The sequence below is a fragment of the Cloeon dipterum genome, chromosome X, assembly GCF_949628265.1.
Source record: "Cloeon dipterum chromosome X, ieCloDipt1.1, whole genome shotgun sequence".
In the NCBI taxonomy this organism is placed as follows: Eukaryota; Metazoa; Arthropoda; class Insecta; order Ephemeroptera; family Baetidae; genus Cloeon; species Cloeon dipterum.
Genome location: NC_088790.1, coordinates 14,761,061 through 14,813,927, shown reverse-complemented (window position 1 = coordinate 14,813,927; position 52,867 = coordinate 14,761,061). Strand labels below are relative to the sequence as shown.

The 52,867-nt window shown below is 37.8% G+C and overlaps 1 protein-coding gene across 4 annotated transcripts; it reads right to left on the bottom strand.

Annotated features, from left to right (window-relative positions):
- Window positions 1-5,564: 5,564 nt before the first annotated feature.
- Window positions 5,565-49,918, bottom strand: LOC135945437 (GAS2-like protein pickled eggs). 4 transcript variants are annotated; one of them, XM_065493128.1, is made up of 10 exons: window positions 49,750-49,918; window positions 42,779-43,020; window positions 31,555-31,839; window positions 30,759-31,028; window positions 19,151-19,258; window positions 18,571-18,664; window positions 15,963-16,047; window positions 15,848-15,865; window positions 14,382-14,632; window positions 5,565-8,551 (listed from the first exon to the last, which is right to left on the bottom strand). In XM_065493128.1, the coding sequence occupies exons 2-10, from the start codon at window positions 42,989-42,991 to the stop codon at window positions 7,884-7,886; spliced, it is 1,992 nt and encodes a 663-aa protein (XP_065349200.1). In that variant the 5' UTR covers window positions 42,992-43,020; window positions 49,750-49,918; the 3' UTR covers window positions 5,565-7,883. The 4 variants fall into 4 exon arrangements, with proteins under 4 accessions (XP_065349200.1, XP_065349197.1, XP_065349201.1 ...); XM_065493125.1 differs by lacking the exon at window positions 15,848-15,865 and having other exon boundaries at window positions 14,382-14,677; XM_065493129.1 differs by lacking the exon at window positions 15,848-15,865.
- Window positions 49,919-52,867: the final 2,949 nt, after the last annotated feature.

The window sequence follows — 52,867 nt, the reverse complement described above, 5'->3', positions numbered from 1 at the left end:
TGTGGCGCTCGCGACCATTTTCAGAACTCGCTCCAGCGTTGAAATCTCCAGAGCAGATGAGCCGCCTCCGCAAAATTCTCCGAGCGGCAGAAGAATAAAAAATAAAATGATTTTACTCCGGTGTTGTGCGCGGCTCGTTGACCGTGCGCTCGCGATCTGAAAGTATTTGCTTTCCAGCACGTCCTGTTTTACCCGATTAGGACAATGCGCGCTGATCCGCTCGCCTCCCAGCACATAGATTTATTTACTTTTATTTATTTTGAGCCGTGAGTGCGCGCTGGCGAGCTCGCTAATTGGACTTGCGCTCCGTCCAAGGGCAAAAAGCATGCAAACTCTATTAATTGAAGACTGATTTATGCGTGTTTGCTGGTAAATGCTCTCTTTGGTGGTCACTTCCAACTTATTCTCTCGACGTGACTCACAACATGACATGAATATCTTGTCTACATTTTCAGAGCCGACTGCTGGTATGCATGGCGTTTCCTAAGTTTTCATTTCTTTTTAAAATAGAAAGTGGTGTGTCTATAAGTCTATTTATTACTCAAATAAATTAAGTCGAATCATCAACTTCCGTCATGTGTTCCTTTTAAATCCAATTTAGTCTGCGTTTGCTTCCATTCAAATTGAAATCCCTTTCATTTTCAATTCAGAAAAAAATTTCAGCAGAAAAATATACGACTCAAACACGTTGTATAATGTAAAGGTCTCCGAAAATTGCAAAACCGATAATTAATATTTTCAAATAATCAGGTTTCTTGGAGAAGAAATCAAGATCAATTAAAAATTACCTTATTAGAGAGATTCGAGGTTCTGATGGCAAACACACGAGTGTGGACACCAAGATCGCTAATTTCGGCTAAACTCAAGAACCACCCCTGGAGACATCCCGAGGGGCGTATTGTCAATTCCAAACCCCAATTAGCCATTATTAATTATTTAAAATAGGAGAAATCAGGTAAAAAATCTAAAATTTAACAATTATACTCTTCGTTTTGGTGTCAAAAAAGCCAGTTTTTTTTTAACTTTCACCGCGATTACTTTCAAAAGAAAAATATAGATATCCATTAAGATCTTTTTTGGACGAAATATAATATTTACGACATTTGTATGTGCATTATGCGTCGAAAGAATATTGGGCCTTCAATATCTGGCATTGATTTTTAGATTTCGGCCAAATTTTAGTGACCTTGACCCTACCCCTATGACCTTAACTTTAATTACTGATTTGAGACCCAACTTAATAAGCTTTCAAATTGTGGTTATTTTGCACATTTGCACTTCTGGTAGCTGCGAGGTAATCGAATTAGAAGCAAGTAGTAGTGTTTTAGAAAACCCCCAACTTAGTGCCCCTGTAAGTTAAGCAATTTTTGGATTTCAAAAATATGAAATACTTTTTTGGTTGATCATATTTATAGAGGCAATAAACACATCAAGTTTCATTAAAACCGATCGACTCAATTTCCAATTTTGTGTCACCTCTAGACATTAAATAAGTCGCACATTCTTTAGCCAAAAAATAATAAATTCTCTTGAAAAGAGAATTCGGTTCGATTGCTTTAGTGTATTGTGTGTTTTTTTTTATTTGGCCATAAAACGAATGACTTTTTGCTCTCTCAGAAGTGATATCTGATCGCGGGTAACATAAAAGTTCAATTACTGCGAGCTTGCTTATTCTGTGGTTCCTCTTATTTGCACATGTGGCTGCCGCGAATTATAATTGCAATTTATTTGCTATCGCTTTAAAGGACGCGGCTCAGGCACTCGGACTTTTCGTCTGCCGGGAGACCTTGCGGGACGGGAATCGGTGCCAAAAGAGGCGGCGCCCGTTTCGCACCGAAACGCAAAATCCTTTTAACTCTCTCATTGTCAAAAAGGGCCACACGGAGGGCCAGCCTGCTGCAGTGTCGCCTCGCGAAACCAAGATAAATCTATGAGATTATGCTCCCTTATTGGCGAAGCACTATAAAATTACACTGATTTAGTCATCGCGCCGGGTCACGGCTCTACATTTTTATTTTCATGCCACCGCGACGCCGCAAAATAACAAATTATGTGTGCATTATTCTTTGTTGGCGCACGACGCGCGAGGAAAGTTAAGTTCACCTTTTAAAGAAGCGGCAAGGATTTTCTTAATAGCCGAGCGAGTGAGTAATGCCGTGAGACCAACGACCACACTTCTGGTTCGATATAGGAAAAGCCGAGAAGCACACATATGGTGCTCTTTCTAAAATACTAATTATTATGATATAACAATAATTGCTCTGCGAAAGCGTGTGATACATGCCTCTCTTGATGATGCTAGTTATATGTCATAATAAAATCCGTGTAATGCTCTGAGCGCAGCAGTGATGGTGCAATAAGCCTCTGTTTATTGTTATTGCCACAGGGGACAAAATAAATGTGCCAGTTTTATACTGTTCAATTTGCAGCAAAATGAAAATTATTGCGGGAAAAAACTCAAAGTGTCGAATCAATCATCAACACGGATCTAATCGTTTTACAGTCTGCTGCCATCACGCAATAGGCTATGATTTATTGTTGAGCTTACATACATATTCGATTTTGTTGTCATTTAATTAAAACCAAACTCTTGAAAAAATGTTTCAATTATGGCATTGCAAGAGGGAATAAAACAAAATCCAGGTGTGTTGAGCTTAATTTCACTGCCTCATTTTAAAATTAAATCTTGTGTGTAACTAACAATTGAGTAAAATTTGTTGATAGTACAAGAAAAATTTCCAAATTAAAAATTATTATGTTCCTGATTTCCATAAAATCCGTAAATTTAAATCATATATATCAATCTACGATTAATTTAGTTAGTTTGAAAGTTCTTGGCGGAAGATGAAAAAAAAATAAATACAAAACCTGGACTAGGCTGAGCGTCAAGAAAATAATTTCTAAAAATATTTTCATATTTTCCAAATAAGTAAAAGTTAAAGTATTTTAAAATTAATTAATTAAAAATTTATCAGTCGTGTTTCTCAAATCATCAACTGCCAGCTTGTATTTTATTTTCTATTCCTCCCTATTATGGTATTTTCTAGACTTCAATATTATTGTAAACTCCAAATAAAACTACACATTGAGTTTCATCAATTTTATTTCACTATATTGGTTAAATAAATCAATGTTGTGTGTGCCAAATAGAACGAACTATTAGCTCTAGCTAAACTTACGAATAGAACAAAAAAAATCGGATAATAAATCCGATAAATCTTTTCCTCTTTTGCGTTTTTGTCACGTTTTCAAGTTAATTAAATCAGACGTTTTTGAATTTCAAAGCAAGGGCGTCAAGAAGAAAAAGAATGCAGTTCATCTCGATTAATAATCCAGTCAGCACGGCATCATCAGACAGTGTAATGAGAGTCCGCTGGCATTGCGTGAGTAAATTTCGATTTTAACGAGACTCTGGATTATTAAATTGATTCATTGACTAATTTCCTCTCAGACAGATCAGCCTGCATCAAAATGTAATAAGTTTTAAAATCCAGAAGTTGCTCCCGCATCCCACGGCGGTAATTGGCTCGCGCGCATGTGTCTCTTAATTGCGATTTAAGTAGAGGTCTCTAAAATACCGGCTTGGCAATGAAAGTGCTCAATTATTACCTTGCCGCGGCTTTTATTATATTGCGTTTTGCCGGGAATGCACACTATATTATCATCTCAATGAAATCGAAAACGTCGCTCGTGTCGCAACTCGTGCGGCCCCAAAATGTCAATTCGCTCAAACTGGATTAAGTTCATCTGGCTCAAGCACACTATAAATTTCCCAATTTATATCCCTAATGGACTAATCGACGCAATCGAACCTGCCAATACGCTGTGAGCTGATTTAAACTTACTTTGCTGTTTTACGTCCAATGCCGACTATTTTTAAACAAAAAGAGATAAAAATGTTGGTTTTCTTGTAAACTCGGACCCTCAGTGAATAATCAAGTAATTCAGTCATGAAATGTGAGGACAGTCTATTTTCTGAGAATATTCCCAGCACATCCTACTCACTAAAATATATAAAAAGTTTGTTTGAAATCTCAAAACACGAAAGAAATCATAAAATTTGTAGGTTTGAAAACAATCTTTACATATATGTATATATGCTAATATTTAGTTGAAACCAGTATACCTTTCTGGCAGTACATTAATAAGCAAGGCACTGCCAATTTTTGAAATGCACATAGAAAATTTTCCAGGAAAAGCTCTTGGAATTTTCAAGCTCACGAATTGATGAGGCCTGCAAAGCCGAAACAGTGAGAGCGGCACAATTCGGAAACGTGGGATTTGATTTTTATTCTTATAAAAATTCATTCCTAGCCAAATTATTAGTATCTTACATAATTTGTTATCAGTCTTAACTTAATTTTATCATCCTTGCATCCATCTAGAAATTGCAAGCGAAACGAAAACGGTATATTAACCAAATAGAATTTTCATTTTTTTCGGAACAAATCCAATTCTGTGTATTAAACTGGTTTTTATCGTATTGTGCGCTTTATTCTCAACACACATACATGTACATATTTGTTAATTAAAATGTCGAAGCTTGTCAGAATGAAAGATTTAAATAGGAAGTTTTGCAGCAATAAGGACGTAGTCCGTTTTCATCAAAGTATTTTTATTGTAGATTTAAAACATTCAATTTAGGACAGCAAAAAGTTGATTTTAAATTCTAATGTCACTGATTTCACAAGTTAATGGATTTTTGAACATTTATAGTGAATTTTAACACTCTTTGTCTTGTTTTGACGAAAATTGTTAATTTTTTCAAAGATAAAATAAAACATTGGTGCACTTTTGAACATTGCAAAAGTGTTGAACCCTACGTCTGCGACTGATTAGAAAAAGGAAACGATCTGAGTTACCAAATCTGAAGGTAAATAAAACCACACGCGGTTTCGTCAAAGAAAGTACCATTCTTTAAGAACTATAGCGTGATCTCGATCCTCACGATTAACATAAAAAATATAATATCTTTTTATTTGAATTTGCTTCAGTGCATGGAACTTTAACCAACTCAAGTTCTTTTTATATCTTACTCGTCTTCTGTTACCTTATTATCAGAAGAATTGTAAAAAACTGGATCAAAGTGCCAATCAAAGCAACATAATTTTGATCCACGCACTGGAAGAGAGTTCGGTAATTGAGACATGAGGTTGTTAATGCGCGATTAGCATATTTATTAGCAAGAACACCTCGGCGAGTCTGACAGTTCGGCCCCGTGCAGCGGCAGCAGCTTCCTTGGCGCGCGGGCGCTTATGCAAGAGGCGAGAGCACTCGCTCTTCCTCGTGGCCGCCAATCTAGGCCGTGCAGCACCGTGTGTGTGACCTCTCAAGGTCGGCGCCCACCTGTTCCTCTCGACGCCCGCGCCGCCCGACGGGGTGCACCAACCCCCGCCGAGTGGGGTGTCTCCGTGATCATCTCCGCGCGAAAAATCGGCCCGTGGGCCCCAAGTGCGTCTCTGACCCGGCCCAGAGGAAGTGCTTCCGGCCGCTTGGCCTCCGGGACTGCTTTTACTCTCTCGGCAGCAAAGGTAAGGTCGTCGAGAACAATGATAATAACAAAGTTTAGTTGCTTGGTTAAGTCTCTCTCGGGTTTTTCTTTATTGTGTGATTAATATTTACAAGTCACCGTCCTGCAGCTTAGTGATTAATAATTTTACGCGGCGAGTATGCGTGTATGTTACATTTTTCACGTGTACCACTATACTAGTATACATTATATAGTTGACTAGGGTTGGGAATTTCAAACGATTAATTGATTTCCAGGTTTCTGATTTCATTTTGCATGAATCACGAGGCTTTAGAGCTTCACTTAAACCGTTTAAAGAACGTGTAAAAACAGTGTAAAATTGCTGTGAAACTAGTTAATATTAAAATAAATTAAATGTTTGAAACCCGTTGTTGCTAGAGATAGATAAAAGCTACATTATTTTAGGACCATTGCTATTGTTTTTAAAAATGAAATTTGAGAAAATATAATTTCAATTGTCTCGTTGCATGATCGATTGTTTAAATCAGAATTTGTTACCCTGATGAGCATTGAAATCAGTTGATTGTGATGAATTTGAGTAAAAAATAATTCAAATTCACCACTGAAACGATTGTTAAAACGTGATATTTTGGTAAAAATAATAATTCAAAACCATCTAAATGCAGCTCAAAACCGTCTTTTTGAAAGAATAAACTGTTTAAAATTCCAAACCCTATTGATCACACACATTCACTCACAAATATGGCGTTTTATTAATCGTAAAAAATATGATACAATTCTTGGCGCACCCAAGCGCGCCGGGAATGATCCTCTAAAATAAATAAGGGAGCTACAAAAATATTCACTTTTAATCATTGAGCACCATTTTTCAAACCGCGATGTTGTTAATTCTGTTAATACACAACAACAGCAACTTCGATCTCAACTACACAGGTGTGTCTCGAAAAATATTCCGGGTGGGCCTCTGAATATCAAAACGTTTATCACATGTGATCAATTCCTGTCAATTCTCTGGCGCGTGAGAGTTATCAAATTAACAAGGCAAGGCTCCTATAGGAAAAATGACGCCAAGCAAAAATGTCTATTTTACCTCTCTTTGCTGCAATGCAGTCATTAATTCTATAACTACAGTACAACCAGACTTAAAATTTGTGTCTTCGCATAAAAAAACGTTGTGTAAAACTCTCTCCCAAGTAGGCCAATCAACAACTTGCGGTCTAGGACCCAGGAAAGGCTAAAATTCTATGCAAGGCGTGTGTAAAAAATTGTGAGGCACACCTTTCAGCAGAAATCAACGTTAAATAAACCTGCATTAGTTGGACTTTCGTAAAGGTCAGTTAATTAAGGCTGGGCGCGAAGCCCAGGGCTGTCTCAGCAAATTAGCTAATTACGCTCGGCGTGATTATCAACAAAGCGCGTATATTGCGTGCTCATGTCGAGGAAAATACATTTTTTGAAGGCGGGCGCTAATTACATTTTTTTATTTAGAAAATTTCTTAATATCTCAAGGCTCAAACCGATATCTAATTTTAGATAAATATTTATGCCATATGTAATTTCAAATCCGTCCGCCCAGCGTCGATTTATGCACAAATTCGCAAATTCGACAACCAGCTCTCTCGTTTGATTTGCAGGGATGTGCAAGGGAAAATTGATTTTAATTCAAAATAATTGTTTAGGGAGGGTGACTATTTAAAATAATGAAAATGAATATATTTGAGAATTAAAAAAATCTCAAATTATTTAATGGATAACGATTTAACCATCGTTTTTTATTTAGTTTAGAACCCATCTACACAAAAGTGTCCTGAACAGGGAACTCTAGGGATGCTGCGTTTTTATTTTTTATGCAAATTTTGTTACTTGATGATATAAGCGATTTATAGATTTACAAACTTTGAAAAAATGAGGAAAAATCTCAAAATCGATTTAAAAATATTTTTTTTGGCCCAATTTAGAAAAATTTTGGGTTTTCCGTAGGAATTTTCCGGAAAAATAAAAAAGTAACATCATTTTTTTCGAGCTTGCAAAGACCATAAAATCGAAAAATTACCTCTAGTGATATTTCTAAACTCGTTAAATAGAACACGGTGACAATTTGGCCAAAAACTGAAACATATAGCGTCCTGATTTTCCCGGATCTACCTTAACAATTGTCACTGTTTTCATTGATTTGAAAATTAATTTGGTTATTCAACGCATTTCATTTTATCAGCCAAAGAGAAGAGTTGATTGTGATTTTGCACATCCCTGGAATGAAAAAAAATTGGATCAGAGAGAGAGAGAGAGCCTGCAGTGTTTTGGCAGCTGTGCTCTGTTAGAAAAGGCAGAATTAATACAGACTAAGTCACTAACAACGGAGCACATGTCAAAAGTGTCTATTGGGAGGAAATCAGAGGCAGCACGAGTTGTCGTCGACGTCGGGCGGGTTGCCTGACTTTGCATTGGCGGTCTGCTTGTAGAAGGTGGGCACAGGGATCTTGGAGTCGCCGGACATCTTGCGGGGGGTGGCGTGCGCCCCCAGCTTGGAATCGTACTGGTTGACGATCTGGCGCAAACTCTCGATGAAGGAGCCGTCGTCGGCGGCCGACGACGCGATGATCTGCTCGATTAGCAGCCCCTGATTCGCCGGGGAGGCGGGCGTGGGGGCAGCCTGTCGCGCGACGGACCCCAGGCTGCGCCGGGTGGAGTCGCGCACGAACGGCGACTGGAACGTTTCCGTCGACAGCGCCGGCCGCGATTTGGTGCCGCGGGGGCCGTTCCACGTGTTGCCTGCCGCCCCCGGGAGCGGCTGCTTGCGCGAGTTGCGCACGCTGCGGTTGACGGCGGCCGTGCGGGAAAGCGGCGACGCTGGCGCCGAGTTGATTTTGGCGTCGGCTAAGCCTGAGCCAGACACCGATCGGCTCCGCGTAGTCTCCTGCTGCTTGCTCGGCGCCAACGACGACGCCGCCTTGCGCGGGCACGGGCTAGCGCTGCGACGCGTGCGGGACGGCGGCGACAGGTGGTGCTCGGAGCAGTCCGAGCCGTTCGAACGCTGCGAAATCGCCGACTCAGGCCGTTCTGAAACACAGCAAATAGAAATTTTTTAAATATTTCTAACGACCTCTTTTGTCTAAAACTCAAGATAATGAATTAATTTAATAGCTTTGAAGTAAATTTGAAAGATGGAAAAAGAAGCTTTTGGTGTGCATAAAAGCGCAGTGAATTTCAAAGGCAAGAAGAAAAAAAATATTAAATGTAATGCAAGAAAAAGATTTAATTTATATTCTTGTTTTCCTTTGTGATATGTATTTATTTTTGTACCTATATGCCCTCTGTTTTCTTGCGAATTTAAATAGCACTAGTTAATAATTTCATTTTGATCGGTTGATTAATATTTTGACTCAATTTCATCTTTCATTTTCATTGTACGTAAATATATCCGATAAGATGCATAACATTTATTTTTATTTACTCTATTTATCGAGTTAAGGAACAACAAATTCATCTGATGGGTAAATTTTACTGTTAAGCGAAAAACTCTGAAATTTAATCGATCTGAGAATCAACAACATTGTGATCCGTGACCGCTGACATTGTCTCTCGGAACACCGAAAGGTCAAGATCTAACCAAGATAATGCGTTGCCATAAAAAGTAAATGCAAGCGCTGAAAGGGAACATGTGGATCACGAATGCGGCACCGAGCGAAGAAAGAGACACCGGCGACCAGCACACAATATGATTCATCCGTCCGCGTGTGCTGTGTTTTCATGGTCAAATTGTCAATGCATCGACCTCTAGGCGGCCACGGCGCCGGGTGAAGAGCAGTCATCGTCGTTGTTGTTCCCAAAGGCGAAATGACTAAGTTGAGACCCGGCCGAAGAGGTGAATACAAAATTGAGCAGCGTTAGAATTTGGCCGAGAAGCGCGCGCGCGTTTGTCAAGGTGAGGAATGAGGAATTAATGAGAGTGCCAAATGGACGGTCAAGGGCGCGACCCAAACTCAGCTGCCCAAATAAGGAAGGCGAGGCCTCACTCGGAGAACTTTCCTTTTTCGCCGATATTGTTCGTTCGACTCGCGAGCGGAACAAAATGAAATATGTGTATTACCACCACTGGACTTCTGGAGAAAGGTTAAAATCCATTTTTGGCGCAATTCCAAATGACACGACACATTTAAGCTAGTTTCAATACCACCGAGGCGTGTTAATAGCCGCGCACATTCCAAAGGGCAGGAGTTAACTCGGTGTTTTTTAACCTTCTCCTGCTCGAGTTAGCTAATGTAAGATCAGAAGGTTCCGCGCTGGACATTTTCTATCTTTGTCTCAATTGTAACTGTCCGAAATCACGAAATTGTATCAGGATTTCAGTTAGAAGTAACATAAATATAGAGTACAAAATTGCACAAATTGATTTCAGAGCTACATTATTTGCAATCTTATATGTGTCATGTCAGGATGTGAGAAGAATTTTGTAATTTTCTTGAGCTCATTCATTCAACCAACCACAATTTCCAAAATGCTCTCCTTTTTAGTTCTTGCTTTCGGTGCAATGCTTTTTGGAAAATCATTTTTGCCGAAGACAAATATTTGAAACACAACCAATAAATCGTCTAGACTCGTACATTTCTTTTCTTATAAAAAATCATTTGGCATCATGTTTTTTGCACCAATTTCGAATCGGGCTACTGGTTAACACGCCGATCGAGTGACACGATGAAAGTTGACACTCACGCTGGTTTTGTTCCGACCGCTCCACTTAATATGCGTGTTTTCAAACTCTACAAGATTTTATATATTTATTAACACACTCGTTACTCAAATACACTGGCTCCAATGCCACCGCGCGGACGGTGGGAGGCGCACTCGATTTTTAAATAAAACAAACACTCAATAAAACGCGCGCACAGGCTGTCGACTGTTTGGATTAAAAGGGCTGTGGGTAAATATTTATCGCCAGCGAAAAGTCAAGTGTGCCACGAATGAACAAAGGCGGAGGAGTAGCTTTTGGTCGTCTGACGTTTCGAAACAGCGTGGTTGCAGGTTAATTTGCTAAAGTAATGTTTGCATATTAGCTTAAAGAATCGAAAGTGTCAACAAATTACATTAGTGTACTAGGCGTTATCTAGGTCAACAGTGTGACATTAAAGCAATCTTTGCGGATTTATTCACTGTCCAATTTTTTATTTTACTTACTTAGATTGCATTGCAAATTTTTGAGATATTATAAAAAAATGAAATTGTAATGGACCTTACGAGTCCTGTTAATTACGACTAAATATCGGCTGGTGCTCGTTCATAATAAAAACGCTTTTTGTCTTTTCCAAAAATCAGTGTTACGATAAATGAAAATAGATTAATCCAAGGAGAGAAGCCATTTGTTAACTTTCTGTTTCTTTCCTTTTAGTCTATGATGAGATATTTATGTCATGGGTCGGAGACCAAACTTAGCATGAGGTCAAGCAAACTCAACGAAATTTACACCATAAATAATTATTTTCTTGTACAAATGAGCTAAGGATTTTAGAATTTTGAAAATATGCTTTTTGTTTTCGAGAAATTTCACCTCAAAACTAGAAAAATGCGATTTTTTCGTATTTTGCAAATATTGTCAACTCCAAATCTCGGATTCTAACCAACAAAATTTAAGACTGCACATCTTTAGACTCGTTTCGACGTCCCTAAACCAGCTAAATGGTTTTGGGATCCCTCACTTCTAATTTAAATTTAATTATATTATGATTTAATTAATGCAATTCTAATTTAAATTTGAATCATCATTTAAAATACCATTGATACAAATTAAATTTTCCCCTTGATGATTCTTTCAAAACAATCTATGCAATTTACTTAATACCCGTCTTATGATATGAATTAAGTCTGGTGTGTTTACATTGGCTTCTGTATATTTGAACAAAAAACGTGAGAAATTAATGTTGACCTAACACAAATTTGTATCTGTTATGTTTTGCCACATGCGGCAGTGACAAATGGCCCGTGAAATTTTGACTTTATTATAGCGAACAACCATTTTCGGCAAGTGTTGCGACAGTCGCCTTTCCATTGCCACTCTAAATCTTCTACATTGTAAAGTGTCAGCGCCGAGTTTTCAAGCGAATAAATTTTCGCATCACGAATGCATGGAAAAACTCCACTACTTTTGTTCAAGAGTTCAAGACACCCGGGCGAGAGAGAGTTACTTCATGAATATCGCTCACATGAAAAATGTATAATGGCAAACCTATGATTACGCGCTTTTTCCACGCAGCGCGCACCGGTGATACTCTTTTCGGCGCAACCTTTCTGTGCCCCCTATGTGTCAGTGTGTACATTTTGGTCGGTGTGTAGGCATTAAATATTCGTTTTGTGAGTCATTTGGATAAATCGCAAAAACGTGTATGTGTGTGTGAGTGAGTGAGAGAAAAAACATTCCATCATTAAACACGTGATTCAGCAGTATTGAAGTTTGCAGCCGCGCGCGAGAGAGAAAAGCACCGCTCACATTCACGTCCTGCACATCACAGAGGAGGTGCCGAATTCCCCATTATTTATTTGCCTTCATTAGCTCCGTTATTGTTGCGGATTAACGCAAAAAAGACGCGGGTTTCAAGGCTTGTTGCTGGTCTTTTATACACGGGCTCCTTAATCCAATGGGTAAGAAGAAGAAGAGCGCTATTTTTTAACTGGTCGACGCTTTATATGCATTGGCTACTGCAGACATATCTAAGCAAAAAGTACAGAAAAGATAAAACTTGGCTGTTTGAACAGCTGCAACAAATTTTTGTAATTCAAAATAAAAAAGAAAACCATATGCGGTGTGATGAAATTTAAAATATAGATTTTAAGAAGGGAGCATAATGACCATTTTAACATAACATTTTTCAATTAGAAAACAAATAATGTTTATTGAGCATGTCAAGAAAATCCAGACGAATCATCGGCTATCACATACAAAATGCATAAAAATTTAGTTTCAACAAATAAAAATGCGTTGCAAAGTAAACAGTAAAAAATTGTATACAAGAAGCCATTTCTTAACTTTCTGTTTCATTCAACTTTTTTCTGATTTTTTTAATCACGAGGGAAATACTTTTACAAGTTTGAGAAAAATATTTTCTATTTTCATCAATTGGTTGTTGCATTCGTTCAGTTCAAAAATTGCCATCGAAATATTTTCAATCAAATAAACTCGACTAATTCATTTCATTCACTAACATAACATTCCATGAATCACCTCGAATTTGACCAAATTAAAATTATTATCAGTTTTTATTTTAAAATATGAGCTAAATAAAAAACCTCAATCACGCGGTAAACGATTTAAGAAATAAACCGGCTAGTCAGTCAATTATCGAATCTATTACGAAATCATGAGCAAGCTTTGGTGAAAATGTAAATACGAACCTGCTATATTATGAGACGTGTGGCAATTAATCTAAATCAACTGTCTTCTTATGTATCAATGGAGCCAATAACCAAAGTGACTCACTTTTCTCCAACAATAAAAATAATTGGCATCTGACAATACAACTCCTTGGTGAGCCAATTAACTCGACGCGAGTAATAATGAGGCATAAAATTCGCTATACACGCAGCCTTGATCCGAAAAAAAGCCGCGCTCGCAAAAGAAAATGAAGAATGTGCTCCAGGGATTGCAAATATGACCGTCCGGATTTTAAAAAAAAAAACTGCTAAAAGCCAATGATTTTGAAAAGGACATCAATATAATATGGCTCTAATTCATGCTTGCTACTAAATACTGCAATATTAATTTATTTAAGCAGGTTAAGCACTGCTGACGAGGCCTGAGGCGCCGAAACAGATGGTTGGACAGTACGGAAATGTGTGAGATTTTTTTCTCTTCAATTGTTAACTTCCCATCCGGGTTTCAAATCCACACTGAATAGATCCATTTGTTAAATTTCTTTCTTGCAAGAAAAGTACTGTTGATGGGGTCTTAGGTGCCAAAACAGCTGCTACGCGCAGATCAAAAATGTATTTTTCGCTGTATACATAAACACAAATTAGAGTGCTGCAAAAATCACTCAAAATTGATGAAAAAAAATCAAAATCCAACCCTTTTGTTGAAGAATAGTGGGGAAAGGCGCTACCACAGCTTTTTTATACTTCACTTTTGTCTTCATTCTTCAAAGTGGAGATTTAACGGCAAAAAAAGAACATTTAGCATTTTTAGCTTATCTAATTAGCAATTGGTTCATTGAGTCTATTTTTGTGGAATTTGGCAACAATTAATGTACAGTAATTAAATCAGGACCACGCAACTGCTAAAGCTTAGATTTTTACATATTCTCGTAAAATTTAATATGGTTTGTCAATGATTGATTTCGATTCCTTTCGTTGCGATCTATCCAATGGTGTGCATATAATGAGCCGATTTTAGCTCTTTCCCAATTTATAGAAAACTTCGAGTAAAGGTAGAAATGATTTTTCACAATTTTCCTGAACAGCTCTACGAATTTTTATAGAGAAACAGAAATATGCAAACAAATCTGGCTTTGGTAATATCGTGTGGAAATTTTATTAATTTTAAGATTGTAGTTATGTCTTCAATTGAAATTGGTTTTCTTTTTCGATAGAATAATTATTTTGAAAAATCGTATTTTTCACTCGTTGCTAATATCCGTCATTTATTAATATACATATTTGAGAACGAGACGATTATTGAGCAAAAGTTTTAAATTTTTCGTGTGACATCTTTTTGTGTGGACACAAAACACTATTTTGTATATTATGTACTACTGCACCTGCAGCCAATAATTTGTCTGAAATGGCTGGACTTGTAATATAAGTTTGTAAAAATTACTAATTTGAAAAATTCCTCACAAAATTGCAATAAACGGCATCTTTTTCAGCAAAGCATCAAGCGTGAAAAAAGAATCAGGGTGCTTACCTGTGGGCAGGTCGTCGGTCGGCACGGTGAGCTTGATGCTGCGGTAGCCCTCGTCGCTGCCCTCCGAGTCCGAGTTGATGGCGTTGCTCTGCTGGGGTCGGGGTGAGCGGGGCCTTGGTGAGCGGCTGCGGGGTCGGACGCGGGCGGGGGATGCGGGAACGGAGGCCGACGGCCGCAGCAGGGTGGGGTCTGGCGTGCTGCCCTGGCTGGAGGTGCTCGAGCGGCGCGTGCGAGGCGGAGACGTGTGCACCCTACGGAGGGAGTTCCCCAAAGACTTTTTAGTGTTTGATGGCTTTCTGTGCATGCGCGGAGAATCTGATCTATCAGCGTACCCAGCATTGTCAAAGCAAAATATTTGTCAGGTCCAAGCAGCAAAAGTAACACAGAAAAAAATAAATAAATAAACGTTTGGCTGAAAAATTGCACATTAATGTTTTGACGTCGAAAATGAGGCGAGACGGAAAACGACGCGACACAAGAACAGGATTTTTACGAGCAAGCATGGCAAGTGCGTTGTAAAGAGAGAAAAAATATAAATATTTGGGATTTTAATAAATTAAAGCAAGGCTAAATCAAATACATCAAATAATTAAAGTTTGTGCTTAGATTGGAATTTTTATATATTACACAAGTTAATTAATTATGAAAAAAACATCTCTGCAGTCCAAGGATTTATTAAACCGGTTGTTTTTTCAAGTGAGCTCATTTTTTAAATGCAAATTTGAAGAAAATTGTTAATATCTTGACCATGAAACTGTGTTCAATTGGACCAGTTTTGAGATATTCTCTCTATCAACCAATTGGAAAAATCCTTAGCATTTGGGGTCGCTAAAAAATGGCGCAATCTTTTCGGCCACTGCGATTTCAGTTTCAATTCTGCTTTTCTGCAATCTTGGCATAAAAAGATTTTAACTGAAAATCATTATTTTAACTTGCGTGTAAAGTGCACAATGTGTCAAATTCTCTTTCGCCTGTGCAAGGCACAATACAAAAATTTAATTGGGATTTTTTTTATAAATTAAGATTAACTCAGATTAAAAACTACAGTATTTGTTTCAAGGAAATAAAATTTCAACCAACGACATGGAACATAATCTTTGTTTGAGATAAAAGAAAATATTAGTTTTTTCAAATACCTACAATATATTTTAATTTAAATAATTTATTTAAAAAAAAATCCAAATTAGGAACCACACTTCAAGATCTACTTTTATTATTTATACTAGGACTATTAAAAAAATTAGTAATTAATTTTTCTATTGAGCATGCCAAATTTGCATAAACAGGAAGATCTTCTAAATGAAGCCACTCACTGAAAGTTGATCTGACCGATTGTGTCAGCGAAAAGTTCATGAAAATAGCACCATGTTTTCAAACTGACAGCGTAAACGAGGAACAATGCTCATGCCATGCTTGTAGCAAGAGTTTCTAACGTTACTCCGCACGAGGAATATCGAGTTTCTTACCAGAATCCGTGTAGCGGTCTGGATGAATAATGAGATTCAAATCATGTCGAGAGAGAGAAAGAGTCATAGTGTAATGAGATAGAGTGATGCAAATAATAATAAATGAACAACTCACCGGTCGTAATGCACCTGAGCCGTGTTCAGATCCACATTGTTGCCGGATTTGGTGACCAGACGAGACGCGACCAGGGTGCGGTGGCCTGAGGAAAAGAACAAGCCGAAACGGCCCGGCGATATTATCAGACTCAAAAGATCTCTCTCGCGCGCGAGAGAGACAGAGAAAATAACAAGGGGAGATGTACTTTATATGGGAATCGCGAAATGTAGCCTGATAGACTAATGTGCAGTACCGCCCAGTTCAATGAAATTTACAGCTGTAGCTCTCGGCCAACTGACTCACTCCAAGCAGTAAAATGTTTTATTTTCCAGCTCCAAACTGGACTTATCGTTTCGAATTTTTTTATTTAGAGGAACGGTGAATAGATTAAACTAATTAGAAAACCCCGAATCGATCTCAAATTTAAAAATATTTACAACAGATGTGTATTACTTAGTGATGTTAATATGAACCGACAGTTGAAAATTTTCCAGTTAACATTTTTTTTTCAATGTAAACACAAATACGGAAAAGTCACTAAATATTTGGTAAATTTTAAAAAGCTAATTGATGTATTATTATGGTCGCTTTGTACCTATTAGACATTATATGAAATAAAAAATTACATTACAAATTCTTAATAATTATTCATTTAAGAATCACTAAAATAGCAACATTTTTGCAATTTTTGATACGTATACATGTGACGTAATTAAAAACTAAGAAAGACGTGACGTATGATCATGAAATATAATTATTTCAACCTGTTGATGAACTAGAAACCATTTTCATCCAATTTATGAAATATTTATACAAAATCAAAAAATTTGCCAGAATTTAAAAATAGCATATCGATCGATTTTTCTCTCCAAAATTAGAATACCAAATTTCACTTAGATATTGAACTAAAACTGTTTATTTTTAAGTTATGAACTTGTATGAACTTTAAAATGGCAAAAGGTTGGAATCCGTAACTCGCTTATTAGGCCGCATAAAAATTTTCTATCAATAATTTTTCCCTGTATATTTCATAAACGTCTGATTCCAGAAATTGCTTTAACTTTGGAAGATTTTCTTGCAATCTGTATATTTTGTAAAATGGTAATTTCTCTTTTATATTTTCCTCCGGCTTTAAAATGTTTTTCACGTTGCGTGTCTTTTTTAAGCTGAACCGATCGTTGCCTACGTAATCGAGTTGCTTTTCACTTAAAAGATAATCCAGCGGCGGACAAGTTGTTCGTGCTGTGCAAGAAGAAATTATATGTATTTTCACGCGAACAACACCTGGGAACATCTGCTTCGAGCGTCGATTATTATAAGTAATGTCCTTTTTAATTGGCCCGCATTTGCATAAATCGCGATAACAACAACTTTTTCAACAGGTATCCTCTTCTTGTCTGCCCTTGAAAAACCACTTGCACTTTTTTGCTCCATCGGCAAGCAGCAGAGACCGACCGCCGCGGCTGCTCGATCGTACGTCGGAGGAAAAGAATACACTGAGTGGAGGAGAGAATAAAGGCGCCGGCGGTTTTATGGAAAGATGAGTGCTATGTGCCATGTGTGCGTTTTAATTTGCGGCAACTGGCGGGATCCTTTTCACACTTCGCGCCTGCAGCACGGAAGGGTCTGGGGAAGAGACCGCGAGTGCCTTTCCATTCATACAACACGCGGTGGCTTTTTTATGGGGCGAGTGTGATTCTCGAAGCTGAAAAATCTGGTTCTTCGTTTCGAAGAAGATAGATTCTTCGAAACAACGCGGCTGCAATTAGTTTAAAGGTTCATTGAAGGGGAGTTTCTTTTGAATAGTGAAAGTTGAAAAGTCTTGAGATGAAGAATTATCTCATTTTTGTTAGATTTTTAATTGAAAAAGGTTAAAGTTTAATCAAAAGAGGTCGATAAATTTTGTGCTGTCATTAAAAGGGATTTTTAAAACAATTTTTATTCTTAGAGCCAGAAATTCAACTGCTTGGACTTCAAAAGTGATTGGGAAAAATTTTGGACCATGAAAAATTTCCAAACAAGATTTTTTTAAAAATCTCCAGCTAAATGAATTTAAATTTAACGCTATATGTTATAGCTTTTTTTTAGAAACTTAACCATGTTAACTGATTACGACTACGACCCAATGAAGATAATATTATTGATATGAAATAATGGGTAGAATTGGGTCTAAGACATTCTTAAAATAACACATTTTGTTGAAACTCGTCTAAAATCCCAAATTGGAAATACCAAAAGTGGAAAAATCTCTGTCTTTCGCTGTGATATTGAACACTAGGTTGAAAAGTAAAACGTTGTTATTACAGAATTCAAGAAAAATAAAATAAAGAGCCTCATAAATAAATTATTACTCGAAGCACGAGCCCCGGCTCTTTCTTGTCATTTTGGCAGAGCACGAGAGAGATACATCTCGGCTCGAATAAAAACTCCATTTCGCATTCGATTCCCACACACTTGAGTACACCACGCAGAACATATTCATTCTCCTCTCTCTATCATCAGATATATACGGAGGAGGACGAGAGAAGGAATTTACATTCAAATGCGCTGCTTTTATTACATAAATCGGCGTGTTTGTTTTGCTTGTTGCATAAATTTCGAACGGAGCAGGAGAATAAGGACTCACCTGCCTTGCACCTGCACGGATCGTGTTTGTCGAGGTAATGAGAAAGTGTGTCCCAGCCGCCACCCACGCGCACCATTACGTGCTTGCGTAAAATCTGAAACAGACCAATAAATCCAATTTATAGTTTGCCGTGTAAAGAAAGCACCGTGCTGATTTCCACCTTGTTAAACTGATCGGACAGAAAAGGCGAAATACGAGTGAATGTGTCATAACAAACGAGATTGGCTTAATTTTTCTTTCAGAATTACACAACAGCTCTTATATTTATCACTATAAAGGAACATTTTTTTTTCTTTTGAATGTCGTTGGCATAACTATCCAATTTTGTAATTTTGTAATCTTGTAAAAAAGAATAATAACTAAATTCTACAATTTAATTTCTCCTACAGTATGCGTTGATGCTGATTCTAGTTTTAAAAAAAAGAATTTATTGAATTTACAATAATGTAGGTAGCATAGATAAATAAAAATTGACATTTTTTTTCAAAATGTTTGGAAAATATTAAAGCTCTTAAGACACAGTAAGATGTGTGTTTTCAGCAGTTCAAACCGTAACTTGAATAAAAGAAATCAGACTTACCCTGACGAAGATGAGTACTTTGGTGTCACCGATGCGGTACTTGCCCTCGGAGACCCTGATCATGGGGAACTGTGTGGGACAGGTACATCTCTCCACCAAATCACGTACCTGCAACAAGTCGCCGGGCAAAAGGGTGAGTCAGTGCGTGTGTTTAAAAAAGGACTGGTTCTCCAGCAAGGTCAGACAAGGTATTTATAAGAAACAAGAATCACACGCGAAAATAAAGCGGCTCGAAACTGCCGCCGCGCTCGCGAACAGCCAGCCACCGACCGCACAGATTACAAAGAGCACTTCTGCAATTTATCTCGAAATAAGTCCGTTGTTACTTTGCTGGGATATTTATTGTTTGTTTATTTATAGATGAACAGGTACTCGAGACACCAGACGCGAAAATGAAAAGTGAGAAATCGCGTTATGTCTGGTAGCAATAACTCACGTCACAATAAGCCGCGGGGGAATTCGCCTAAACCAATTAATTGTTGTGCTTTTGGACCAGTTGGAGTTTAAATTTAATTAAAAAATAATTAATTTCGATCTCAAGAAAAGGGTATATTTTTTAAATTGGCCTGAATTAATTAAAAATTGGGATTTTTGCATCAACAAGTTAGTGACCAGATGGATATTGCTGATCCAGGGCAACCAAGATTGTCTCGGAGAAAGGAGCGAAATTTTAGATTAGAAATTGATACACAACGAACAATGATATTTAAATGGGTTTAAATGTTAAAATCATATTTTTTTCACGATTTGAAAGCCAGTATCGAAATATTTCAAAAACTATGTACACAGAGAGAATAAAATAATCTTGAAAAAAATTGCCTTTACCATCAAGAGATCGATTTTTTTAATCAAAATGAAATAATCATTTAACTTTTGACAGGCACGTGGTATTAAAAAGATCTATACGCCTACTCTCCCGTGGTCCGCTGATGAAATCCCGAAACAAAGCAATATACTCTCTTATCGCACTGGCAGCCTCTAAAAATTAAAGCTAATCTACTGTCATCCATTTTCTCATAGTAGACCAGTGCAAATTAGCAAACAATAATAAGATGCTTAAGTGTTATTAGTCCTCCTCCTACGATTCACTGTAATGACGCCGTTTTATTAGGAATTATAAGATAGCGGAAAAGATTAGCTGCTAAAATAATAACAAGGACACCGCTGAGAGGAATGTTTTAGACGTTGATGGCGGTGTAATAAAGCTCTGCAGCAATCCAGCAATTAAAAAATTTCGTAGGAAAATATGTTAGGTGAGCCACGAGATAAAAGCACAAGCTTTACGACCGCCGACGACGAAAATGCTGGGAAAATATCTCCGCGTCGCAAAAATTAATCACTCTCGTTTACGTATACGAGCAATAGAATCTCGGAGCGAAATGTCACGACCCCGCAATCTGATTGTACGAGGAAGAATATATTAATTCAAATGCTTTTCGCAGAAAGAATTCATGAGCTTTTTCCACCACCTCTTTTAAAAATAAAATTTCAGAGCGTCATTAGCAACTTCTTTTCCACTTATGTAAAAGTTTTTGGAATCGGCTGTGCATTTTGAAAAAAATATCACTTAAATATAGATATTTATTTTCCTACTTAATATATTTTTAAAGCTTTGATACCAGTCTATTCTATATTCCATAAATCCCCTTGCAGATAAAATCGGAACTTTAAGCTTAATTTTAGCACGTTGATCATAAAAAATAGTCATTATAATCAACCTGTTCACAAATTTCTTGTAGGCTCAACAGAGATTATATCAAATGATTTGATTTTACCAAAAATATCACATTTATAAGATGTAGAACAATTAATTAGCATAAAATCAGTAGGCGGAAGCGAGTATAGCGATGGGCAACTTTCAACCAGGTGAAAATTAGCATGTATTAATCAAAGTGCGGCGGACAGGTGGCAAAAAGCAGCCGTCTCTCGTAAGTGCCAACTTCATAATCCGGCATAATTTGGAGAAAATGGCCGCAAGCTCGACGCGTTTCAAGCTAAAAAGCACACAGGTGTGTGCGGAATGGATTAGGTCGCGCCAACGGACTAAATTGAATTTGACCAAAAACGAGTCCAGTCGCGCGGCCGGGAAGTGGTTTGCAGATTTGTATGCGTCAACGCACACAATAATAAATAAACGGCGCGTTGAAAAAGCCGAATCAGAGATCGAATCTGAGCAGGAATAGTCAAGGTCGGCTCTCTTTAATATAAATATTGCCATATACGAGCAATTAGCCAAGGACGACCGGAAAAATGCTGTTGCTGCTGGTTGCGAGCGGCGACAGCGCACATTTTATTTGCGTGCGTATGCCTGATCAATTTATCAGCAGTCGTGATTAATGATATAATCGCTGCTCTGACGTTGGCGGAATTTTCATAAACACTCGCGGAATCAGCAGAATGTGCTTCTGAATGGCCTTGACGAAAATTGTATTTACTCTGTGTTTTAAAATGCTTTAATGGGTGCCAGGAGTAGAATATTTTTTTATTATGAAATACCGAGTTGTTGGGTACTATAATGCTGAAATAAAAAAAATCAGTAAATACTATTTCCAGTGTATGTGACATACCTGGAAAGTATCAGGGTGGTAAAACTTTTAGGTTTCGAGATACAGAGTGTCAAAGGTTGGAAAACGTATTTTTTAGTTCGAGTGAACATCAGGAAAATACAAATTGCACGATCGGTTAATTTTTACACTCAGAACACGAAAGGGTCACCCTTGAGGTCAGATAAGACCATTAGAACAGGCAAAAGTTGAACCCTGGCGTCAGGGTAGCCCTCGAGCGATCAATAGTAATAATTAGTAGGTGTTGCCACTTTAACGACGCGTGATGGGTTTTATATTGTTGTGATCTGCAGGGTGTTCAGGAACGAAATTTTTTGCACATCAGGGCTAACCAAAGCGTGTATTTTCGCAGAAGAAAACGTAACATTCCTACACTTAGCTAATTTTAGAACAAGTTTTCTTGAAAAATTCTTAGGTTTGCCTCTGAGCCAAAATTTAGAAAGACATTTTGATTATTTCTTTCTCAAATGGATCTCAACGAGAGGAATTTAATTCTACTATTATAAAACATGACTCCAGACGATGGAATCGATATTTCATGCGCTACGAACGTTGGTCAAATGCAAAGTATTTTCACAATATTTTCTAAACCGATTCCTGGAGCAAACGATGCACAAATCAATAAATCCTCCTTGTCTATTTGAAGGATTTGCAGTGGAGCAAAATCAAAACTTCAAGTCATGTTTCCTGTGAATTTTAAACGTGAGTGACTGCTGACTTCTGGAAAAAGCTTGATTCGTGCCAAGAACTTCTGAAAGAGTTTAGAAAAAATATGCGGTGAATACAAAACAAGGCGTTATGTTTTTTATCAAGATAAAAGGATTTTGGCGTGCAGCATTATGAGAACCAATTTTTCCGCACAGCCACTTGGGCAGCAGCCAAGCGTTGGGAAAAATCCACCCCCTGCACGTGTTCATAAGTCGGAAACACCCTGAGTCTGAGTGTGGCGATAAAAAACGATTTCCGCGGTGGCAATCGAATTTCTGGCTCAAGAGGGGCATCAAAGTAATAAATATACCACCCAGCCTCGCACGGAAAGGAAGTCAGGTGAATTTTCCGGTCAGCGTGAGCGAGTGAGTCATGCCGGGAAAGTGGCGCATTGCGGCCCGACGAGTACACACAGCGCTGGCTCAGCAGCTGGGCTCACGAAATGCTGAATGCACCGGCCGAGAGGAGAAATCAATGAAAATATTATGTACGTGCTGTAATACATATATTATAATGATCAGTCGGCCAAGGTTAATCGCTCATTACACGCCGGGAGTTCCTGCTCGCGCTCACTCAGCCTCTCAGCAGAAAGGGAATTTGCTTTCGTAAATTGCCAGCACACGCACCTTATTACGCGTCAATTTATTGTTTCATTGCTTTACAATGTGACAGCAGTCGGCTCGATCGATTACGCTGCTGGCAAAGATGGCTTTGAAACGATGGTTCTCGCGTCGATAGCCGACTTGGAACTGTGGTGATTGGTTATTGCGTGCAAACACGGACATTAGAGAATTTACAAAACGATTTTGTGATTAGGATTATTATTTTACAGCAAATTTGTGATTTTAAACATTTTTTTAGTGCATTTGGTTATGGCGTTATATACTCGTACTTGTTTCGCTTTATGTAAAAAATATCTGTATTCTTTTAAATAAGGAGGAGATTATTATTTTCTCAGCCTCTCATTCTTTCTGGAAACAATTAACTGGGACGATATTCAAGATGTTTAAATATTCAATGAATGATAAGAAATGTAAAAAATATTATATAAAATCAATTACGAACCGAAATATTTTCAGGTTTATTTTAGTTTAATCTGAATGAAACAAAGGCAGTAAATAATCTGCTTTTTCTATTTGATAAATGTAGAAAAATAAACGCATTGTCATGACATATAACTTTAGATTAAAGGTTAAAGATATCTCTTCAATAAAATTCAGACCCTTGATTTGTGAAAAAAATATAAAGATTTATCACAGTGACGAAAGATTTCTCCTCTCATCTATTTATCAAACAATGGAATTCTTAAAACCGTTCTCCTCTCTTCCTGTCTTTCCTCTCATTTCCACGGAAATTTTTTGCTCCTCCGCTCTTTCCATTATCGAAGTCAAGAGTTTTTTTTATTACAGCCCCCATGACAGCTCCATTCTGTCGTCTCACGCATCGCGGCTGACTTTTCAAATCTACCTGCCAAGGTTGAGGCAGGTCGATTGGGGGTGGAACTACTTTTGCGCCGGGATCATGACCTCGCTCACGACAAAAAGCAGGTGAGAGAAACTAAAGCAAAAGCAGATCGATACACTACACGCACACACGGATGAGAATATTAAACCTGCACTCTTTCCTGACGGCGGAGACGTGGTTTCCAGAAATGCTGAATTATTTACAATTTTTATCGAGAAACTTGTGTTTACGTTTGATGATATTCAGCTGTGGCAGCAGGTTTTTCTCTTTCCTTGTGTGCGTGTTTTTTTAAATGTGTCACGCTGAGAGCGAAGTCTTAGAAAGGTCTCCATGGATGTGTTGTTGCACTAATTTTTGCATGTAAAAGAAATGTTTTTTTCTAACATTCAGACAAATTATCGACAAAATATAAAACAAAAATTATTGAAAAAAAAATCAGACTCGTTGTAAGACACGCGATTTTGATTAATTTAGCTCTCTCGTGCAATGTTTTTGTTTTTCAATGACCAATCAACACGATCGTTTCGCAACCTAATCAACGGGATTGGACGCGTGTGAAATTGCAGCTCCGATGACCATACTGGGCGTGCGACCTTCCTGAGAATTGCAAAAAGCGCGTGTCATGTGATTACAGGAACAGTGCCAGCAGTCAAAAACACGCGGTGATAGAGCAAAAGTGACATTTTCGCAGCACAAGCCGCCGCGATTGTGCAACTGCCGGCGAACGATTGATTTGCATTTGACAAAGGCCGCACGAGTCAAGTTTGATTCACTTCACTCTTTCATCTCTCGGTCAGCAGCGTGTGTGCTAAAGGCTGAAACCTTACAAGAGAAAATCTCGTGTTATAGTGTTGCGGCGAGGGCTGACGACGCTACACCATGCACCTTTTACTGATTGACGCCGACGATTCCAGTTTCTTGCAAGGTTTGTCTCAGCATGTGCTTATTCAAGGATTTGAATGAGAGTTTTTCTAATTTGGAGCAAACAGTAAATTGTTAGGTGGTTGGAAATTTATTTTTCATCAGTGCACTTCCATTGGCTAATCCTGTAATAAAAAAATAAATATTTTGCTCTGCCAACACTGTCAAAGCTGCTACCTCATGATTTATTGAAGCGAAATACAAAATTAAAAATGGCTTCTCATGCTTGGATTAATCTGTTTGAAATAAAAATAAAATTATTATTTCGGAATGCCCACGTGTTTGTCGATAGTTAGTCTGAATGGACTTGATAAACATTTCATTTCTTTTAATTCTGATCCAGGCGGCAAATCCCTAACTGGATGACACTTTCAGAAAATTTCCATGCAAATGATCTCCTTCGAACGTGAGTCATCGCAGCAAGGTGTCACAAAGATCGTCTCCATAATAGTAAAGTAGATTTAGAGGACAATTAAATATAAATAAACTTGACACCCGTTGGATTCCCTTTTTAAACGCTGATGGTGCTCTGCCGTAAACGGACTCAGTCGGAAATCTCGACCACTGCACACAATTTATTAGCAACTTACTTTCATAAATATGCAAAACTTTATATTGGAAACTCGAACATGCATCAACTTCTCCTATACATATCTAACGCACAGAATAAATTAACAATTACGATCTGGAACTGCGGAGTGGCTTGCTCCGGCAGTTTTCTTTTAATAATTGCTTTCTGCTCTTATATAGAGTTGCACAAATCGAGCGAGCGCGTGTATATAAACGTCCGTGCGTCTCATTGAAAAACGCTCACGCAAAACTTTGTTAGAAGCAAAGCAGAAAAAACACTCGTTTTCCCCCGCTGTGCCAGCGATACATCAACTTTGCGTCACGAGCATTTGCATAAATACCAGCATGAGTAAATAAATAAAATAACTGACAGCAGCAAGTGCATTTTATAGGTGCGTGTGGGCCGTGTTCTTTGTGTTCGGTTGCATCAACAAAGCTCTAAACAAACACATTGAAAGGTTAATGAGGAAATTCCAGAACAAAAAAATAAGCGATTGCAAGAACGAACTGATATTTTTTAATTAATAACCAGATAATTTAGAATTCTTGCCATTGTTCTAGCACACTGAATTCTTTTCTGCTGTGAGGTCACCAAGAGAAACTATCATTTTTCGATAACATGCGCTGCATCAGCTTAAAAATTATCATTCAACATGACCATAGGGCCTCTTACGTGATAAGATAAACAAACATTACGTTTCAAACTTAATTCATTCTTAAGCCTTACTATCCTTTAAAACGTTTAAAACATAATACTTGTGGTTGGGTGTTATAAAATGTTGTTACGACTATTTTGACGGGATTGGATTTCATTTACACAGATTTTTCGTAGCCAATTTCGTAATGATAATCAATTTTTTTGAGGTTAATATTATTTTAAATAGTTTTATTTTCTCGCTTCAAACTGGATTCACTGGCAAATTTAAATTATTTTCAACAAAACTGCCACACAGCCGGGAAATTTTCTTGGTCCCACACATTTCCCAAACATTTCCCAATGCTCGTTCGAAGTCAGCAACTGACAACAGTTAAAAAACGAGTAACGTTTTGTTGATTTTTATATTTCTTGAACCACCAAAGTATACAAAAAATAAATAAACAACTTTTTATTTTTTTTTCGAAAAATTGTGAGAAAAATCTCAAATGCACCTTTTACCGCAATTTATAGGTGTTTATCCAGTTTTCTAACCAATTTCGACGATTTATGGCAGTTTTAAATTAGTTATGGTGTAATTCAGACGTTTTTTTTATTGCATGATTCATTCTTATTTGGCATGCAAATACTAATCCTATGAAATTATTAAACCGTCTTATATTCCATTCCCTTTGTAAGAATAATTTTAAAGCCCATTCTCGTCGACGTCAACGCAACTCTTTTCAATTTGCAGCTAGTGCGGCGTCAAGTAACAGTGTTTTGCGTCAGAATCTGAAACAATCTCTTGTTTAAACGCGCGTCGAGTGAGTGTTGCGGAGGAAATTTATAAATAAATCAGCGAGTGCTTACAATAAATAAATGCACGTGGGCCGTGTCCCGGTGGCTGCCAGCCGTGTTTCGTGTTACGAGAAGTGCGCGGCGAGACCGTTTTATATTGGTTTGAGGGTCTGGTTACGCGACCGCAGGTATTTCTGCCCGGCTGCTGTCAACTCTGTTAATGCGCCACTGCTACTTTATGCCTTTTTCTCCTCTTAATGCGTCCAATTATATGTTTATTGCCACCGTCGCCGCTGCACAACCGCAGCAAGAAGAGAATTTACGCCAATAAGTCGCTCATGAGCATTGGCTCGCGTGTTTACCTGCGCTGTGCAGCGTGTTGGGTATCAAAACACTTTCATGTATTGTGCAGCAGCTCGATTGACTTTGCTCGCAGCGTGAAGAAGCGGAGCAAAGAGCTTTTAAGGGTTGGTGCTATTTTCTGCTGCACCTTGCCAAGGAAATCGAGGCCAAATTACCAGGTTCATGAAGTAAATATTAAGCGTAATGAAAATAGACGCGGTGCGCAAAAGAGACGAGAGAGAGAGAGAGAGAGAGAGAGAGAGAGAGAGAGAAACCTTAGAAAAATATGTGGGTTATTAGGATAAACTGTTGTCTCACCGTCAATGGCATTGTTTCAGTTCTGAAAATAACGCACTTAACATAAGAAAAATATGATGATTCTGCGAATTTTTCAATTCATAGTAGTTTAGTATTAAAATTAAGTGAAAGGGCAATAACTGAGAATTATTTGAATTGTTGGCTGTACTAAGCAATTCATCAAACAATTAGTTTTAACAATTTGTTTTACAATGTGAAAAATATCAAAAGAGGATATTTTTATTGTTTAAATTCAAATTTTGCCCATTTTCTCCACAATTTACTTGGCAGATTTCGATTCATTTCGTCGAGATCTATCCTACAGTTTTTGACACTTTTAGGGGGTAATCTTTGTTGTGAAATAAAATATGTTTTCATGTAGGGAGACAGTCTGAATAGCATGCCATCTTTGCAAAATTACAGTGCTCCTTAGGTCAATTTTGGCTTTGACCGAATTCTTTTGAATTAGCTTCTGCATTGCCAACAAGGATGATCCGGGATTTTGTAGCATCATAATATGTTTTCCTAAATATTTCCTCTACTTAAATGATAGAGGTCATTGAAACATTTTATTTGTTGGATTTTCTTCAGAGAGAGTGGCAAAAATGAAAATTATGAATTTCGTTATGAAAAACAAACAAAATTGAATGCATTTAAAAAGGAATATCAAAAAGATAATTAAAATTGACTGCAAACACACGACTGTAAACAGAATATTTAAAGAGATTTAAAGATGCGGACACCGCGTATAAATATTCCGGCCGACCTCAACGCCAAAATTTTATTCATATTTTGGACCAAACAATTGCTCATGTTTAATCCTGTCCAGTTGTTAAACTTGTCTCTGGGAGGGGTCAAAAGCGTGTTCTTGCCCACCAAGAATTTAAGTAGTCTTTTGCAATTCTTCATTCGTCATGAGCGGATAAATATAGACGTAACACACGTGAAGGTTAAAACAAAGAGGTGTGAATTTCAATATCCTTTCCAATTACCACACTGCATTGTGCGTCTCATAACGAGAGTTACCAGCAATTAATATAACGAACTAACAGATAGAATGAGAAAATTGCGTCTGCAACGTGAGCTTACATAATGTGGGAGAGACGAGCAGTCGATCGGCGCCAAAATCGACGCCTGGACACCATTCAATACCGGAAAGAGAAATCCGATCCTCTCACGCCAGGCATAATCCTTATTTTATATATGATATGCATAACAATAATTATTTCATTCTCAAGTGAACGAAAAGTTCCACAGCCATTTCCCAGCAAAATGAAAATGAAGATAAACTGTCTCCCACGAGGGAGAATAAAAGATTTCTAGACTTAATAACAACGTGTGTAAAAAAGTCATAGAATCGGTTTGCTGTGAAATATTAGAAAGCTGTCATTTTTGTAGCCATCACGACTTTTCTTTACATACTCAGCGGCGCGCGTGGCGAGAAAGGATTCAAATCTGTATCTCTCATTACAATATACGCCCACACTTTCCCTGCCTGCCAGCTCTCGTGGCCGGCACTACTTATATATTTTCACGACTCTAAAATCTCGCGGTCGAAAAGCACTAAATCAGGTGGAAAAGAAAACAAAGCGACCAAATCTCCATTGTATTCAAAATGAGATGGGCGGTGGTCGAAGAATTATGCAGATTTCCGAAGCGCAATTATGCTTCTTCTGCTGCTGCTGCTTAAATTTCGCTGCTAAAGAATTTTTGGTCATAAAATTTCTGCAAATATCTCATTCATTTTCAGGGAATGCTAACGTAAAATTATCGAGTTGGGAAAATCAGCCGTTTTTTAATTCATGAATGATGTTTTCTGTTTCAGACAGCATTATTTGATTAAACGAAATTAAATATACCAAGTATATCTTCAAACATTATTTTTATCCTTGCTTATACTATAATATATACCAAAAGGGATATCGCATACCATTGAATAGATCGTTAAGAGAGGAATCAATAAAAAAACACGTACAATAGCCGTTCAATTTTTTTTTAGAAATTTGGCAAAATCTGATATAATAGTTCAAAATAGAGTTGGTAATAATAAATGCTCGTTTCAATCGTTCCTCGTGCTGTTTAGAGAAAATTTTGAATACTTTTTTATTTATTGTTTTTAGCGATATTTACATTTCAGAGTTAAGCGTAAATTGTCGGAGCAAAATCACGTGAGAGACAAACCTTAAAATGCATTTCTCGTCAAACACTATTTTGCCTTTCAATAAAATTCAACATTTATTGGGACAAAAAGACATTGTGTTCTACTTTCAGCGGAATCCAGCCAATTTATATGCACTTGAGTAACAATGTTTTGCTGCAGCAATTTTTCAAAACACGCAATTACGCGGCTGGAAAGCGTCTTGGAAATGAGCAACGTCGTGTCCTGTCCGCTCCCGACGTGCGTTTGAAATGCGAGTTCGTATACATATTACACGTCACAGGCCCCGTGCAGGGGTCATCAGAGCCGTGTTTGGGGTCTCGCCGGGGTCACAAACCAACTTTCACTGCCGAGACGCCGGTATTGATCGGCTGGCTGGCTGCACGAGCGCGCGCTGCCGCACATTCCGCGTCCCGCTGATACTTACACACCTTTTATAATAATCGTAATCATCGAGAGAGGGATCGGCCGCGGCAATAATGGCCACTTTGCCCCCGAGAAACTGGTAAGTCGGGTTTGCGAAATCGCGAGTGCGCGACACTCGACTTGTCAAAAACATAATTCTGTCTCTTCACACCTCACGAAACACGCGAATCGTGGGCCGCGCGACGGTAATTGAAGCAAAATGATTCAACTATTCAACAGGTCAACTCTGCGCTTAAGTCGAGTCTGTTGATTGTAATTGCGCTGTCCGCTCGTTTGATCCAATCTCTGAATGTGTCGAAGCGAACAGCGTGAAGAAAACGACGCAATCTTCTCAGCAGGAATTAATTTCAAGACATATTTTATGCAAAACTTGCTGTGTTAATTTTTTCGTATTATTAATAATTTCTTGGAAAGAATGTTACAGACTAATAACAGTTTTGAATCGTGTTCTGGTGCAATGTTTTTTTCAGGACAGCAAGAAAAAATTATGGGATTATACCTTTTACCGGATTTCTTGTTTTAAAAACTGGTTCTTGTCTTGAAAAATGCACACTTGAAGTCACGAATCCCTATTTTCTTACAATTAATTCCTGCTTCAGATTATACCTATATTAAAATAATTTTTGAAATAATGTTTTTCGAAGACGTAACTGGACCAAGTATTGGAAAATCCTCGTCTAAATTTTGCTTTTTTCAATTAGTAAAAGTGTAAAAACAGTCACTCACCATTTCGTCGAGACTCTTCAAATCGTTGGTAACAATTTGCGGAACTGGTCCGTACTCAACGGGGTAGTCTTCCTCCTCTTCCTCTTCCTCCTCCTCCAAGTCGATGCCATTGCTGTTGCCGTTTGTCGCCCCATTGAGCAAATTGCCGCCGTCACTGGTGGACCCGGCCCTTTCGCGCTTCTGGTCGCGAGCGATTTCGCGATCTATTTCTCGCTCAAACTGCACCAACATCGGTGTTGGCATGCCAAATTTGGCTCCTCGACGGGCCACCTACATAACAATTGCGAGAAATACATGATAAAATACGTTAAGTGATTACTTACTTATTTATATTTTTTAAGACAAAATACAGGATTAAAATCTATAAACTAATCGATAATTATTTCAGTATAATATGTTTTACACTATGTTTATTTTTAAAGTTTTTGCAGATGAAGGCACATGAGTTGTATATTTGTGTTGTTAAGATGTGTGTGCCACTTAATGTTTATTTATATGAATCACTGTAATGTGTATATGAAATGAGAATTGATATTTCTAGTAAATTTTAAACATTTATACAGTAAATTTTGAAACTAGCAATTCAATTTTAATTGATCTGCACTCATTGAATTAATTAAAATAAAATATTTACGTTGAATATTGATTAAAAAGATTTGTATCAATTTAAATGTTTCTAGACTTCAGTTATAAATAAATGCAAGTAATTTGTTAAAAAATAAGCAATTTCAATTGCAAACGCATTCCAATAGTTTCTAAATTTTTCATTTTTCAAGGTTTAACTGAATTTTTGTACCTCCATGAGGCAGAGGACGACGTGCTTCTCGTTCTTCCTGAGGATTAGATCGTCCGTCTCGAAGAGCAGACACTCGAGCACTTCAAGATCGTGTCTGCACCAGGTGATGAAGTTGCTGACATTGTCCCTGGCGAGGAAGGTGCCCGGCTTCACGTTGTTGCGGCATTGCACGTCCTTAGGCGACAGGATGGGCCAGCGCACCTCGAAAGGGTTGCCCTTGCTGATGGAGCGCTCCATTTTGCGCTGCGCGTGCTCGGCCGCTGCTTTTCGCACGTTGTTGGCGTGCTGGAAAACAAAAAGAGAAAAATTAATTAGCGAGAGAGAATATATCAAATTAGAATGCACGATGGGACGCGCGCAGGAAGACGATGCCGGCGATTGGCAGGAAATGATGGATGGCGAAAATATAAAACGAAAATACTATCGTGCTGCAGACGGAACAGCCCTTCTCCGAGAGGCACTGACCTTTTAAGCGTACCGAAACTCTTTTACTCGCTATAGCGATCGACATGAGTCAATATTGCTGTCATTTTTTGCACTTTTTGGTGGGCTCAACTCAGATTATGAAAGCAATATTTCATTGTTGCTCACAATTTTTGATGAATATTTTATGATTTTGCATGATAATTAAGGGCCAAATAAGGAAAAAGCGGAAATGGCAAGAGATCATCATTTCCCAATTTTAATGAAAATCTAACAACAATCGAATTGATTAGGCGGACAGTCGATTAGTAAAAAGATTGTCATAAATACGTTGACCAAAACAGAAAGATTTTTGAAAATAATTCAAAAGAATAAAAAGATTTGTGCACGAATGCAAATATTTTAATAAAAATCATACAATTTTCAATAATGCAATGCACAAAATTTTAGGTCGAATATTTCAGCTAAAATAATAATCGAGACCAAAATAATTTTTTGGTAAATTAACAGTCATTAGTTTGGCTGCTGATATAACATTGCATTTTACCTCAAATTTGTATATTGAAACCATTTTTTAACGTGTACAGTGTTATTTTGTTAATTTAAAATTGGATTTTATTTTTTTTAAATTTCATTTTGCCAATATACAAGAAGATTAATGCAGATTACCAAACTAATAAACACTTATGTAAAAAATTGCATATTCCGCTAAAAACCTATATAGTTAAACCATGTTCGTCCAGCACTTCCTCAACTCTTATCTCATTTCATCCCTCCGTGTGTTACTTAATCATCCTGTTATGTTCACTAGGGTGAAATGAAATTGCAGCTGATAGGAGCCCAAACGCATTTTAGCAGCGAGCAAACAAAGGCATCGCCATCGCACGCGGAGGTTTGGGGGATTTAAATTAATAAAGGGGTTATTCACTCTGGCGTGTGAGCTAAAGGAAGTCGAGAGAGCATAGAGAGAGAGAGAGGGGGGAGATGGCGGTATTAGGTGATCGATTCAGTTTTGCCAAAACAATGGCTTAAGACAATGGAAAGTGCTTTATTGAAAACTTTTATTCCGAGCGCGAGGAGAGCGTGCAGTGGCGATCGTGAGCATAAATCTGACCTTTTATTCCTTCCGAGAAAAGGAGGAAAAGCGAGGCAAAGCAGCGCGAAAATGTCATCCCGTGTGCCCCATCGCACGAAGTTCGCTCGCCCATTTGTTTTCACACAGCTATAATAAGCGAGCGGAGATGGATCTTTATACATATCTCTACATTATGCATTGTTGATGCGAGCAGCGAGCCCGGATTGTCTTGGCAGATGGACGTTTGACTGAGTGAAAAGCAGCAACAGCAAACATTTCTCGGAGGGAAGCTCAGGCAGAAGGAAAACAAAGAATAATTGCAAACTCTGCATAACGAGCTCGAGTGGAAGGAAAAAATAAGAAAGTTTCCTTTGTTTTAGGGCAGACAGAGCAGAGATGAGTCCTTGAGAAATGCCAGTTTTTTCGCAAACAAGAAGTTCTGTTTCTCATTTTTTTAATGTAGCGTACATTCTCAGGAAAGTTGGGACGAGAATTTTGAATAATTATTCTTTCTATATGGAAGAATAAATTTTGCCAATTTTCTCCAAAATTTACATCATTTGACCGTATTTTCTTGGCAGATTTGGATTCCTCTCGTCAAGATATATCCAACGGTGTATGTGAAACGTCTTTGTAATATTTGCTGCGAAATAAATTATTATTTGAAGCAGAGAGACAGTTTTTTCACTATTTGAAAAGCATGCTAACTGTGCAGCCACTTTTCTAAAAAATTTACAGCGCTGCCTAGGTCAATTTGGGTTGGTTTTTGCATTGGCAACTAACATTTCCCAAGGTTTTGCAGAATTTCTATTTAATTCTTTTATCAGTGAAAAATGAAACAAAGAATTTTTTGGCGAGCAATCTATTTTTAGTGAGGAATTCAAACCTTTAAGAAAATATATTTTCTGTGCTACTTTCTGTCAAAGTAATATATGTATGTATTGAATAAAAATCCGAGCATTTTAGTGACTGAGCAGGAAGAGCAGGGCAGGTTTGAATTTGGAATTCGTAGGCACCACTCTGATATTTTTAATCTTTTGAGATGCACATTCGTTTTTAGTCCGGGAGCTGAGCGATTTTGAAATGCATCCAAAAGTAAATCCGACACGTGTGAAAATCCAACGAAGCCACTTCGGGACGTGCTCGAATGCATTCGTGCGGCTATGCTGGGCATTTGATCAACCCGATTTCAAACTGTAACAATGAATCCGAGAGTGAAATCCCATTAGCATTCCCATGCGGTCGCTATTTATAAACACGTGGGTGCTGTCATAAAAATCGCTCTCGAGGAAACTGAAGGAACCACGAGCGCTCTCTCAAAAAGTTAATGAAAACGCGCTGCTCCCCTTATGCTCTCGAGAGCGAAAGGAAGTTGGTTATTGGTGAGTTGAGAGCGAGAAGAGGGCAGCGGCAGATTTATTTTCAGGAGGCTGAAAAACAACAACTGCATGCTTATGATGCATGTTTGTGCAGCCGTCTCGAAAGCCAAGCGCCAAAACACTGAGCTCTTAAAAGTGAGAGAGCTAGGGGGTGAACAACTAGCGCAAAAAAGCGTGCACGTGGTTTAACTCAATTATTGTGAGCAGGGGGCAGTGGTAAAACTTGCTAGAACATAATGCGAGCAAGCTGGGAGATACTTTGATTGTTAGAAATCTAACATTTTTCATAAAGCAACTAAAATACACTCGGTTTTCTGACGACAAATAATTTATTTTATGAAGCCAATCTTTTTTATTTTTGGAAATTTTCCCCCTAAAATTGCCAAGATAGTTTTACACTGCAGTTAAGAAGAACTTTAGCATTTATTAAGGTAGTTGTATTATTTTTGCAATTGAGAAGAAGTACAATACATGTTTGAAATTGATCGATCCGGAAAGCAATTCGATAACGTTAGATTTCATAACTTTTCGTGGCTTAGATTAGCATGCGGATTGTGTGGCACACTTCCCCGACGAAACAATGAGTCGTAAACAAATGGATGCAGATGCGGAGGGTTGCATTCAAGGCTGCAAAAGTGAAATTCCAGCTTGAATGCTGCGGTGGCTGCTGGAGTCCGCAGAGACCAACGATGCCAGCAGGAAATGCGCGGTTTTGATATTCTATTCATACGCTGATCTTTTATGTGTATTGATTTTGATTGAACGGACCCGCATGTACGCACATGCATGATGAAATTGCTCTTAATATTCCGTTGCTCCACATTCGACCTCTTGATCGAATCCATGTGACTTCGGTTGTGAAGAAGGAAATTGCCAATTTACGATTGAATTGAGTGGAATGAAAAGGAACGAACTCGTTGCATTCTATTGATCACGATGACTTTGGAAATATTGCGTGCGTTGATGAGCACATGATCGTCGCTCGATAATGAATATTGGCGTTTTATGCTCACGTTAAGATTCAACCGATGACTCGTAAAAATGAAAATTGTGTGGAATTTCACAATTAGAGAGCTAAAAAATTAAAAATTGTGATAAAGTCAGCAATCGTCTCTAAATTGTCCCCAAAAATGTCTAAATACCGTCTGAAAATTCCGAAACCTGCCTTTTAAATATTAATAAAATGCCTTTCTCTGTGTGGATTTATGATCAGACTTTGTGGCTATAAAAGTGAATAACAGAAGAGGAAAAAATCTTGCACGTCCCTATGCTGTACATTGGCTTTTCTGGCCCTTTAAAAATCCCCACTGTCAGTTCAAATTCCTTGTTTCCGCACGTAACGCTGAGAAAATTAAAAATAAAATTTTCCTGCACCGTCGTCAATTTTAATGAGTGTGCAATACTAAATATGCACTTGGTTCATTTTGCATATGGCACACATTTTCTAACAGTACAATAGTGAAGTCAGCAAACGAGAGCGTGTTGTTTATTCAACAGGTCTCGCTAATAAAATTTAATAATTTTATACAGTCGCACTGCTCAAATAGGACAAAGGAAACCCTATGATAATTCGAGAGGCAACACCTGATTTGCATGATCAACGCAAACACCGGCAGTGCCTGTTGTGAAAAGAATAGAGGACGAGCCGCATTATGCTGATGGCAAATTGCTCGGCGCAGCCAATAACAACAATTCATCTTTCCGAGCGCACGAGCCGCAGACAATTTGCTCGGAGATCATCAAATATTGATTTTCGAAGAGAAAATCCCGCCGTGCGACCATCATTATCATCTGCAGAAAAGAGAGGATGTAGGCAAAGAAACCGCAGAATTAGAAATTCTTGCGAGAGGCAAATATTCTTTTAAACCATAAGGGAAAATCCTTGAATTTGCTCGCACAAAACAAGTGAATATGATAATATTTTTATGTTATTGAGAGAATAGGCTGCGTATTCGCCGTGTTGATGATGGTGCATACGTAATGAGAGGATGCTGTGGGTTATTATTACATCAGCCGCAGCGTTGCCTCTTTTTTTCAGCGCCGAGACTCACTCACAACACGGCCTTTCAGTTAGTCAAGTGTCAGCGAGAAAAGCTCACATGCTTTGCCATGTGCGCACACATGGGCGTCGAATCGTTTCCTTTTCAAACAATAATTCCGACAGCTTCGTAACGCATATTTCCTTTCACGGTGGCTCAGGATTAAGACGTAAAAAAGGACAATTTTATGAGGAGTGCAAGAGGGCGAGATAAACAGAACTGACTACGGCCTTCAAAATTGAATCTACTCCATAACAAACTTTGACAGCTTAACAAAGAGAAGGATAGAAAAAGTAGAAGGTGAGGATAGAAAATTGATTTGGAGGCCTTAAATACGCAATAGTTCCTTAAAAGGAATCCAGAAGAGCCGCGAAAACACACTTGTGTTGACCTTATTAAACCATCCTTTATCTAAAATTGGAACAACAATGATCAAGTACATTTTCAATACCAAAACCTTGTCCAGTCACAAATTTTATCTTCAAAGAAATTATGATAAAAGTGACATGAAAAAAGCACTCTAGGCAATCTTGATCTCAATTGGGGTTTAGATTTTTTTTATCACGCATTCTTTTTGTTGCAAAAGTGTCATTTTGTCAGGCAGAAATGTGGCCTCTGAGGGGCGAAATCCGTGTCTTATCTGCGATGGAAAGTTATCGCCACCCGGCACATCCTGCCCTAACTGTAGTGGTTTTATCATCTCTCCGAGCTCATGCTTTCCAGCACTCGCCTTCATCCAAACTGACTGGCAAATGCATACACACGTCATTGAGTTGAGCAAATAGCCGAGCAAAAAAGGAGGAAACGAGAAGGCTGTGCGCCGATTACGAGGATGAGCGAGTGAGTGAATGCCGGGCCTTGATAATTATGGAATTGCGCCCGAGGAGACAGTCGGCCAGAATTAATTACTCCTCTGGATTGAGAGCAAACTGAGAGCATTTCTTTTCTCCGGGGACAAAGAAGCTTTTGAAGCCGAGTGGACATTCTCGGATCGTCGTTTCAATGAGATATTATGCTTATTAGATTAATTAATTTGCCACAAAAGGTGTTATTAAAATGAGTTCTGTAAGTCATAAACGTACTGTCAGTGATTTAATTTAATTTTGAAGTGCTGTGTCTGTGAATAAAACGTATAAATCAAGTTAAGATATTTTGAATGTAATTTTGGTATTGAACTAACGCGCACGTACCAAATGAACTTAATCTTTAAATGAAACCAGTAATATTTTGTTCCAAATTGTAATTTCATAGTACCAAGACTGTGAAAAAAGCTACCTCGTCATTTGAAATAACTCAGAGACAAAATTAAAGAGAAACAGAAGGTTAAAAATGGCCTCTTCCCTTGGATTTATCTGTTTTCGATTTAGTGAGTAGACATAAGAAAAATTGATACGCCATCCAATAAATTCGTCTGAATTGACCAGTTGCATAAACCCTTAGTGTTCGAAGCCTAGTTTAATGTTAAAAAATAAGCATAGAATTTTTTTATTAAAAAAAGAATAATGTTCTGTTGAGCGGGATTCAAAAGTTCAAAGAACCAAATTTTAATAGAAACAACTATAGCAGCGTTCACTTATCGCTCGAGGGCGGGAGTTCTGGGAAATTCTCTCGGTTCACAGCATAGACGGCCGGTCTGGACTGGAGACTAAAATATCATTTATGGTCACAGCTCTCCATTCGTGCTGCTAAGTATAAACAGAAACTAAATGCATCAGCAGCAGCAGCCCGGGGGACCGACCGATGAGACATTTAAAGCCTTTAACACAACTCATGCACCGAGTCTTTTATCTCGCTGCTTCGACTCTCATGACGGGCCATTTGCGAGCTAAAAAGCTAAAGTAAAGATAAATAGGCTGAGAACAGGGGTGCGAGCGAGATTGATGGCAGCTTGTTTTTTGAAACACAGCCATTCAAATTAGGCCCTTGTGCATTATGGAGAGTTATTACGAGAGCGGAGTAAAGGCGCGATATAGACGCATATGTAAATAAATGGGTCTTGTCAACAGGCGGGCAAGGTCGTTGCTCGGCTGATGGTGTCCGTGTATTTAATTTGTTGGAGCAAAGCCGGCGAGACCTTTATATTTGGCTCTTCCTGCTCGTTTCAAAACTGTCAACTTGGGAAACTCCAACGCTAATCTAATACCCAAGAAGCATCTAGAAAAGGATTAGATGTTTAGCATTGATCTGAATATCATTTGAATGGCCTAGAGATTGAGATTATGCGGGAGACATTTGGTTTTACTTTTAAGGTTGCTGCGTATTAACATATTTTTGTATAGTAAAATGAAATACGAATGACATTTTGGCCCAAAAGGTCGACATTCGACATTTTGAATGAAGATTTTCACCTTAATATTTTTAGAGGGAAATAATACTGGTTAAATATGAAAAGAAGGTCTTGATTGAATGACATGTAATTTTTTAAAGAAAAATAACTAATCCTTTCTTACTAATTTTTAAACTATAGACAAATTGACAGCTCTTCAAGAAGTGATGGATCAATTTAAATAAAAATGGATTATTATTCTTCATAGCAGATTTGTAATGGTTTAGCTCACATTAAATAACTTACAACAATTGTTTTCCATGTAGTTTCTCAAGCCAGATTTTGTTCAATAATCTTTGATTTAAGGATCCACAAAAATCCTATATTTTAAGATATTAATTAATTTCTGTCATACCAAATCTCCTATCAAATTTCGCTTGTTATGAAAAACTCATTGCAATAAACAAGGCTTGAAACCTAATTGCGTTTTATCTGGTAACACGCACCATTTAAAGTTGTGAGTACGTGTGTGAGCGAGGCGAAATCCCTCCTGCAAAGCGGCGGCGGCGGCTACAAGAAAACATAACAATAATTCTCGGCTTGTGCTGCGCGCGAGATGGATCCTTATTTTAAACACGCGACAAGCACGCAAGCTCTATTTTCGGAGAATACATTTCCCAGCTCAATAAATCAGGCGTTATCTCGCTATAGAAAGTATAACTAAACGTTCCAACTTCGCACGTACTTTCTTGAACCCGCCAACGTCGTCACAAAAATAATGTTTGCCCAAGCAATTCTCCGGTGCGACATTTTTCTCACTTTTCTCTCAGCCAAATTGCTAGAACAAACAAAGCCGACGGGCCCCAAGGATCTCTACGTAAAACTGACGCTGCTTAGATTCTTGTGCATCGATTCTCCGGAACGCAGCGCATCTCCAAAAATGGGAATTGCTTCAATTTCACTCGGCAGCGGCAGCTGCGAGCACTCCAAAAGCTTTTACAGAACTGTGAGACGATGCAGCGGCACAACCAGGCTCTGATTTATTCCTCCTAATTCAGCCGTAAATTCGTCTGTGTATAATTAATGGCGCACGGCTCTTTAGAAAGTCCAATACCCAACAAGATCGTCAAACACACATTGTTCTTCGACGATTATAATTGAACAAATTGATAACACGCTCGTAAATGGTTTGACTTGATAGTGCGCCGTTCGAGCTCAAGGCTATACCGAAAGAAATTATTTATGGCTTGGACATCGATGAATTTATATTCAATTTAAATTTCTCTGTAATTATCGAAAAATTCCGTGGGCCGTCGAATAATTCATGCCTTGAGTTTTGGAGCTCGGCCCATGAGATTCAACTTGGCAGCGTTTCACGAAATTGAACAGCAATTAAACGGTTAAAATAATTCATTTAATGCCAGCTACTCATAGAACTAAAACAACATTGTGATTTAGAGGAGGTGCACACTGGTCTTTGAAGCACCGCGCGCAAATCTGGAACTTTTTAATGGCACTTGAAGAGATGAAAGCAAAAGCACTCCAGAAATTCCACACACCAGCAGAAAAAAACCAGCATCGCCCTTTCGAGAGCGGTAGCGAACTTTTCAAGGACCTCTCATTAATCCTGATGCTTCTGCCGATGACAATAGAAATTGGAACACGCAGAGTGCACCATGGGATTTGGATTTACTGCTCTCCACTTTACGTGCGTATTTTTTTATGTTGAAAATTTGAAATTTATAATTTTGTGTCATTTATTTCGTTTTAACAAAATGTAGAAAATAAATAGTTACAATTCTCTCCAGGGAAGGAGCATTTTTTATTCATGTGGATATTTCTATTATTTTTTTATCAGAGTTTTCGAAATAAATTAATGACTTTTTGATACCATTTTTTAGAAACTCGTAGTTAACGTTCTCTCTCATTCAGGTGTCAGCTCGCGTAATGAAATCTCGAGGTGCAATTTAGCATAATTGAAGCGCTCGAAATGAATGGAGCCAAGTCGCGCAGTTGAGTCACGACCACCCACCAACCCAGTGGCGAGCAACCGGAATAAATCAAAACCGCTTACTCCCGACAATCTCTCCGATCACCGCATTTGTCTCTTCACGGTGGTTGCGAAAAGCAAATTCGGAAGTTTGATTTATCTACGCAAGTGATCTCGAGCAAACAAAACTGACCGGTTATTACCAGTACCGTCTTATTTATTGCCTGGAAAGTAATCATTGCGCAAGCAACGGTTAAAGATAAGCGGCTTTTCCTCCTAGTTAATTACTATGTTTGTGTATTTTACGATGATGCATTCACCTTAGTCACTGGAGAGATGGCCTGAAATCTCACATGTGTCTTCATTTAGTTATATATAAAATCAGGTTTTCCTCCAGGTCCATTCAGAAAATGACCAAGAATGCCGAGCTAAAAAATTATCTGCCCTTATAAGGTCACCGGTGTCGCTTTGCGAGTAAAAAACGCGCTCTCCTCTTGAAAAGCAACGACGGAAAACACGTCAATTTCAATGTTATTTGGCCAACTTGCTGGACTAGTTCGTGGCTGCATGTTTTGTGTCTCTGCTGTGTAAAGGAAAGAAAGGACACCCTGCTGGACCTACGTGATAAAACCAGCGTTTCCTAGAGAAACATTTAATTGGCCCAGCGATCTTATCTGCTGCTTGCCAGTTTGTGTGCAGGAATTCCAGTTTCTTTTTTGACACGCAATTACATTTTATTTTCAATTCTGCATCGCCCAAAAGATAAAATCAACGAAGCGATAAACATCTCCAGCCGAGCTTTGCAAACAGCGAATTTTCTTCCTCTCCTTTTCACGACTCCCAAGTCCTTTAATATAATTTAAATTGTAATTGCCCAATGGCTGCAAGCAAGGGAAACTTGACACTGGCGTGCAGGGATTTAATCCGCTTTTTATAGATGTGCTACAGTAAAATGTCAAACGCTGGCTGAGACCGCATGCATAATGCAGAGACAAGCAGCATGGGTTAAGCTCTCTCGTTTTCATTTGATTACATCAAAATGCACTGAACTTATAAGTAATCTTATTAATGTAAGATCTTGTAATGAAACCGAGTTAATGGCGAAATGTTATTGTGTCACATTAAGAAATGATTTATTAATAGCAACACAGAAGCTGACTATTGACATACTTAAAATGTATGGCAATTGTCTTGTCACACGAAAAAAGTGATGGCTAAAATGTGAGGGCTCTAAAGCTGCGTGTTTGGAACGCATAATTATGTTTTCTTTGCTCTCAATTGTCATGGGACCATCAAATGAGCACAAATTATTTGCAATTTTTAGCCATTTTAAACTACTTTTAAAATCATCTAAAACTTCCATAGCCCAGTAACGTGCTAAATCCAAGCAGAAAATGTATTTTTCAGTGAGAAATTGATTCCAAATTTCAATGGTATTTGGTCGATTTTTCAATTTAAATATTTTCGTCTAAAAAGTTAGTTTTAATGTTTTTTTAGACATATTTTTTAAAAACAATTCTTTGTGATTGGTAAGAAGAAAACGATGCAACTACTTTGTATTATCGCAGCTGAATCAGTTCTTCTAATAAAAGAGCCCAACCTCCTTTCATTGAACAGAAGTTTTAAAAATACAAGCTTAAACAGCAAGGGACAGAACATACATACTTTTGTTCTTATTCAATGGTTTAGAAATTACGAAATGCGAGACCAAACTAAACTATTTGAAATTTCTTCGCTTCTTAGGATATTACTCACAATTTTTTATGAATTGACTGTCGCTCTACTTAACAATATTTAAAATTTTGCCTCAAAAGAATGAAAATTTTCAAGTTAAAAATGGCAAAAGTCCCACTACAAGTCTCAAGTTTACTTGATAGATGCTAGTAAACAAAGCATTAAAAATATCCCTGATAAATCGACCAAAACCCCTTTCTAAAACCTGCTATTTTGCTAAGAAAATACATAAAAAGATGGACTATTTCGCTTAAAATTGACAAGATGTTCTGAGAAAACCGTACTACGAAGGAATGAAAAATTGCAACGTCAGCTTACCTTGCAAAGGGCAACACCATCCTCGAGTTTGTCCATGAAGGTGTCAACCGTGATCTGCAGCTGAGGGTAAATGCCGCAGAGCCACTCGGCCAAGTCCTCCCTCATGGCGTAGAGGTACTCCTCGCTGCTCTTGAAAGGGCGCAGGGTGCGCGAGTCCATCAGCAGGGCGGTCACCTCGGCGCCGAAACCGATGCCGTTCGTCACGGCTGCCATTCTGCTGTCTCACCGCGATTTGCGAACAACTGTCGACACACAAAAAAACAAAGTCACTCTCATTCTGCGTGTGCGTACGTGAAATCGAAAGAAAAAAAATGATGATGATTGGAACAGCGTTTTGCCCGGGGCGTTGCAAATTGGCCCCGATACTGTACTACCGAGAGTGAGTCACTCAGGACTGAATTTCAAACGCGAGCCGCATAAGCAAGTTCATTGCTAGAACCCTGTGCTTCAGGACCTACAATTGAGGAAATAGTCGGTATCCAAGATTCTTTAAAATATTGTGAGGGCTAATTAAACCTGTCAACTGTCCCAAAAACAAACGATTTAATTATCATCACTTTACAACTTTTCAAAAAGGTTCCTAATTACATTATTTTCTACTTGATTTTCAGTTAAGTGTTTTACAAAATTTTTGACATTTCAATTTAAAAGTTACAGAATGAATATTGAATATGGTAAAAGTGAGATATGGAATTGGAAAATTGAGAAGATGATCGGCTGATTAATTTGCTCAAAGTTTCATACATGCTCTCTTCACTTCTGTCTAATTTCTTAAAGTTAAAATAAACCATTTTTATTCATTGCCTGAATGAGTCAATGAGAAACAAATCAAAATATAATCTTACTCTTTTCTTTCACACTTTAATAAAGATTTTGATTTTTTACGTTGGCTTGTTTAAAGCTGAAATTTTTTGGTTTATTTTTAAAGTGACATCGATACGGGAAGGATGTTGAACTGTGCAGTGATGTGTTTGGTGATCTCCTATCGGTGGCGGAGATCTGCCTTTGAAGTTATCCCATAAAACATCGACGCCCTCAAAATCTGCTCCAAGCACGCCAAATATCATAAGGAAATTGAAGTTGATGTATCAGTGTTTCAACAAATTTATTAAAAATCGCTAACCAATTGGGAAAGTCAACAGACGGCACCATTTTTCATTGAAAATTTTCCGCAGTATGATTTTAGATTCAATCCTGCATTCTAAGCGGTAAAATAATTAAATTGACGTGCTGAAAACCAAATTCGGTTCAGCTATAATCATTGCTATTGTTTCTGCCGCAATTGGCAGTATTCCAGTATAGGCACCACGTAAAATAAATTTTTATTCACCCCATGGGAATTAATGCACAGAGGCAGTATTGAATCTGCAAATCTCAGTACTCGAACATTGATTTCCCATTACCCCAGTCTAAAGCTATTATCACTTTCATAACAAAAGGTGTTGAAACAAAAGCGACAATTTACAAGAAACCAGTCAAATCCATAATGCATTATTGTCCCGTGCATGTGATTGACCTGCATAACATTTCTCCGCCGTCTCAGGGCTCTAATTTGGACGAGTGTGTGTGTTTTATCTGCAGGTTGCATCACAACCGCAAAACACAACGGCGCCTCTCAATCAAATTTCGATCTAATTGGAGGGAATCGGGAGCGGTCGTTTCATTCAGCGCCGAGCAGGTTTCCATCTTTGGCCGCGCGCTCTCCCACATGCATGAAACGAACTCACTAAGAGACCAGCGAGAAACCGGCGGCCTCCTGGGTTTGTTGTGAAAAATTGGCCCGAATTTCAGACGCACAATGCCGGGAAGGAAGCACCGCAACGTTGTATGGTCAAATTTGCATGAGAATTTTCTCGCCGCCGCAGGACAAATTATTCGTGGAATTGAAACAAGGTCGCATCCTCCACCGGAAAAATCTAGATTTTTGGTTGCGTGCCTCATTTCATTTCAATGCTGGAAAAGCTCCAGTATTGGTTTCAGTTGGGTTTAAATAATTATGTTTTCGTTTACTTTAGAGTGGAAATTCTCTTGATTTTTGTTTAAAGGAAGGGAAGTTTTATAAATTATTTTCTTATATTGACAAAATTTACCCTGAAATTTTAAACCAAATGACAGCAATTATGAGGACTTTGGAAACAAATTTAATAGATTTGCTCATTTTTAAAAGAAAACAACGTTTAAAAGTCATTCCAAACTGATTCCAAACTGTATTTTGTTTTAAATCCTAATAATGTGAGAAATTTTGTTATAAATTTTATTGACGCGATTGCATGGACAAATTTAATGTTTCTAACAGATTTTTTTCGGATGTTTGCATAAAATAATTAATTAAATATAGTAGCAATGAATAATGCAACCCTGATCGAAAAGTAATAACACGGTTTTTAAGTGGAAATTAAGTCTAGGTATTTTTTCATTTAATTGAATTTGTAAAGGAAAAACAAAAAATAACAGATTCTTCCTACTGCAAACCATTTTTTAGATAATGTAACGTCGCATCCAATTTAAACAATGACTTTGAGTAAAAGTGTGTTAAAAATAACAAATATTCCGGTGTGAAAAGAAAAATAAAAGTTTTGTCTGGGAAAATAATTATATTTATAGCAAATGAGAAAATATTTTGAAAAATGCTTGCAATTTCATGATCCTTGTTTATTTTTAAAGTCATTGTTTGTAGTGCATGTGCCAGACAAATAGTTGCGCAGCCGTAAGCATTATCTTTGGAGGCTAAGTTTGAAAACAACATTTTCGTGAATGCCACCGGCAAATCTTATCACCAATAATGAAAGCATAACTAATTGCTTTTATCTCCATTACAAAATTCAAACGACCTGCGCTAAGGCCAAAATCCGCTGTAAATCATTTTATAAATTTCTTCTCTCTGACAGCCATAAACATAATCGCTGTAAAATCCAATCAAAGTCTAATTTAGTTATTTTTATGGGAGAGAGAGGCCATATGCTACGCAGTAAGTGAACAAAAGCGAGCGTCTCAATCGGCTTGATGACCCCGCAAGTTTCACTCTTCTGCTCGAAAACGAGCCCCTTTGATGACACCATTACGGCCTTTTTATAATTTAATAGCTTATTTCCTAACCGTCAGCATCCTCCATGATGCTCCCAGAGTTTCATCTCAATGTGCATGCAATTATACAAAAACCCGATTTCTACGGGCACAATGGAGCGGATTTTTCCTTTATCACCATGCATAATGAGAAGTGCACCAGAGGCTTTATTTCAACACATTTTTCCTCTCTCGGATCGCCTCCCGTTGCAGCCTAGCAATTGAATTTTTGCTCCTCAACTCCTAAATTGAATACTTCCTCCCGCCCTGATGCAAATCTATAATGAGATTTCTCTCTGACTGGGTGGACAGGTTATGAGCCTTCCATCAAAATAGACCGACTGGCGACTTGTTCATTTCAATCAGCACGAGCAGGTGAAATTAAAATTGAGCCACGGCATGAATTATCGCCTGTCACGAGTCGTTTTATTGACTTATAAATTCTGTGATGGAACAGAGACATCATGGCTGTGAAACAATTTTTTAAATGATGTTTTTCTGTCTTTTTGACTGTCTGATCCAACTGCTATTAATTACTTTCTTCTCTGTATTTTTATTCGGAGGTAAACGTTACGATCGGACGTGATTTTTTCAAATTTTAAATGTCACGCTCAAAAAGAGAGTTTCAATTTTTAAGTATTTTCCAGTATACAGTATGAAATGGCAACAATTTTAATCTTGAACCAACAAATCCGCTCTATAAACAGAACCGCACCTGCCTGACTTACCTTGAAAATAAATATGTCTGCTGGCTCAAAAATGCAGCAGGGCGATTGATTAAATGTGCCAGACTAATTAACGCATCAACTCCAGACGCGGAAGTCATTTATTTTGTCCCTTGAGAGAGCGAGGTGCGAACCGCAGACGGAATCAGCTCACACACACAATGGGCAGCCGCGCGATAAGGACAAGAGCGGCGGCGGGCGTGTACATGTCATCCTGGAAGCGGTGACGCAAGTTATAATCCATAAACAGCGCCAATTATCATCGCAGACAAGGTGCCAGTTTATTGCAACCGAGGGAATTTCTCTATAGCTGCGCAAAATTACTGAATATCTTTCTCTACGCGGAACGCCGAGAGTGATTCATCTCGGAGCGAAAAAAAGATGCTGATGGCCTTTTCTTGGAGCTGGCCGATGATGAAGCAGAGCATGCGTCCATAATGACCACGGGCGACCGCGACTGCTTGTGCTTGGAATCTGGTTTTATTCACTTTCTGGACCGTTATTTTATTTCGAGTTAATGGAAGAAACTGAGAGTCATTAAGGGATTTTCGGTTTTGTTGATGATATTCTTATTCAAATGAATATCAGAAGTAGAAATTTATTTTAGTGCGAAGTAAAATTCAGTCTGAGTAGAGAAATGCTTAAATTAAAGCTGGACAGAAATATCGTGAAAAATCTTTCTCGCCATTATGTACTTAAAATATTCTCAAAAAATGAGACCGTTTTGGCCAACAATGCAATATTTTCTTAATTGTTGGTCCGTACAGCACAGTCCAGTGAAGGGAACATAATTAAGCTCTTAAACTTCAAAATTTACTCTGAGTTTAGGAAATTTGGAAATTTCTTGCAAATAAATCCGGGATATTTGTTTTAAAAAAAATTAAGCGTAATTAGGAAAACGCTGATATCTTTGGAGGTATCTTATGAGAAAATTATTAATTGAACGCTTCTCGTGTAAAAATCTTGATTTCAATCTGATACATATTTTGAAATTAAACAATTGCAGCGATAAATCTCTAATGTGTTTTCCTCTTGACAATATGTGCCGCTATTTCCCATCAGATTGCTCCATCTTTCACAAGCAAAATGTAAACAACAGCAAACAACAGCTTTTGATTCATCGTGAATGGTTTCGCTTTCATAATATATGGGTGGAGTGGAGTGCCAGCTTGTTTTTAAGACGAGAGAACATCTATTCCATTCAGAATGGATGCTTTTCGCGGACAGAATCGCGGAGGTTGGCGATTTTTCGTCGTCGGCGCGGCTGCAAATCCACTCTGCATACATCAAAAGTCTCTTCTCTTTTCTTTTTCAAGTATGCGCGCTCGGGAACAATGTTGTCGTGACTGCTGCTGCAGACTTTTATCATTCGTATCTATCTTTCTCATTCCGATGTCGGGACGGGAGGAAAAATTGCTTTTCAGATGAGTATGATTTCCGTCCGTCGGTCGACCGAGCTGATAGCAATAAAAAGACGTCACTGTGCCAGTCGCCCCTTTTTTCTCTTTCTCTGACACGGAGAATAAGAATTTTGAGAAATGATAATACAAAAAAAAATATCACGGCACGCATTTATGGACGCAGGTTTTTATCAGAAGCAGTAAAACCTGAGAAAGAGTCAATCTCTTGCTACTAATGACATGAGAGCTAAATTGAAAAATGTATTTTGATTTTAATTTGGTGTTATAAGCAAGTTAATTTTTGGTTTGTTTAGATGAACACAGCGATTTAAAGAAATATGCCAATGCTGATGACAGAAAATATTATTCAAAATCAGATAATTAAGAAATATTATGAGATAACAAATAAACCATTTTTAATTATTTTAAAAATGGAAAACATGAATGATTCAAAACCTCCTGCAATAATTTAAATTATTTGCTTCCGTGTCATGAACAATTATCCATAAATTGGATAGCAAACTAATTTTAAAACCATGTATGCATCATGTAAATTTTAATTGGAAAACTTCTAGTTATTACAACTGATATCCAAATGTAATTTCGCCAACCTCCATCCTAGGGGGATTTCTCCTGCTAACTTTAATCTATCTGAAAAGAGCGTAATCCCGCGGTGCGATGATAAAAATAATTATTATATTCCATTCCACGCTTCTCATTGCCGGCTGTGGCCAGTTTGAGGCGAAATTATAATTAAGATCTAATAATTGGATCTTTCAGTCATCATCCGTTGAAATGGATTGGCGTACTTTCCACTGACAAGCGAATTAAAATCGCCTCCGCATTCAAATTAGCCTCGTGCCGGAAAACCCACAGCGAGAGGCGCGTGCGAATCAATACAGCAGGAAAAAACGAGGCGCGATTTCGCAGACTTGGCACGAGACTCGTAAAAGCGACCATTTCTCGAACCCAATGAGGTAATAACGATTACAATTGCGGTGTCGAAATAATTTCATAATTTTTTTTTTACCACCATTCACTAATTTTTTCAGTCGACAAGAAACTTCTCTTACCTTTGGAATTTAATGTTTTGACGAGGAAACTTTTAGAGAATGCCCAATAAAAGTGAAGCAAACAGCCTTAACCATCCTACCAACCAAGTAACACATGAAATATTGATATTGTGTAAAATTAAAATATTTCACAAGTGATATGTCAAAATTATTATTAATTTATTTGATAAAATAATTTAAACAATGAAACGTTTTAAAAATGAAATATTCTTATTCAACATAATTTTATAGTAATTTGTAAACGTCTTAAATTATATTTTTAAAATGTTTCTTAGTTACACAGTTTTAAGTGACTTTTAAATACCAATATTGACTGGTTTTACTTGAGAACTATAAGTGACTTATCGATTGAGTTGTCTCATTAAGTAAAAACAAATTCAACTAAAGTTGACTAAAATTTGGGTTTTTATATTAATTTATTAAATTTCCCCAATATTTTTAGAAGCTCTCAAGAAAAATGATTTTTTTTATTTACTAAACATCACATAAAAAATCTTTTAATGCAGGGTTTCCTACAGTGAATAAAATTTTTTGCCAGGTTGTTCGCGTTCTTTTGCAGCCGCAGAGATTAAAAGGCGAAAATAAACAAAGCCCTGACCGCACCTTTGACAACAAAGTGCCGGGATAAACCGCAGAGCGAAATTCGATCAAGCAAAAAGCAATCGGCCCGGATGAAACGAACCGATGCTCGAGTAGTTGATGACACTCACCACAAAATATGAAAAAGTCAAAAGAACGGGCTGTCGGCGGCACGGGCTCACAGAAGGGGCCTCATGCTGGATATCCGCTGCACCACTGACTGACTGAACGACTGACAAAACTGAGCGAACCGCGGCCGCGATCGCCGACTGCAAGCGAGTTAGACGTGTGCTCCAGCCTTGGGAAGAGTGGATCGACCGGCCGACGGTGCTGCCACCTCCGCCGGCTCGCCTTACGGGCTCGCCGCCTGCAGTGCTGGGGCGTTTGCCGGGTTGCATACGCGCCCGATTGTCGGTCTGCACGCTCGTCACTCTGCTCAAAATAGAACTAAATCACGCTAATCGTTGAATAAAGTCACATGGTATCGAATTTTTGGCTGGTTAAATTACACAGAAAATAACTTCATTCAGTTTCTTTGGGGGACATGGATTTTAAAAATATATTTGAGGCAATTTACTCAAGTTTAAAAATGCTTTTTTTCTTATTAAGAAGAAAAGCAAAGTTTTTTATACATCAATGTTTGTTTAACTAACAAGCATTTTATTTCAAATTAAGATTTAGAGGTTTGGAACGTTTCTTTATGTCGTATAATTTGGTACTTTTTAACGATATAGGACATACTAATTAATATACAAGTTACTTACGACTCATATGGCGTGATTTGCGAGCCTCTCAAAGTCTGGACAAAATTCTTCCTACTTCCAAAAACCTTGATTTTCATAGGGAAAATCCTTTTCTTCATACTTTGCCTCCAATTTAATCTAAAATAAGAGAAAAAGCGTGAACCTATTTTTGAAACGCATGATATTTTTTATGTTGTTACAACCCTCATTTTGGATATTTTCTGTTTCCATTGTTTTTTGTGTAAAAAAGTATTGGTTTGAAAAATTGTTTGACCTTGGCCTCTGGCCTACATAGTTGGTCACCACACGGACAAATTGTTTGGATTCAAACGTAGAACGCGTGGAATATTACAAACGCAAAATATTTGATTTGCCTTAATCATAACAAAAAGTGACTCCGAAAAATCACGTTTTTTAAAAAAATGGCAATATCAGGAATTTTGATCAAATATTTTTAGGTTTAATATTGGATAACAAAATAAGCAAATTTCGTCCATAAATCTGAAGAAACTATACCAACAAATGTCAACAATGTTTATTTCAAACCATATATATTATATTGATTTGATATACAATTTGTAGATCTTTTATAAACATTTTAAATTGCTGAAATTTGATTTCTGCAACGCACTTTCATAAGGCCAGAGGCATGCATTTTTTTGCTGTCGTGGAATGCCATAATTAATTAATGGCAGTGGGTTTTCCACGCACCGCAGGGGGTGTCTGTGTCGTGCGTTTTGACAAGCTTTGGGCGTGAGGCGTAAAAGAGCTCAATGCAAAAGAACATAAATGTGTGCATGCGAGGGACATTTTCGAGGAAAATTAATTACTCTAAAAGAGCAGGCGACAGAATAATATGCGGGCAGTCTGCCAGGAATGCGGCGCAATGAAATAATACTCTACATTCAATATTCGAGCCAAAAACGAGTTTGCTCGATAGCAGTTGGACCTGATTGTGTGTCTCGTCTGTATATGATGATTATCATCAAACCGCATCATTTGTAGCATTAACGCCACTCTCCAATTTTAACTGTTGGACCACAATGGGCACGGCAGATTAGATTAACTAACTGATGTTTCCTTGTACCTTCTGACAAGTTGCCGAAGTGTTATTGTTACTAATTATTCGTCAACGCGGCATCACCATGAAGACAAAAACAATTCTGGTTTTCGTTTGCTACCTTCAAGCTGCTTTTTGCAGGTAGTTTTGGATTTGTTTAAGGAATCGCACTTACAATTAATTAGTCTTTTATTAAATGAAAGCTTAATGCTTCGTTAAAAAGTAATTAATTTACAATGTTAACAGAATTCTGAAAAAAAAACCTAATTCTTGGTTTATACTACAAAGAGTTTGAAATAAATTAATATGCTAAGGCATCCCTGGAGTGATATGGTGAAAGATTATTTGAAGAATTTTTGCTTTTCGTTTCTAGTCATCTGTTGCGCAAAATGGCATCTATTTTGACATTTGAACACGACATTATCTGAGTTTAAATTCTGAATATTCAAAAATTAAGACTGTCGAGTACTGGAAACAGTCTAAAACTGTGTTTTTGGCCTAAATAAAACCATGCCAATCGCTATTGAAATTAAATAAAAAATTTAAAACTTGCAAATTGGGTTACAAGTGCGGCTGAATTTCAGACTTTTTCAAGAAAAAAAAAACGTTTTTAGGCAATATCTCGATTAATTTATTTTTATCTGGATGCATTATCTGGTTGAATTAAAACCAAGTCAACTATTTTATTCATTGTGAATGAATTTTAAGGTCTCGTCATTAGTATAGAATATTGAATTTAAGGCAAAGTAATTGTTTACATCTGAAATTTTGACTGTAAAAACGTCAAGAACATCGCTTAGGAAAATATGAAAAACAGCCTAGAATCGTATTGGGAAGGAAAAAATCATCTGAATTTCAAATCTATGATAATGGCATAGATACATTTCGCTGGAAAAAATCAAACTACGTAGAAAAATGTGTGCCCTCGACAGCGTTAGGTGATCATCCATGTTCTGGGCTATCCGAGTGCGCCGGTGTGTGACCTTAGCCTTGGTCAGTGCGTGCCAGTTACGTGCCCAATAACGACGGCACATGCCATATATGGAGGTAAGAAACAACAAAGTGCGCCTCTAATACTACCAATCAATAATTTATTTTTGCCGCATCTGCAGTGATCAGCTCTACTTGCATTATCGACCACGGCAAGACGTGCAGTCAGGTTCCCTACGCTCTCTGCATCGTCCCCAGAGACTCTTGACCTGCGACTGCACCAATAATGACTATGTCACGTCGGAAGATAAAGAACGCGTAAATTTCTCTTTTACACGAACGATCTTATTTTAAATATTTTCTAGTTCTAGTTAAATTAATTTTGAACCTTTTAACCAAAGGCATTCCGCAAATACCTTTTTATCCATGAATACATAAAGAATACACAAGAGAAGAAAATGAACTTGATCTTTAATAAAGAAAATCTTTGCAAAATTGTGATCTCAGACAAAATCT

Excerpts from the sequence above, each read along its gene's own strand:
- LOC135945437 (XM_065493125.1), bottom strand. The coding sequence starts at position 42,991 with ATGGCAGCCGTGACGAACGGCATCGGTTTCGGCGCCGAGGTGACCGCC. Across the intron at positions 31,029-31,554 it reads TCGTCCTCTGCCTCATGGAG|GTGGCCCGTCGAGGAGCCAA; the intron begins GTACAAAAATTC and ends ATTGTTATGTAG. Across the intron at positions 18,665-19,150 it reads AAGTACTCATCTTCGTCAGG|ATTTTACGCAAGCACGTAAT; the intron begins GTAAGTCTGATT and ends GGTCTGTTTCAG.